A 60,948-nucleotide genomic window follows, 5' to 3' on the forward strand; every position below is an offset into this window, starting at 1 on the left:
CAGGGTGAGCCTGCCTCTCGTGCTACATGTTGCCAGGTCATAATTTCATAATTGAAATCCCTCTTCAATTAAACCAAGACAGGAATTCATTAGCACAGAGTTTGCTCCTCACAGCGCTTCTGATGTCGCTGGGAAAAGGACAACTGAACCCTTTTACGTTACAGTAACGGGGGATGGCGGGAGGAGAGACGAGACCAAAGTAGTCAAATTATGAAAATTGTTTCCAGAGTAGCCATGATCCTGGCCTAATATCAGGGATTTGGTGACTGCTTTGAGTTAAACAAAATCCAATCCAGCATAATCCCCGAAGGGGTGCTATTTGTTTTTTAAAGATGACCTGAAAAGAGGGGGCGGAGGAACTGGGCTTATGCCCTTTGTTGCTGTTTTCTGACACATAAAGAAGGCCGGAAAGGTTTTTCTCCAGAAGTCCATGCTTGCTTTTTACATTAGGAATTCAGATCTCGTCGTCTAGCCTGTATAGTGATTGCAGAACTAGTGAAACGCCGGCTATATCTACACTAGCACTTTGGGCGGTAAAATTGATGTTGCTCAGGGGTGTGAAAAAACATACCCCTGACCGACATAAGTTACATCTACAGATGCGCCGGTGTGAATAGTGCTGTCGGCAGCAGAGCTTTTCCCATTGACTTAGCTACCGTCGCTCCTCAGGGGTGGTTTAATTAGAGCTCTCTCTCATCGGTAGAGATCAGCTACACAGGAGACCTTACCATGGCACAGCTGCAAGTTTTTAAACTCTTGGGTTTTATTACCAGTGACTTCATTCCAATGCCAAATGAACATTTCATTCAAACGAGGCCTTTGTTCAAGTTTCAGTTAAAGTAATAATCATCTCTTTGTGACCTTCAGGAAGTCCTCCAGCAAAACCAGGGAAGACAAGACTTGACAATTCCAACATTTCTAAGGTTAAACATAAGGAGGATAAAAAATAGCTAGAAACACCTCATCCAAACCTTCTTTATCCACAGTGATGAAACAAACATTCCACCCAACCACCCCACCACCACCACCCCCAAAACAAACAAACAAACAAACTGTATTACAGGTCACTTTTAAGGCATCTTGCTTCAAATGAGAGAAAATTATAGTTATGGTTCTTTTAAATATTTTCTAACTCTATTTGATCAAAAGCTCCCTTTCTTTCAGTGATTAACAACTAGGGATATTCCATGGTTAAAAACTTCCCCTTCCTCCTCATTTCCTAGGCACCATCCCAGTGTAGTATAAGACAATAAGGACTATTTTGAGCAGTACAGCATCCTGAGGTCCAAATTTTCAGAGATAGGCCCTCATTCCCGTATGAAAAATTTTGCACATGCACTTTTTGCACACTCTCAACTATACACTAACATGGTGGCATTTCCATGCACAAGAAATCCATTTGCACACGGAGAAAGAGAGTGCATCAAAATTGTGTGCACAAGTGATTCAGACAGATTTTGCATTCCTGTCCATTTTGGCTAATAGCCATTGACGGCGCTATCTTCCATGAAGTTGCATTGTGTGAAGAAATACTTCCTTTTGTTCATTTTAAACCTGTTGCCTATTAATTTCATTTGGTGACCCTTAGTTCTCGTGTTATGAGAAGGAGTAAATAACACTTCCGTATTCACTTTCTCTGCACCAGTCATGATTTTATAGACCTCAATCATATCCCCCCTTAGTCATCTCTTTTCCAAGCTGAAAACTTCCAGTCTTATTAATCTCTCCTCATACAGAAGCCGTTCCATACCCCCTAATCATTTTTGTTGCCCTTTTCTGAAACTTTTCCAATTCCAATATATCTTTCTTTGAGATGAGGCAATCATATCTGTACACAGTATTCAAGATGTGGGCATACCATGGATTTATATAGAGGCAATATGATATTTTCTGTCTTATTGTCTATCCCTTTCCCAACATTCTGTTCATTTTTTTGACCGCTGCTGCACATTGAATGGATGTTTTCAGAGAACTATCCACAATGACTCCAAGATCTCTTTCTTGAGTGGTAACAGCTAATCATTTTATATGTATAGGTCTTATTAAAGGCTGTCTTTTTTTCTCTCACTGCTTCTTTTACTTTGTTGTTTAGCCGCGGTGGCACTTCTTTCATCCTCTTACAACGTTTTTTTAAATTTGGGGTGTACATTTCATTTGAGCCTCTATTATGGCTTCTTCAAAAAGTTTTCATGCCGCTGCAGGGACTTTTGTGCAAAGTCCTGCTTCTCTGAACACGTTACTTGTAAAAAACCAAGATAGCCTCAAAGAAAATACCGTCCTCCATCACCAATTTCTACTCCCACCTAGCTGGAACAACCTACAAGCTCTGAGGAGCTGCTTGTGTCAAAAAGGGGTCCAACCATCCTCCCATCATTCCTGAACGCCCCGTGAAACGGTGACATTCACTTCCCTGTTTGTTGCAGGGGTAGTTGTTTTAGGGAAGAAAGTTGTGGTTATTGAGTTCCTGGCTTAGACACTTGACCCATAACAGTTTTAGGCATCAGATAAATCAGTGTATTGGGGTTACCCTTGCACCCTGCAAGAACTGGACCAAATTCCAGGTGCAGCTGCAAATGGGGTTGGATAGTTGTAAATGAGAGAAGAATTTGTCACCATGGATTAAAATTCGTCCCTGATGACTTCCACAGAGTTACATCTGGGATGAATTGGTCCCATTATGACTTAGCTCAGAGTCCATTGATTTCTAATAGACAGTACATACATCAGCCATTAATGCAAAGCACAAAGTCAAGGCTTCCAGTGCAATCAGTTTTGATCTTTGCAGGGTTCAGAGTGGGGTTCTTGGCAGCAAACTTGGTGACGATTTTTTGGTTTCTTTGTCAGGGCAACTAATCAAATGCTGATTGACAGTTCAAAGCATGATCAGGAAATACCAGCTCCATCCTGATCCAGAAAATTTTTCTATCACATGAGCCTGGACTCAGATCTCCTTCCTCACCCTGAGCAGGAACCTCCCCTGTGTCATAAGTTACCTTTTCACCAGGCAGCTGCTGATCTGGACACAGTCCTTAGTATCCACCTCCAGCTGCCTGGTGATCAGGCAGCAGAGACGTGTGAATGTCAGTGGAGTCTCCCAGCTTAGCCACAAGATCAGGCCTGCCCTTTTCCAGCTACATCCACTGTGCTCTTGAGAATCAGTCAGGGCCAAGCCAGAGGATCTGACAGGATGGAAACGGAAATTCTAAGCATTCCTCTTCCATAGCACACATGCCCAGTGAAAAGCAACAATGAGCAGCTGGGCTGGAGCTTAATACAAAAATTGATAATAATGATGAGTTCAGCAAGAAGCTACTGAATGGACTTCAAATAACCCCAGCAACCCTGGGTTATAAAATTGTCCAGCATACAACACTATTGAGACAAGTGAAATACTGAGGAGAATAGGAATCAAAGGACACAACCTGCAAAGAGTGAAAGCTGGTTTAGGAAAAACCCTGCCCATTCTCTGCAATTTCCTGAGTGTGTGGTTTTATTTTCATTTGGCCTTTATATCTCACCAACCGCACACAATAAAATCCCAAGTCTGGAATTGATGGACTTTTACTCCTATGTCCTTTTTAAGGTGAGAAAGATGGATGTTTTCCACCACTCTACTGCAGCTGTCTAAGCAGCATTTAGAAGGTGTTGTGGAGGAGGCAGGTGCATTAATTCTTATACACATTTCAGTTGTAATGGAAAGGAAAACTAATCAACAGGAGAACTCAATAAAAATATCATCCAGTCCTGATTATTAACTGTTGGATTCAGATGGGATGGGATATTCATGTGGTTATTAATTATCCAATGACAATTTTCACAAGAGCAGAGGGGTGTTTGTCATGGTGTCTTGGCCAAATTCCATGTTGAGTGATCACTTTCTCTCCCAAACATTCACCTCTATGTATCTGTGTATTTTAGGATTTCATTCTGCTACTCATCACTCTCGCACCTTTACCCTGTAGTTTCTGTTCCTTCTGTTGTGTTGTGGGTTTTTGTGCGCAGCTGGTCCTGTCCAGTCAGGCAGCTGTCCTTTGATGGTGGACAAAGAGGTTTTTTACTTACACGGTTGGTAATGTTTGTAAAGCACACAGAGATCCACTGGAATGAGAAGTGTGGTGTCCAATGATCATTCGGTGCTTAAGGTGCTTACCACACATCAGCTTTAGACCAGGTCTACACTAAAAAGTTAGGTTGCTCCAGCTACATCGGTCAGGTCACAGCTTGGGTGGAAAACCCAGGTGCTGCAGGAAGCACTGACTGGGTCCTCTTTCCGCTGAGTCGGTACTGAGCCAATGCCCATGTCTCACGACAGGGGGCACTGTACTACGGAAGGTGCCCAGTGCCCTCCTTCCTTTGTGGTATTTGAGCATTGCCTGGCCCTTTCACAAGAGGAGGGGCATTAAACCTAGCCTCAAATGCTGCCTTGCTATAACTCTGTTGTTTCAAGTGGATACGGTATTGTGCTTCGCTGCCTGCCTTAAACAACTGTGCAGTATTGATATTCAGGCTACCGTGATCACATCACACCTGTCCTCTGCTCTCTACACTAACTTCCCAGGGAATATTGAGTCAAGTTCAAGGTTTCTGTTCTTATCTTCTCTTCTTATCTTCAAGATGCTCCATGGCCTTTGCCGCTCCAGGCCAATGGGGGTGGCAGGAAGCGGCACAGGTCGAGGGATGTGCTGGCCGCCGCTTCTCGCCACTCCCATTGGCCTGGAACAGTGAACCACAGCCAGTGGGAGCCGCGATCCACCAAACCTGTGGACACGGCATGTAAACAAACCAGCCTGGCCCACTAGGGCGCTTACCCTGGCGAGCTGCGTGCCAAAGGTTTCCGACCCCTGCTCTAGGATGCAGACTATGGTCAATAACTCTGCTTCTTGGGCACAATGGAGCTCTCTACAATAAGGGTAAAGCTCATCTGGGTGGGAGACACAGCTTTCTCAGCGGTTGGCCTGAGACTATGGAATAAACTCCCCCAGGAACTGAGGATCACAAACCTCCCCAAACCTCCAAGCACGATGTGCATTTCTTTGACCTTGCCTTCTCTAGCATACATACATAGCAATGTGTATTACAAAACAACCCCTCCACCCCCATGCACAAATCCTACCAAAACAATATCCTCCCTTGCACACACTTCTCCTCCTGGGAAGGGATGAGAAAACAAACTCTCTGTGGCAGACATTAGTCCTGCCACTTAATGCATGACTGAAAGGTGTTGAGATACTATGGTGATGAGAGCACTATAATAACCTATGTAGAATAGAGAGAGAGAGAATTGTTGGTGGTGAACAGCTGCCACATTCCACCCCAGCAATGGCTGCATGTCAGTGGCAGGTGAACTGATCCCTGTATATAGTTTGTAAAACATTTTGGAATTAAAGACCCTAGATAGATGTAAGGCATTATAATTACTAATTGATTATAAGAAAACAGGTAGGAGTCATGATTAAGTCTCCCACTTACTCTGCACTGGGCTATTTATACAGCCCAGGTTGGAAAGAGAACTCAGCACTGACAACTTTTGTTTCCTATTGTGGATCTGAGCTTGATCAGGTTTTTTTTAATAATGTGTATTAAATATCATGCAATATTAATGTCAGCATTATTTTCCCTTTAGAAGAAATAGCACGAGAGCAGAAAGTGTCCAGAAAAGCAAAAAAGCAAAATCTCTCTGACAAACAGAACAATTAATTATTTAGGTCATATAACCACAATCTAGATAAAAGACGACATTTATAGCATGATGAAGTGAGAATCCTGAAGCAGTAGTTTCAATCCAGGGCCCTTATGGCAGGTGGCAGAAGGAGCAGCGGCAGCATTACCCCAGTCCATGTATGGGCTTGCTCTCATTTTTGTCTTTTGACCCCTCCAGGCACCCACGCTTTGTTTACTAGAGGTTAGGTAGCCCATCTCCTGTTTCCATTAACCCTTCAAGGAGGTGAGAATGAGATCATGAACAGGCTTGCTGTGCGGGGTGTTTGGTGCCATCAGGCCAGGCCAGAAAGGCAGTTAGCTGAGCTTAGTCAGTGGCAGGGGGGAAGGTGCAGACAGAAGCTTGATGTACGGCTGCCGTGTTCTAAGCACTGCTTTGCTACTCAAGTGACACGGAAGAGTAAACACGTTTGGCTTTTCCTTATTGCCCAGTGAAAAGCAGGGAGGTAGATAAAGGCAGTGTGTGCAACAGGCACTGTGAAGATGAAAGCTAAAGCAGCTGCCTTCCCTGAGCCAAATCCCTTGCTGATGTAACTCCATGGACTTCAGTGGAACTGCACCAACAGAGAATTTGACCCCACGTGTGCTGCATAAACTGTGTCCATCCAAGCAGAAAGCAAAGAAAATCCATTTTGACGTGCCCATTCCCCTCACACCAGTTTAGAGGATCCACACTACACCCAAGCTGCTGGCTAAGCTAAGCTTCTTGGTGGAGCAGCACGGTGCTACTGCTCACCAGAGATGCACCCTCTCTCCCTCCATAAAGGGACTGAGATGGGCTTGCACAATGTGTGGTTGTCAACAACACCGCACACAAATGTGTTTTGAACATGGGACAGTGCAGCCTAAATTGGGCTATTTTGGGCCCTTCTATTCCCAATTGGCACCAGGGCATTCAGCAGCAGCAGAATTATGAGAGTGGGAGTGCAAAGGTAATGCACATTATTTTTCACAGCGCAGAAGAAGTTTGATTCCGGTTCTGTTCTGAGGGAAGGTTTGGGTGGATGGGTGAGGATTACTTTATCCACCATTTCCAGATCTAACGAGACTTCAAGTTTTCTCTCCCTGCTGGGCTCATGGTCACCGACTCCGTGGGTGCTCTGAGGCTGGAGTACACATGGGGAAAAATTTGTGGGTGCAGCCAAACTCACCTCCCTACTCCCCCGCCTCGCCTCACCTCACCTCACCTCCACCTCCTCTCCTGAGTGTGCCGCATCTTTGCTTCTCCCCCTAGCTCCCTAGCTCCGAGAGAGAGGGGGAAGGAGAGGGAACTTGGCACGCTCAAGGGAGGAGGCGGGGAAGAGGCAGGGCCGGGGCAGGGATTTGGGGAAGGAGTCCAATACGGGCCGGGAGGGGGCAGAGTTGGGGCAGGGACTTTGGGGAAGGGGTTGGAATGGGGGTGAGGCAGGGGTGGAGTTGGGGTGGGGCCAGGGGCAGAAGGGGGTCAAGCACCCACAGGCACCAGCAGAAGTTGGCGCCTATGACTGGGCTGGCAGCTCAGATTATCTGCATTGCACTTATTCCACTTCATCTCACTCTGTCACCGCCTCCCAAACTTCATGACACCCCTGCCTATAGCCAGACAGACAAGCTGGCACTGATGGCCAGGAACAGGTGTCTGCAAATCCCTTGTCCTTTGATGCTCTTACCTATGTCCTCCTGCAAACTCCACTGAGCTCACGAGGGGAAATGGGGCCTCTCCTATTTATTATGACTGAATGCCCGCCCTCTGCCTACTGGGAGCTAATTGCTGAACTATGCCAGCCCACCCCTCTTGTAAATAGCCCCAGCGAGGTGACAGCTCTGAGATTCCTCTTATTCTGTGGCTTCCACTGCAGCAGTGTGATATCTGAGAAGCCTCTTCAGAAAACCAGGTGGATGCTCCACATTCCAGCGACGTGTTTATTCAGTGTATGTAAATTACACTTCTGAAATTCCCAAATTGAGTTTTTCCTTGTAAATGAATAAAATATATTTAAAAAAAATCCATCTCCAAAATGAGACTGTCTGGAGAGCATAAATACCTCTTGACATGAACATGACAAAAGCCTCATGGGTTACATCTAAGTCCTTTCTATAAAATATAAAGTGTCCTTACTAGAGACATGCTGTATGTCACAGCAGCCACTGACTACTAGTAGTCTAGGAGGGGTTCAGGTCCAGCTGCTCAGAGGGCCCTAACTATGCCTGTTTTATGCAAAAATACCACATGGCTACACTGTGGATGACTAAAATCAGAAATAGTCTAGTGCTGGAAAAATGAAGGTTTCAGCAGCAACCTTAACTCTGCTGCATTGCGTGTCCCGTATGTCACAGAGTTGAGAGTTTATGGCCAGAAGGAACAATTAGATCATCTCTTCTGACCTCCTGGACATCACGGGCCATTACATTTCAGCCAAATACCTCTACAATGAGCCCAATAACTTTATTTAGACTTAAGTATTTCATCCTGAGGAGATTAAACTGTTGTGTGCCACAGGCAGAAAACGCGAGAGACTGAGGGGCTGTCAATGCTCAAGGCCCCTGCAATGACTGGATATTGATTCAGTGGGATGTGCCCAAATGATCCCAGCAGAAGAACCATCTCCCATCCTACAGATGAAGGCAAAAAAAAAAAAAAATCCCCAAGGTCTCAGCCAGTCTGCCCTTCCCAACCCCAAATCTGGTAATCAGTGTGACCCTGGGCACATGAGCAAGACACACTAGCCAGGCATCTGTACCACCTCAGAGCACTGGTCCAACCCCTCCAGTGCCCAGTCTCCAGATTTACTGTAGACACTAGGATTGTCAGACTTCTTCCTAGTGTGAAACACATCTTAGCAGTTCATCCCCTGGACCCCTCGGCTGCCATTTACCATGCACGAACCACTTCCCCTCCCACTGGTAAGCCCACAATATCCCTGTGGCTACCACAGTGATTGCATGGGAAAGTGACAAAAGGTATTTTATGTAGTATTTGAGCCCCAGCCATGGACTAGGATCTCATTGTGCTAGGTGCTGTACAAACACAGAACAAAAAGCTCCAAAGAGCCTATCAACTAAGTACATCCATCCCAGACCTCACATGCTTTACTCATGCATCCTCAACAGCGAGGGCCTTTATCTCCCTGGAGCTTTTTGGGTATGTGGTTAAGGCAGTTTGTGCCATCTTTTAATGCAGTTTTGCATGTGGAAACGAAGAGAATCCGCACCATGTGAACTCCTTCTACCTTTGCCAAACCAGCCCCTTGTTGCTCTGCAGACCACACTTTGGGAAACTCTCGTCTACCTTTTACAAGAGAAACAGCAATATTTAACATGGCAAAAGGTGCCTTAGCATTACTTTCGACAGACAGAGAGACCAAGAAGTATCCCTCCCTGGTGCAACTCCAGCTGAAGTCAAAGAGTGCTGAAGCCTGGTTGGGCCAAGGACAGATTTGTCACCAACTGCCCCATAGTCTTGATCCATGCTGAAGTTAACAGATTTGTTGATTCACCCAATCTGATCAAAGGCTAACTTACTGAGTGACAGGTTTCAGCGGGGGCAGCCATGTTAGTCTGTATCAGCAAAAACAATGAGGAGTCCTTGTGGCATCTTAGAGACTAACAAATTTATTTGGGCATAAGCTTTGGTGGGCTATAACCCAACATGAAGTGGGTTATAGCCCATGAAAGCTTATGCCCAAATAAATTTGTTAGTCTCTAAGGTGCCACAAGGACTCCTTGTTGTTTTTACTGAGTGAGTATCTCCTCTTCACACACCCCTCCAAACACATTACATTATATCTCACTGTTTTTTACTGTGAGTTACTGAGCACAGCTAAAGCGGAACTGAGAAATGAAAGTTCCCTGTAGCTGGGTTGGTTGTTAGCAGTTTTCTGCCTTGCTGTTTGCAGTTGGATTTGATTGGGTCCCTTCTCATGGTCTTTGCCTGAGATCTGGACCTCAGCAGGTGGTGAGCTAAGCATCAGGCAAGGCAACAGCCCCCACTTCTACCTTACAAGTGCCAGAGTTACTGATGAATATCCGTTTAAATGGAATTAAGTATTCTCCAGACAAGCCTTCTGACTGGAGAAATACGCTAGTTTATTGCAATAAAGATGCTAATAATGGGGCTTTGTGAAGGGCAAGAAATTCCCATTGTCATTCAGAAGCAATTTGTAGCGGATCTGAAGCCTTTGAAAAGGTGACGGGCTGGTGGCTAGGTTTGTATAATACCCAGCCCTGGGTTGTCACAGCTAAACATTCTTCACCTCCATATGCTTCAGCCCTGCCCAGTGTATTCTAAGGGTGAGAAAGCGCTGGAGTGAAGCAGTGAGAGACACCACTGCGCTGGCACAGGGGGAAGATCATCTCTCGAGGGCTGGGGGAGAGGTTCATCAGCCATTCACAACTGGTTCCTTCAGGCTGGGCCTCTGGGAGCTGGGAAGTGAAGGGTTTTAGTCCTGTCCAACTCCCCTCAATGTCCTGGTGCCGTGCTTTCTGACCAGAACTAAGGAAAGAAGAGCCACTGCCACCCCTTTCCTAGGCCTCCTGTGGCTAATGATGTAACCCATCACACTTCTCAAGGCCCTTTGACTGAGTCCTCGCCGCTGCCCTAGGGAACTAGATTATTATTAGCTATTAGCTCCACTTTGGAGATAAGTGGAAATGAGGCACAGAGGAGGAAAGCGTTTTGCTCAGGAGAGTAAAGCAAATCATCAGCAGCAGAGCTGGAAATAGAACCCAGGAGTCCTGGGTCCCAGTTGAAGTTAACCCCTTTGTAAGGGTCCATCCGCAGCTCAAGTAGTGCCCCTTTGTGACAATGTTGACAGGGGTCCTCATCCCCAGTACTCCTGTGGTGGCCGCCTCCTTGGCCCTGTAATGGCCTCCCTCTCTCTCTCTGGGTCTGCTGTAGCCTGGATCTCTGGCCAAGTCACATAAAGGTTCCATCTGCTTCCAGGGTACTCAAAGTCCCAACACAAATATCATCTTCAATACTAGTGCCAAGTTGACATAGACAAAAGGTCCTTCTCCACTTGTGGGCTCAGCTCATAGCTCTCTCTCTTCCCAGAGCACTGACTCCCCAGGCTTTGCCCTGCTGGGAGTCCAGATACCACAGAAATCCCAATGATCTTCTGCCTTCCTGGGCTTCTCTTCAGTTCCCTGTTCCTTATAGGCCTTAGCTGAGGGTTCCTCCCCAACAGGAGCCTACCCTGCTTCCTGTTCCCCAGCTGGCACAATGGCTCCAGGACTGCCTTCCTGGCTGCCCGGCACCTTCTTCCAGGAGCCCACCACAGGAGTCAACTCTATTCCTGTGGCTCAGCTCTCCAGCCAAAGCCAGCCTTCCCCTGCAGAAGAGTCCTGCATCCTCTGCAGTCTGTCTTCTCGGACTCCCTCAGGCTCCTTATAAGGCTGAGCTGATCACTGGCTCATCACCTAGCTCCATCCCCTGTGGCTGGGAGGCAATCAGTCAATCACCCCACAGGAGGAGCATGTGTCTAATGCTGGTGGGGAGTTCCTTCCCTAGCAGGTGACAGGGTCACCCCATCACACCCTTGCTTTCCAGGGACCCCATACACCCACTCATACAGACAAGTTGATCTTGATATTTCCAATAGTTCCTGATTCCAATCAGGCCAGAAAACCTGTTGAAATGTATTATTTAGCTGCTTCTTTTCCCAGCCAGGTCCCAGCCCTGCACAGAAGGTAGGAAGGTGAGTTTTTAACACCTAACCATCTTTTAATGGACCTCAGAAACCATCTTGCGCTAAGGTTCAGGTTGGTTGTCATCTAATCTGAATTGGTTTGACCATTGCCAGCCTCCTGTCCCCTTCTCACCAACTCATAGCAGAGAAGCTGACCTTGCAGCAAGCAGTTACATTGTGCATAGCTTGTGAGGAGAGGAATGCTCATGGCACAGCATCCGCTGCAGTGCTGAGCACTGGACCAGGGCTGCATTAAGCTGCTGTGATTCCTGGACAGCAGCCCTCAGCCTATGTAATGTTGACACCTCAGAGGGCCACACGTCTCTTTTGAATTAATGTGTATTTGTTTATTCTACCCAAAGGGAATTCTAACTGGATAGGAGACATTTTTGGAGTGGCATGTGAGTATCTTTGGATTCACATGCTTCCCACATCGGTGGCTAGGCCAGCGCCCAAAGCATCCCCACTGTCTAGACCAGGCTGATAACCACAGGATCCATTAATTCATGGAGAGCAACGTTTTCCTCTCCTCTTCTCCCTCAATTCTCTGGTTTGTCTGGAATAACTGTCATCTCCTTTTCAACTTGTGTTGCCCCACCATCGTGTCCATGTTCAGAAGGACGGATTGTTTTTCTTTACCAAAGAGCAAAATGCCCACTTGAAAGGACAAGAGAATTCTAATAAGTGGCTACGTCATACTGTCCACAAACTACTTCCTTGTATAGCTAAGTCACCAGTCACTGATGATGACCATGACTGATGGGAGTACAGTGCAGAAGAGAAGAGATTGTTCTGCAGAGAGAAGGCTCCAGCCTCCTTCAATTTCAATCCAGTATTTTGCATAAAGCACCAGGGACCAGATTTTCCAACAGAAGCTGAGGGCCTGATTTCCAAGACCTCTATACCCAAGATTAGGGTCAGATTTTGGAAAAAGTGCAGCTCCCATTCAGGTATCCCAATGAAGCCCAGATTTTCAATAGTGCTCCGCACACAGCAACTCCCATGGGTGCCAACCCCTCTGATGATGCCTAAGGTTAGCAGCTGGGCAGGGGGTCAGTCAGGACCATAGTTTTGTATTTCTTTGTACCTTTACAATGGTTTTTAATTATCTGACTGGAATCCACCCTGCTGTGCACACAGCTGGCCTATGGAAATGCATGTTCTCATTTTCACTCTGCACCTCTTTTCCTTGTTATGCTCACTTGTTGTGTCTTGTTATAAATTAGCCTGTAATGTCTTCAGGGCAGGCTCTGTTTTTCCCTGTCTGTATAGTATTTAGTGCAATGAGGGTCCCTGATGGCAGGGCATCGGGATACTATGAGTTATTATTAGAGAGATGCTACTGGTTTTATGCCAGGCATCAAACTGTCCCTAGCTCATTCACACCAGACCCAAGATTAAACTAGTCCGTGTTCAGTAGTGTATACCTGGGAGATTCATGCTTAAAAAAAGACCTCTTTGCTCTACTGAAGCTTTGCAGCAGGGAATGTTTATATTTGTTATTCTTAAATCATGTCCCGTTTCTAATTTGCACCTCATACACCCCCACTCATATTGTGAAAATCGGATGCATTTCTTTTTTTGCAGACTTAATCAAGCAGTTGATAGCTGCCATTCGCATTTGTTGCCTTCCACACTGAAATACACTTTGCCAAGAGCTGCTACTATCTGCACACTTGCAAAGGCAACTGCATATTTAGCATGTTCACAGCTCTGGGACTGCAGTAATTAATTGTCCGTCTGGCACACAGGCTTTCAGAGCTTTGCGTTCATTCACTGTCTATTAAAAAAAGGAAAGGCAGTAATAATAATATATAGGTAAATAGCTCAGCGTAGGCTTATTCCATGCCTGGGCCTCTCTTTAGTTCTGAATCTAGTTGGTCAGGCTCTCAACCTTGGTTACTACATGTCCCAAGGTAAAATGAGGGATCCAGGTCAGTTCCAGATCTGGTTCCTAAATATCTGGGTTTGTATGTGATTTTTTCATCACACTGCTCCCGTTGAAATCAATGGCAAAACTCTTACTGACTCCATAGGCGACAGCTTTGGTCACCTAATGAGTTGTGTGATGTGTACGATATGTGCAAGGTTGATTTAACACACGTGTATCCCATACTTGAGCGGTGGGACTGACAGCAGCAGCTCAGAGAATATTAAATCTCTATTTTACTAACAGCTTTGAATGGATTCTCTCCTGTCTTATTTATTTCCCCCGTCAATGGGAGATAAAAGATCTACCTCGCTATGTAATTTGTATGACTCTACCATCTGGAACAATGCACTGGTTTCTCTTCTCTCTCCCGGCTGCACTCCTTCATCTGTACTGTTCGCTTCTCTTTTCCCAGCTAGGAAAATGTGAAAATAGAAAATCAACTTGCCCAAGCATGCTGGGGTTTATTTGCTTTACCCAATATATTATCTGCAATGCATGCATACATTAGCAGAACTATCCTCTGGACAACCCTTTCTGTATTCCCTCCCACTCTGTGTGTTAAGAAAACACCACAGAGAGAGATGACAACTGTGTGTTGTGCATGTGTGTGTGCACGTACTCACCGCACACAACATACACACATACAGTAGGTGTATCTGTGATTATAAGTCCCCCTGGGAAATAAGCATTTCCAACTCTCTTTTTCCTGGGACCATGTCACATTTTTGCTCCTCCTCTGAGCTGCCGGTGGACAATCCTAACTATTTCAGGGCAGAAATGGAAAGCTGCCAGATCTAACCCTCCAGGAATGGATCCTGGGTGGGCAGGGTCCTGTGTTTCTCCCATTCGTTTTCCTGCACCCTAATTTCCTGTCCACCCTTAATTACTCTTTTTCTTCTGCTGCCCACCACCCCCCATCCCCATCCCTGTGATTGCGGATTACTGGGGCGCACACCCACAAACCAGCTCTCTCCCCCTCCTCGCCTTGCACTGGGCTGCCTCTGTTTTCCATCCCCCCTTTTGCATGCTAACTAACCTTCTCACACCAGCACACGGAGCCTTTGCAGAAGGGGTGGGGGGGAGGTGGGTGCCTGCCTATCTGCTTCGTTTTATCTCCCAGGCTGAGTGATCTGCTTGGGAAATCACTTTCCTTTCACACCCTGCACTGGCTCAGCCAGTCTCTCGCAGACATGCAGCTGGAGAGGAAGATGCTGCTCTCCCTGCCCTGCTGCTGAAGAGAGGGGCGAGCTCTTAACCCTACAGGGGGGCTCTTTGGGAGGGGAGGGGGGGTTGCTCTTTTGCGGACAATTCCACGATCTCCCCCCTCCCGGTCCTGCCAGCGTCCATCTGCCCCTCCCTACCACTAACACCCTCCCCCCCAGCGGGCTGGAGGGGCTGATGCAGCCGATAAGGTAAGCACCAGAGCCGGTGAGGTTGAGGGGAAGGATTGGGGGAGAAGGCACCAACCCCTGAGGTTTGTTCCCTGCAACCGAGGGGCACCCCCGCCCAAGGAATCCCTGTGCACCTTTGCTTGCTTCCTTCTTAACCTGCTTTGGGGTTGCTACCTGGACTGTTCCCTGCATGATGTCCTCCCCCTTCCCCTCCCTAATTGCTTTTTGATTTGCTTCTTAACCAGGTGCTTCTTTCTGCCTTGGGACCTGTTGAGAATCTGGCGTTCCGTTCTGACCCTCTGTGGAGTTTCTCACTCACATTGTCAATGCTCATTCTGGGCTTTGATTCTTTCTCTTCATTGCATGCTCTGTGTATGGAGAGAGAGAGAGAGAGAGAGAGAGAGAGAGACGAGTCCTTGTTTTTTTTGTTTTTGTTTTTCTTTTCTGGTTGCCAGACACCAGACACGCGTCCTTGTGCCAAATTAGTCCGATCTAAATGGAAAAGTGAACTTAATGGCAGAACAAACTGATCTAAACTGAAACATTTTTTTGTAATGGGTTTTTTGCTCCCGGTGCTTAGCTCGCATCCTTATTGCAAAACCCAGAAGGATCGATATGTAGATAAGTTTTCCTATCTACTATGATTTAAAAATACAGGATGTTTTCAAGATCAAGCTGGTGCGTTTGACAGCTATCCGGGCACTCAGATACCATGGGAATGAGAGCCAAAGAAGTACCGAGAGAGAGAGAGATGGATAGCTATATAGGTAGGCTAAAGCAAACATTACATTCATCTCAGAGGGCTAGATTTTGCTACCTTTACTGGTGATGAGTAATACCTTACTCAACAAAAAGTCCCACTGATTTCAGTGGGCGATAAGGTATTAATCAATGTCAGGATGGCAAAATATAGCCTTGAGTTAGGACATTTTAAAACCACCAACGAGGTTGCAAAACATCCTCTTTAAGTGTTGCTTTCATTCAGGGACTTGCCTGTTGTTATATGTATTCAAGGAAAGCATGTTGTGTTTGCAAGACAGGCGGGTTTTTGTTGTGGTGGTGGTTCTTGGGCAGGAGATGAAAGTTTGGTGTTGTTTTGATGTGATTCTTGATTGCTGCCTGTTGGAGTAATTGTATTGCAATTGCTCAGAGGTAGAATCAATTTCCCCTTTGAGATTTTAATGGGAGTTTGCAAGCTGATGTTATGTCATGTGGTTTAAGGCAGCGTTGGGTTGCATTTATTTTATAAATTGGATATTTTTGCAAACTGTTTCGGGAAACGGCGCCACCTAGCGGGAAGAAACGAGCCTTGAGCTCTATTCCCTGGAGCGCGCACATGTGCTTATTCGCTGCTCAAAAAATACAGCCTTCATCCAATTGCATCCTCTGTAGGGAGTATGACGGGTTTGGAAAATCCAGAGGGATAGGGTCATTGGGATTTTTAGTAGCCTCATTTTTGTAGCGATTTATTTTCCTGGGAGATATTCAGATAGTTTTAAAAAGTTTTTAAAAATGCATAGTGACAACATCTACTAGACTGTCCTTGGTGTTTCATAACTGAAAGCAGAAATGGCATGGTGTGATGGATCACATTTCTAGGCATCATCTTCAGGAATCCACACTAGACAACCCAAGTGGGATGGTACAGTGTTTCCACATAAAGTCAGAAGTCACCTTAAGGAGCATCTCCTGCAGGCTCCTCCTTGCTCTGTGCCCCTCCTAAGCTCCTACTTTCTCCAGCCACAATATACTGGTGATCTAGCCTTCAGAAAATCGGTATCTCTTTCCCAGCTGTTCCACAGAAAGGCCTGTTACCTTTTAATGATGAGATCTAGGAGAGGTCCTTACACATCCTGTTTGGATGGGGAGAGGTGGATAAGACAAATATATTTGTAGGAACTCTTGCAATTTCTAGAGACAAAAGTAGATTTTAGAAGAATCAGGGAAAGAAGAGGCAGAATTATTGTCCAATTATACTAAATTGATTTCTCTCTGTTCTGACAGAAAATCAAAACGGGGTTGAAGATCCCTTCTGTTTATTTTTTGGCAGTTAGAAGTTACCCAGCTTTTCAACTGAGCCACACACGTTTCACCAAGAGCCATGAAACTTGCTCACAGACATGACCACCTATTAGTCCGATTGTTGATTAGAGATTCACTCAGATGTGAAATAGATCCAATAGGAATGTTGTTTGGGATTTACTCTGGTAGGAGATGGGGATGAAGGCGGAGCTCCCTGCAGAGAACTAAATATACAGAAGAAGAATTCCAGCCGCTCTTCTAAACATTTCAGAACAAGGAGAGGCTGTATTATGTGATGTGTGAGATTCAAGCCTAGCCCCACAATATGTTGCAAACAAATTAGGGAGAGGAAGGAGTTGAATGTAACCTGTCACATGCAGGGTGGTGGTGGTGAGGTAACATCTTTGGTTGGACCAACTTTTGTTGGTGAAAGAGACAAGCTACTGAGCTTACACGAGCTTACTCAGGACCTGAAGAAGAGCTCTGTACAACTTCGAAAGCTCGTCTATTTCACCAACAGAAGTTGGTCCAATAAAAGATATGACCTCGCCCACTTTGTCGCTCTAATACCCTGGGACCCACACCGCTACCACTACACTGCAAACAAATAGACGTGACAAGCTTTAGTCTATTGAAAATATCCAGCTCATTTTGCTTTCTTTTGCAGGTAGGAATGAAGGATTTCTCATACATTCCTCCTCCCTGCCTAGCTTGATCATTACTGCATTACGAATTGACAAGCCATTATATTTGCACTAGTTGTTTTGGGTGATTACTTCATGTAGCAGTCCCAAAATATCTTTACCCTCCTCATGAGGTTTTGAAAAGTTTAAATGATTTGTAGAGGGCTGCGAGATTCTTGGATGGAAGGTGCTATATAAGAGCAAAGTATCATTTATTGGTGGTGGCATTACAAAATCTTAATAATCCAAAACTAACACCTAACAGTGTCCCTTTAAAGAATCAGGCTACTGAGTCCAGGATTCATATAAGCAGATGTATATTTAGATTGCCCAACCACCAAAAACTCAGCTGTTGCAACGAAGAATCCTCTTTGCTCTTTGCCAAGCAACAGTCAGCCTGCATGCTTCTCTTCAAAGCCTCTTTCAGATACCATCTCCTCTGACCTACCCCATTAAGATACTGTAACTACCATGCCCAATGCACTAATGAAGCCTGCAACAGAATACCTTCCCTATTAGTTGCTATACACAGATTTTTCAGTGCAGGAAAACACGTTAGCAGAGCAGCATTTTAAGACACTTATCCAGCAGCTACAAGAGCAACACATAGTAATATAAAGCTGCTACCTAACATCTCAGGGTCTAAATGTTAATGAAGTGGGAGTTACTGCACACATCCACACTTTGAGAGAGACTGCTGTGTAGCGGTAATTAAATGTAGGGTACCTACAGTTCTTGTTTAAAAAATACTGCAGTGTTTTCCATCTAATCACCATCTTGCAAACTCTAAAGGTTTGGATCCTTACGGCAAGAAAGATACAGAGTTGCTAGCTTTTTAAAAAAAGAAGGGAATCCTCCAAAGCACAAGCATTGGCTTGATTTGCATGTTCATTTTAAAATCACTTGTCAATCTTTCTCAGAGCTTCATTGATCCTTTTTCTCTCCAAAGAGTCAATGCCCCCTTCCCTCCCCTTTTCCATCGGCTTTTGGAATTGATCAGGATTGTGTTGTTTAAACCAAATCCCAATACATGTTGTTAGGGCGACAGGACCTCCCAATATTAGAGGCTTTGTCTTATATACACAACTAAACTCCCTTTATTTTCCACACTTGCTGTCTGGGGCACCCTACATGATGTAGAAGCACCTTTCATAGTCAAATTCCTGCAGTGCGAAAGGTCAGGAAAAGCTGCTTGTTCTCTGCAGAGCAGGAGTGAAACACACCGGCCAACCTGAACACATGTAATCCCGGGAACCCTCATGCCTCAATGGCTGTTTTTAGAATTATGTGTATGGCAGTAGCATCAAGAGGCCCCCTCAGAACAGTGCCCCTTGGGTTAGGCGCTATATGAGCATATAGTAAAAAGAAGCCCCTGCCCCAAAGAGCTTAAATTTAAAACGAGACGCAACAAGTCAGCCAAACAAATAGGCAGGGAAGGTGGGGTAACAAGCAAGGCCAATCAGCAAGGGGTGGGCAGTGAGCTAATCTCTATGGTCACCCTGTGCCAAAGGGGAGATCCTGCAAAATGGGTATGGGACAAATATGTCCGTTTCAGAGCCGTGTGCTGTCCCCTCTAGTTTTTTGCATTGCGGATAGTCACTGACCTTTGGGGCTGGTCAGAACATGGGATCTTCTCATATGGGAATCTTCTAGATTTTAGGTTGGCCTTAGTCCTAATCAGTTTTGAAATTGATGAATAACTTGGTTATTTTTTACTATTGCCCATCATACATGGTATGCATGTTTGGCACCAAAACCGTTCACTAGTCCAAATACTCCAGCACTCAGTGTGTTTAGAGACATGTCCATACACACATTATCTCTCTCATCTTAATTCACCTTCGTTTGATACCTACACATTTGGGGTTCATTCTAATCACATGGAAACACTGGGAAATTGATAAGTAAGGTCTGAAAATCTCTCATCAGTAGCTGTATAAATGTCCATGTATGTGTAATGTAGATAATACATGAGTATCTGATACCAGGCTTATAAACTACAGGCTTTTACAGCCCTAGATATTAAATGATGGTTTATGAACTGAAATGATACCATGCACTGTTACAAAAGATTATATCATACTTGCTCTTTTGGGGCCCAATTCTTTACTCATTGAAGTTAATCAGAGTTTTGCCATTGGTTTAAATGGGAGCAGAATTGTGCTCTGAAAACTTTGATCCCAGGCTCCCAAAGCACTTGGCAAACATCAGTTGATTAAGTTTCCCAGTCCCTGTGAGGAGGTAACTGAGGCATAGAGCAGTGAAATTACTGTCTTAAGGTGACTAGATACTAAACTGAATGGTAAATAAAGTTATAGTGGTTAGATAGATTGGTGGATAGAGGCCACAGTCAGTCAGTTTTTGTGAGATCCAGGAAAAGTTCCCCTACTCTAACCACTAGCTACAGGCAGCAGAAAGTCTTCCAAGGCCCAGTTCTATTTCCATTGGATTCAGTGCCAGCAGAATCAGATCCATGGGCTTCAAGGGTAGATTTGGCTCCTGTCCTTCGTATTGTAGGAGCCTCGGATTAGCTGATCCCTTTTTAATAACCGAAGAATTAGCACTGAATTCATCCAGGTTGTGAGCCTATGGAAATCAATGGAGTTACATCAGGGATACATTTGGCCCTTAGAGGGTCAGGCAACACTAAATCCAGATCTCACTCCACTGTGGCTACACAGGGTTGGAGTCTCCCCAAGGTGAGTGCTTTGCCATGGGTCATCCTGTCTTCCATAAGATACATAAACCAGAAATCCTGCCTGCTAGCACTGATTTAAATCCCATGGATGCTTTTATTCAGGAGCCAGGGTGTGTTAGCCCTAGCATCCTGTTCTAATTCCAGTTTGGATCACAATATTCTACAACCCTACAATCTCCCAGCAGCCCGCTGGATCGAGGATGCCTCTTTGCTCCCTGTACGGAGCTGTTGTACAGCATTATTGTGTTCTACCTCACGGTGGCTTCGTTTCTGTGGTGGATGAAGTGTTCCCTGTGTGTTGTTCGTAAAAAGCTTAGGAATCCTTTAGAGTGAAAGGTGCAATCTAAAATGTGTGATCCTTGTTGGCAACAGCGTTTAGGCTTTAGGAAGAACAGAAATAAGGCAGAATGCAGTCAGTATCCCCTCCCAATTCATTTCAAAGGTAGACACCCAGATTGTCTCTTTTAGGCAAAGTTCAGATCCCAAATTTTCAAAGCATTTGGGGATGCTAGAGATCCAGGTCTTTGGTTCAACTCATTACAAAGGTAGAGGTCATTTGCAAAATGTGGAACTGGATCCAGAGTGGAATTTCAGAAACATCCATATTGGGCCTGTTTAGATCAATGTGTAGTTTTCACCAATGAAAGCGGCTGCCTTCGGTTGTGCACAAACAGCAGTCAAATGTGCAATACCTGATGCAGTTGAGCCTAAATGTGTCCGGGGAGGCGGGGAGGGAAACAGGAAGCTTGCAAATTGGAGTTAGTAGAACCAGATATTTGTTTTGTGGCAGCACAGTTTTCACTGATCTGAAGGCTGAAGCTTCATGCAGGTCCGTTTTTAATCTCTTTCCCTGCTCAGGCTGATCCTGAAGCCCTTCTGCACACTTTGTGACTTTAGTGCGCATCTGAGTGTGCAGGCTCCAGGATCAGAACGGCGGGAAATGGTGCTAGTTCAAACTAGCCAACTGCAGCCCTTTTGTGAAGCAGACAAGGCCCCTCGCTCACAACTGTGCTCTTTTGATTCCACACAGAATCACCTTCACCTTTATTCCTACTACAGCCTGGATAAAAATCCACTGTTTCAGCCATAGGTGTAGTTTGACTTCTATATTTTGGGGGGCAGCTCCAGTTAGACCAATGGCTGCACACGGGGAGGCAAATTCCATGCCTGCCCCAGGCTTGCAGTTTGGAGGGGCAGTAACCCTCCCTGCCCCAAACTACACATATGGTTTCAGCCTATGTAGCTGTTTGGAGTATTGGAAACCCAAAACTCCACAACCTCACACAATAGCCAAATGGAGATATCTGATGAATTGGTTTCTCAAAATATGTGATCTTATTGCAACCTCTGCACTTCACCCCAGGCAGGATTTTTTGTTAAAGCTGAGGCCTGGTCTACGCCTAGTCAAACTAGCTACATCACTCTGGGCAGTGAAAAATGTTGCCATCTCTGAGCTGTACTTAGGTCAAGGTAACCCAACTGTAAACGCAGCTAGGTCGAGGGAAGAATTCTTCCGTCCACATAGCCACTGTTCTTCAGAGAGGCGGATTACCTGCATCGATGGAAAAACCCTTCCCATTGGCACTACAGTGGCATGGAAAGTTAAGATGAATTAACTAAAATTGTGAAGTTAAAGTGCATCAAACCCCTGTGCAGATGCTCTGATTTAGAATTACAGTGGCGTTAGTTCATTGTAGTTTGAACCTGCTTCAAGTAAAGTGTTTTTGCTATAAGCAAAGGAGTGAATTTAAATGAATCTAGTTATATGGTATGATTCTCCTACAGCAGTGTTTCTCAAACTGGGGTCACCGTTTGTGTAGAAAAAGCCCCTGGTGGGCTGGCCAGTTTGTTTACCTGCCATGTCCGCAGGTTTGGCCAATCGCAGCTCCCACTGGCTGCAGTTCGCTGCTCCTTGCCAATGGGAGCTGCTGGAAGCGGCGCGGGCCAAGAGACGTACTGGCTGCCACTTCCAGCAGCTTGAGAAACACTATCCTACAGAGATATTCTTAAGAGTGGCATTCTTTGTTTTAAGTATCAGAGTGGTAGCCTTCCTAGTCTGGATCTGTAAAAGCAGCAAAGAATCCTGTGGCACCTTATAAACTAACAGATGTATTGGAGCATGAGCTTTCATGGATGCATCCGACCAAGTGGGTATTCACCCACGAAAGCTCACGTTCCAATACATCTGTTAGTCTATAAGGTGCCACAGGACTCTTTGCTATTCTTTGGTTTAGCCGCCCCTTCCCAAGAGACAAAAACTAAACTGAAGAAAATCATTCTTACTGGAATAAGAGTGTCCACATGGGGGGTTACGCTGGTACAACTAGATCTGTATGACTAAGGCCTGGTCTACATTGGGGAAGGGGGGTGTATCGTGTAAGATACGTACCCTATATTAGTATAATGGGTAAAACTCTCCCAGATAGATAGGGACAAGCTGAATATCAGCAACAACTTCTTGACAGTGAGATCTGTTAGGCTGCAGTATAGTTATCCCATGGAAGTTCTGGAAGAGTATTTGGTTGGCTATTTAACATTGGTCTTGAGAAAACACCAGTAAATGTACGATAGGGATCTGTCTTTCATCGGTTGGGAGCTCGACTAAGTGACTTAATAGAGCGTTTCCATTGCTAACATCTATCAGACTAATCACATGAAGCTATGAAATGTGCTCCATGTGTGTTTCTGAGTCATATGGGCTTACTTCACTCCTGTTAATGCAGCTGTGGAAGAGCGAGCTGGATTGTGTTGTGAAACACGTACGCCCACAGCAAACTGTCAGCTGGTTTCTGATGGCAGAATGCTCATTGCCAGTGACAAGGGGTGACAGTATCCTTTAGTGGACTGAGCACAGGGCTGGGAGCCAGAAACTCCCATGTCCTCTTTCTCTGCCATAGACTCAGTGGGTGACCTGGCTAAGTTATGTAAGCTCTCAGGCCTAGGTCCCCAACGGGATTTAGGAGCCTAAATCCCTTTGAGGAGCTGAAGCTGCATGCCTCAGTTTCCCCCTTACTACAAGGGAGGTAATGATCCTTCCCTTTCCCTCTGGGGGCTACACTAGTTACCCTTTGTGCAGCCTTTTGAAAACCTAAGTGCTGTGTCAGTGATCAGCATGGTTGCCTCATTAGGTAGGCGGCAGAGGAAACCCTGCTGGATTTTCAGATCCCAGGGCACTTGCTGGCGGCTAGTAAAAAGACAGTATTTTTTTGGTGACTCGCAAACCAAACTGTGAAATGGCTGGGAGTGAAATCCAGGACCCAGCACTGTCCCTTTTAGTCAGTCCCACTGAAAGTGCAGAAGGAAGCCTGATCCCCAGCCAGGCAGAGCCTGTCCAGCCTAGCCAGTATGTGGGTGTGTTTCTCTTTCCAGAGGGGTGTTCTGGGGGTTAGGGGTTTCTGTGGTTAGTTCTTTAGTGTAACCGGCCTCTCTCTCTCTCTCTCGCTCGCTCATTACTCTAGACTGGTGCATGGAATGAATTAATTCCTCCGCCTCTTTCTTTCTCCCACCCCCCGCTTCAGGGCGCTGCTTGGCTGTAACAGGAGCCTGCCTGGCCCGGGAGGCGGAGACGCTGGCTCCTGACTGGAGGAAAGGAAGTGCTCAGTAGACATTGGAAGGCAGCGGGGATGATTGATGGTTTGGGCTGTTTTGTAAGGGGGAAAGGAAAGAAGAAGAAGAAAAAAAAATCTGTGTAATTTCAGTGCAGAGGCGACTGGAGCCTGCCAGCAAGGGCTCCCTGCCCTGCGCAGCTCGCTGGGGGTCTGAGGGATTCTTTTCAGTTTCTCTCCTTCCTTTCGATTGATTTATTTTTCTTCCTCCCTCCCTCTCTCCCTCTCTCTCTTTTTTTTTTAAACTCTTCTTCCAGGGAGAGGATAGTGGTTAAAGCTCGAGCTGGATGGATGGGTATGGGGAGAGGGGCAGGATCCACAGCCCTGGGATTCTTCCAAATCCTCCCTGTCTTTCTCTGCATCTTCCCTGCAGGTAAGGAACAGCCCCTTGGGTTGAAGACTTTTCGTGCAAAGCCTTTGCTGTCTGGGGGCCGCTCTGGCTCGCTCCCCCTCTCTGCAACATTCGCCACATGTTTAAAAGCTAGTGGGGCTGGGCTTTCAGCACAAACCCCCTCGTGTTTTTTTTTTCTTTCTTGACCTCTGATTCTGCCACTCGCTGGTGCCTACAGAGACCTTGACCCTCCAGGAGGGAGGTGATCCGAGTGGATAAATAAGGAGACGCTAATGCAATCAGAGCATTGTTATTAAGAGTCAGAACTATCTCCCCTGCTGCCGTCTCAGGCTGGCTAGGCTAGGTTTGCCGTGTGCAGTGGAAGAAGGGAAAAAGTGACCAGGGTAATATATACTAAATGCCAGATGGTGCCCATTGACTGGTTGCATGCACTCAGCTGGTGGGGAACTGCAGAAGTTGGCTTCAAGTCTGAAATGTTCCTTCTGCTTTTAAAAAGCAAGGCAGTGATAAGGGACTGACTCTTGAGCTGTGATTTGGGGGAGGGAGGTCAGGCTTAGCACTCATACAACCTCTGGCCATCTGAAAGGATGTTTAAATACACAAAGGCATATAGATTGATGGTTACAGTCACTGCAGCTGGACACCAGCGTGATCTCATTTGTTTCAAGGGAGTTGCACTGGGTTAAAACTGGAGTAACACACCAGTGAATCCGACCCAACAGCTTTGGGATGGAAGGGGTCATCACACATTCACTCCTTTCCCGAAACAGCCTGGCCTTGGTTGGGTTTTTAGCACTGCCTTGCCTCCTCTGCTGGGCCATTGCTCAGTTAGAAAACTTCACTTAGCTGGGTTTGAAGATGTTGCTCCTGTCACAGAGGAAAAGCAAGTCAGATGGCCCCGCAAGGGTCTGATTCCCTTTGCCAAAGCCTGGCACCCCCCATGGCTGCTTCCCCTGTGCGCACACCTACGTACACTTGCAGCTATTGCTAATCTTTCTGTTTGATAACATTTGAGGGCCACCCTCCGCCTTACCCCGGTCTGTTTGTATTGTGTCAGAAAAGGAGAGAATTTCAGAATTACAGCTGAAAACGCCATCTGTTTCCAATGAATCCCCCATAGTTTTTCACAATGTTTTTGGCAGATCTGTGCCTGCAAATTCCTTCGAGCCGTGAGTGCTTGTTTTTGTTGGGGGAGGGGAAACCAACTCCACAGAGGCAGATTTGTTCCTTCCAAAACTCTCCAGTTTCTTTACCTCTTTTTTTTTTTTCATTTGAGGGGAGAGATGTGGGGGGGAGAATAAAAAGAAAAGCCCTAAAGTTAAATCTACTGTTTTATTTTGTATAACATTTCTCCCTTTTCTATTGCCCATGCATTTCTTTGGCACTATCTAAATCTCTTAAGCTAAGATGTCTCTAACACATGCAATAAATAAATAAATTATTCACCTCCCTGATACAGTCAAATAAACCCCTTCATTGAAATATTAGGATCAACATGTCCACCTAGATCTCCCTGGTCACTGGGATGTTTTAGCCCCAAGAGAACTGAACGCAGAGATCCACATTGTGGGGAGTTTGGGATCAGATCTGATACATGTTGCTTAAGTTCTTTGCGCAGCCTTGGAGTCAAAGTGCCGGGGCTGAGTTTGCCATGCAAGAAAGAACTTGATATTAGATCTGTGTCTGTGTTTTGTTTTGTTTTTAATTCTCCCCTCAACAGCCAAATATATTTCAAGGAACTGGCAAAACTGGGTAATCAAGACCCACTGTGAACTGCTAAGAGGAGTTCGGGCACAAATCTAGACCATGCTCCTCATTCATTATGCATATTGTCCCTCGCTCTGCATTTTAATAGGGGTCCAGGAGGCAGGAGGAAGAAAAAGGGGTGTCTGCTCCTGGGTATCCTCCCCCCTTCTCTCCATTCTGCCTCCTGCTAATTCGCATCTCAGCAGCACCTAGGAAAGAGGTGCCATAACCCTGATGGAGTCTTAAAACTGCTTCTAAAAGTTAGAGCCCGTTTTAGAGGGGCCGTGCTGAGCGCTGCTCCCAGCCTGTCTCGACAGAGAGCTGAGTGCCCCACCAAGCCCTGCACTTTTTCTGGATTTTTTGCTTTTAATGAAACCTCAGGCCAGATCCAGATCTCCCGGTGGATTGACCCTAGTGGCTTGCCCTGAGTTCCTCCTCATTTGCACCGTGGGACCGGATTTTCCTCTCACCCCAGCATGGCTCAGGAGTAACCCCATTGTGGAGTTGCACTGGTACAAAACAGCAAGTGGGAGAATCAAACCAAATCCTGACATTTTGTATTCCCTCTTCCCTAAGCAAATCTCCTATGGAGGAGTCTAGGGGCCAGATTTCCCAAGGATCTAGGCTCAATTTGCAAGTGCTCAGCCCTCATTATTAGGGCTTTGTTTCTAAAAGTGCTCGGTATCTGGTAGCTCCTGTTTGCGGCCCTTAGGGTAACGTGTGTGGCACTCAGCACCCTCTGTGCTGAGCTCTTGTTAAAATCCAGCCCTGTATTTCAGGGCCTAAATCTGGCCCTATGAGTTTTGCCTAAGAAGGACTCCTGAGTTTGTCCCTTGTACCACACTCTGTAGGAAGCTGCTGTTGCTTTTGGGTCTAGCTGAGAAGCTCCCTTTGATGAGGTGACCCTGATATTTGCTGTCCCCAAACTGTAATAAACCCTTTTCTCCAAGGAGTGGGAATTAATGCCTCCAATCCATCCAGGCAGTGTGGGTTATTCCAGATAAGGATCCAGCCTATTGGAGGTTTATCAGATAGGTTGATAAATGGCTTTTGTCTCTTAGCGGCAGTGAGGGATGTGATCTCAGCACTAAGCTGAAACTGAGAAGGGAGGCTTAGAGGTTGTTAAAACAACACCTTATAAACCCTTAAAGTGACAGCGCTTGGAGTATTCCCAGTCCTGGGGAGATATGGCAGAGTGGCCACAGGGATGGCTCTTGTGTGAGGTGTTATAATGGAGAAGAGAGACGGGACTCAAATGTAGGCCTGGAAGTATTTTGGCTGCACGGGTTTCTTGCTGTGCTGAAGCGGGTCTCTTATTTGGAATGGGGAGTTTTGCATGATTGCAGCTGAGAATCATACTGGGGCTAAAAGGAGGTGCCTTGTTTTTAAATGCACATGGTGTGGGCTTTTTTCATGGGAATTGCCTCTCTTTCATTCCAAGCCCCTGGTTAATAGGAACCGGGAGATGTTATGGGGAACTTTAGGTTTATAATAGCAGCAGCTGATGTCTTCTTCTTCTGTGGCATGAACAGCTGCACCACGTCAGACGTGCACATAAAAGTGATCATGGAGCTATGCAGCCATAAAAACTTATTTACCCGGGGGCTTAGTGAGTTTCTGCACCAACCTGCTGCCTCTGGAGACCTGGGCCGAAATGCTGGGTCAGGCTACAGTGACAAAAAGTTTTAGGGTTTCTCATCCAAATCCCTAAAGGACACATCACTTAAATCACCACACTCTTTAGCACGGTTGCGCACAGTTGCCAGTCTCATCTCAGCACAGGCCCAGGACTTGAATAATGGGGGCATTGCTGCGGGTTCGCCTGTAGGTGCATTGGCAGAGCTGAGGGGTTGTCAAGGACTAGAAGAGCAGGGGGATGCTGCAGATTTTCCTCTTTTTTGTTTTGTTATTTGACAAAGCCGTGGGCAAGTGACCCAGAACTGGACTAGCAGAAGGGGCTGCAAGTCAGGACTGAGGTGCATCAGCAGAGCTGCATGGAGAACCCAGGACTGACATATCAGCCATCGGTTTGCAGGGTGTGTGTGTGTGTCAGGATTGAGGGGTTTTGGCAGCGCAGTGGTGGGAGTGAGAACTGATGGGCACTGACAGAGGGTTTGGGGTTGGAATACATGGGGTGATGCAGGTCAGGATTGAGTTGCACTGCATCCACACTGGGCCTGTTAGTCCCTTTCTTTCATGAGGACTAAATTCACTCATAAATGCTTTTAAAAGGCTTTGTAACCTACAATTGACAAATATTGTAATTAAGAGCAGGAGTCCCATAACTGGGCCATTATTATTTTTGTGTATGTGTGTGTGAACTATAATAACAATAACGGGGATTTCAGTTGTAACCTCAAGATTTCTTTGCACTCAAGCGCAGTCTTGCTCACAAAATCACCGCTCCACCCGCAGAAGATTCTGTAGCGAGGAGGGAGAATTGAATTATGTCCAATTGCAAAACCAGATGCCATCCCTTCGATGAAGTCATAGGGTTTTTACTGCAAAAGAACAAGCTGGCTCCCTATGCACAAGTAGCCACCGAAGTGCAGACTGAGCAGCTCTGTCTAATGTCCTGCACATGGCTACAGGGAGCTGCACTTGGGGAGGGAGAATGCAAGTCTCTACAGAGGCGAGGCCCAGTCTTGATCCCATGGTAGTTTTGCCATTTATTTTCAGAGGTGCCAGATTGGGCCCTGAATGTGTGGTCATATCTGGGGAGTAGGACAGATAATGCGTTTCACTTGAGTCATGACTGTGCTACGGAATAACCCACCAGGAAGGGGGCTCTGTGGCATAAGCCTACTGTTAGATATTGGCTTCCTGGCCTCTTTTGAGTGCAATTGGCTTCAGTTGCCAAAGCCCTACAGTTATCTGGCCTAGGTTCTGAGAAACCCATCTTTCCTCCTCCTCTCCCCCCACCCTCCCGACCATGGCTGTGAGGTCATGTGACATCTCCTACATGCCCGCGGGGTTCAGTGGCTGGTGCATGTGGCAGGGTGTTCCTGCTGGAGGGCCCCAGACTCTGGAATTTGCTCCCCACAGCGCTCTTACACAGCTGAGTTTGCTGACCTTTATGGCACAACACAAAACCCGTCTCTCTTCACAGGCGTTTGCCGGGGGCAGGGATGGATGAATGAGCAGGGAGTGGAGAGTCGGGGGGATACATTTGGGTTTGATTTTTTTCATTTCTTTTCTGACATTTAGAACTTGCGCCCAGCGGCTCCAGCATTGGGCACCTTTTAGGAAAAAAAATAGTGAATATCAGGGACTGGGATCTAGGTGGGCCATTAGTGTATGGAGGGTTTATGGATTTCGTGCATCACTTCCATTGCAGTTTGAGTTGGATAGAACAAGTTGAGTATCAGCTCGGTTGGTGGTGTGAGCATGGGGATGTATAGGGCAGCATGGGGAAGTGAGAGACAGTGTACCTGTGAACAGATCTACATAAAAGATTTGTTCCTCACCCTCATCAGACTGTAGCGAGAGGCTACAGTGCGAGACACAGGGCCGTATGTGTGTTTGTGTGAATTTCCCCTAGGTTGTGTGAGGTTCTAGCTGACATCTGTGAAAGTCAGGCAGCTGACTCTCCACGCCCTGCACTCAAATCAACGCCTCTAATTGAAATGCTGCAATTCTTGGCAGGCCGTTTAATTGTGTAAATTTGCCTCGTTCAGATTTATGTGCTTGGGGCTTTTCTCTGTCTCCTCATTTTTGTATCTCATTTAGCCCAGTGTTGAAGGGTTGAAATTTCAGAAGAAAATGGTGGGGGCAGATTATTTCTAGAGAAAACACACACCTCTCATGCAAAGCGCTTTCTCACAGCAACCTTCATGGCACTGTCTGCACAGAGGATCTGCTAACCAGGCCTGGCTACAGTCATACAGCTGTGGTGAGGGGTTGTGCCTGTAACACAGTCTGAACAGAACAAGGCCTGGGAAAAACGCTGTTGGTGTGGAAACAACCACAGCTTAGCTGTGAGCCTGAGCCTCGTGGAGAAAGGTCTGACGCCTGGCTCATCCCAATGGCATATCAAACTTGGAGGTGGGAAGATGGATATTGTAAGTGACTCTGGAATCCCACCTTAAAAGTGAAGGGCAAAGGACCCGCAATGGCCAAATGATCTAAGAGCCCAAGCAGCTGGTAGAGCCCAAATGGATTTGTCTGCTTCTTTCTGATGGAGCTGGATACAAAGTCCTATCGAGGAGGGCGCTGAGTCTCCTGGTTAGAGGAGGGGACTAGGAGTTGGAAAACTTTGCTGTGAATTCCCCACTCTGTCACTGAGTGACCGTGGGCGGTCATTTCACTGCTCTAGGCCTCAGTTTTCTCACCTATAAACAGTGCTTTGCCCATCTTTATTAAGCAGTTGAGATCTTGGGTGACCTGTTGGTGTTGTGAAAACAGCCCGTCCTTCCCTTCCTTGCCAAGCAAGCCTGGCTTTCAAGATCTCCTGCTTGCTGTGATGACACACCAGTGTTCTTGGCCACTGTTTCTCACCCATAGATCTAAGTTTCACTAACACTATTTTACAGGTGAGGAAACTGAGGCACGGGGCCTTATTTATAGTGAGTCAGCGGTGGACCAAGGAATAGAAAGCAGCCTCTTGGACACCAGGCTGCCTTCATTTAGCTGTTAGCAGTATCTGTTGCAAGAGAAACACTGAACCCTGATCCCGAGTCTCAAGAAGTTTAACAGTGAAGAAGGCTCTTTGTGGTTTCAAATGTAAACACCCCAGTTAGAGATCTCATTTCTTTGGAACACCTATTTCCAAGCTGTGACATTCACCTTTTCGAGCTTTGCCTGTAATTCTTGGAGCAGCATCTCACACATCTGGGAGCATCTACCCTGCATCTGGGAATGAGCCTCCTTACCTGGGTACACAAGATTCACACCAACGGGGCTTAAGCTCACCCGACACCATGGGCTTGAGAGCTGCAAGACCTACACTGCTATTTTTAGCATACTAGCTCCAGACCTGTTAACATGAGTCTGCCTACCCAGGTTGGGAAACTCGCTTCCAGCTGCTGTGGGGACTAGTGAAGATCTCCCTGGCTTTAATTAATGGCTCTCCCCTTTCCATGCAAGGGTCAGAGGCGAAAGCTTCTCCTGGCTGCAGGAGAAAACCTTGCTATGCTTGAGTACGACATTTGTAGGGGAGGAGAAATGTTTGCTTCCTTGCAAGGCATTCTGGATCCATGGTTGACTGATTCTCTGAACATAAAAAGCAAAGCGACAAAAACAATCCAGGGCTCTTCTTGTAGCATCTGTTGCCAGAGAAGTCCCTGACTGCATTTTTCCACCTCTGCTTGCCCCATGATTTTGTGATGCCAGGGGAGGAGGAACTCCCCAGTGGGAAACAAAAGGGAGAGGACGAGGGACAGGGGCTCCGATGTCCACTCACTTGAATGACAGACATTGGAAATGAAATAGTAGCCCAGTCAGGTTTTTTGGTCCTGTCAGCCTTGAGAAATCTCTTTCCCATGCTCTCCAGCACAGATACAGGTAGGGACGATGACTGGGTTAAAAAGGAGATTGCATGGATGAACATTGCTCTCCGTTACACCAGCAGACGTTTGGAGCAACTCCATCTAAGTGCATTTACCTTGAAATCTTGCATTTCCTCCAGATTTAAGCTGGTGTAAAGGAGGGCAGAATCCAGCCCATAATGCAGAGCGTCCCCTTTCAAAATGACCCCCCACCTTCCATTCCCTCAAAAATGAGCACTGCCACTTTAAGAGAGTCAGGTTTATTTTCCCCCTTCAGTATCTCCCCACCTCCCACTCCAATGCAGCTGAAACCTGATCTAATCCCTTTGCACATGGGTAATTTATTGGTCTATTGGGTTTTTTCTTGCTGGCAAATTGCATTGTCTTTCTTCCTGGGTTGAGACTTGGGAGCAGTTTGCTGCATTCCTGCAGGGACTTTCTCAGGACAGATCTTTCACACCCCCTCTGAGCTCAGTCAAATCAGTTTTATTGGGCCTCTTTGTTATGCAAACAAGGCAATAATAATCAGGCTATTATTCTGCAAGATTGTGCTTGATTAACAGTTCAAAGGAGGTCGCTGGAAGAAACTAATGCTGCCATGATGCACAAATCCTTTCACACAGCCTGGGTCAGATGGCCACTGGGCTCTTCTGCACTGCATGGTTCCTCCCCCTCCTGCTGCTGAAACATAGCTGGACTCTATTCAAGGGACGCCATCAATCAGTCAAGCTGGTGGGATGGAAGTTTTTGTTTTCTCTGTCAACTTTCTCCATACATCACAGAACAGGCAGTTATGGGCTTATTTCTATCAGCAGCATGACGGGCCGCAGGTATACATGCACAGAGAGTAATTACACATAATATACCCAGTACATGTTGTACACACACCGCCTTCACCGTACACACACACACGACACAAAGTAGACGCACAAACAGGCATTCACACAAAGTGCAGATTCTGACTGGTTGGGTACGCAAACACAACATGACATTATTACAGTAGTTGTTAATACACCACTACCTTGATATAACGCCACCCGATATAACACAAATTTGGATATAACGCGGTAAAGCAGTGCTCCAGGGGGTGGGGCTGTGCACTCCGGTGGATCAAAGCAAGTTCAGTATAACACGGTTTCACCTATAACGTGGTAAGATTTTTTGGCTCCCAAGGACAGCGTTATATCAAGGTAGAGGTGTGTGTATTCTGGCTAAGAGAGGTGAAAACATTATTTACGTATGTTACCATATCCTCTAGTCCCAACCTTTTCCTCCTACTCATGTACATATATATACACACACGCACACACATAGGCTATTCCTTGCCCCCTCGATGCATCCCTCCGCCCCCACCAAAAGACAACAACCGCTGCGTTTCTCATTCAGTTTCTTCTTTCAGAAGGAGAACCAGGGAAAAGTCACTGTAGATGTTTGGTATGGAATGATCTGCTGGGATGAGGGTTTCTTGCCGGGACTTGTAACTAAGGTTATGTATAGGCACTACAATGGCAGCACTGGGCTATGCCACGATAGTGAGATACTTCCAACCTCAGTCTAGCCACAGCTACTGCCAGGGTTAGGTCAGCTTAACTGTGGTGCTCATGGGTGGCTAACTTTTAATTGTAGACCAGGGCTCATTAGTTTGTCTTGGATTCCCTGAAGTCTTGGTGGAACTGATCTTGCTCTGTGACTTTTCAAATAGCAGCTTATATGTTGTTTCTTTCCTCTCTCTCTCTACCCCCCTCCCCATGTGTCTGTGTGTAGGAAGAATGAACTGGGAATATGAAAACATACAAGTCACATTTTTCAAACCTGAAGTTAGGTTCCTTAATTCCTAGGTAGGCACCTGTATGTTAGTGACCTGATTTTCACATGGGCTGAGCACCCAAAATCCCAGGCATACAGCATCTTTGAAATCTAGGCCCTCAGATCTGAGAAATATGGCCATAGGTAATAGAGTGTTTTGATATGTACTCCAATAAAAGTTCATACTGAATGTGAGTCTTACACACAGGCGCATTTACACACTAGCATATATACAATTAGTTTATGGATAAATGCTTCAAAAGCACCTAAGTGACTTAGGAGCCTATGTCCCATTTTCAAAAGTAGCCTAAGTCAAAAAGAATTGGAAGTTCTCAGTGATGAGAAGAAATGTGATATAATTGGCGTTACTGAAATCTGGGTGGGAAGATTCGCATGACTGGAATGCTAAAATCACCTGTCTCTAATGTGTGGAAAGCAAAGTTGTGTTGTTATGAGAAGACTTGGGAGTCATGCTGGAGGCCTCATGCAGCCTGTAATAAATTATCATTTGAGTTTCTAAAAATTATAGATGATGTCTTTTTGATACCAAAGGTATTGCACCCAACTCTATTTTGGACCTTATTATGATGGATAAAGATGCATTTTAAAGAAATCCATGCAATAGTATAGGGCAGTGTTTCCCAAACTTGAGACGCTGCCAGGGGCTTTCCCTATACAAGCGGCGTCCCAAGTTTGGGAAACACTGGTATAGGGCTAGGCCCATTACTAGATGGAGATGGTAAAATTGGTATTAATGATACAGAAAAGTGTTCAGTAACTATTTCTGTTCTGTATTTGGAAAGAAACAGGAGGATGTACTCATCAGATGAAGATGATGAAGTACTTTTTAGTCTATCCAGGAGGATGTTAAACAACTTCTACTACTGATAAACATTTTTAAATTCGCAGGCCTGGATAATTTGCACCCAAGAGTCTTAAAAGGATTGGCTGAGGAGATGTCTGGCCCACTGATGTTAATTTTTAATAGATCTTAGAATATCAGGGAAATTCCAAAAAACCATAAGTATGTTAATGTTGTGCCAATATTCAAAAAGGGCAAGCAAGATGGCCCAGATAACTATACGTCGGTTAGCCTCACCTCAATCCCAGGCAAAATAATGGGAAAGCTTATATGGAATTTAAGTGATAAAGAATTAAAGAATACGAATAGAATTAACACCAGTCAACATGGTTTTATAAAAAAAAAGTTAGGTCTTGTCAGACAACCTGATTTTATTGTTTGATGAGATTACAAATTTGACTGATAAAGAAAATTACATAGCTGTAGTAGACTTAAATTTTTGTAAGGCATTTGACTTAGTACCGCATGACATTATTAAAAGATTAACATTATACAATATCAATAAAGCACATGCTAAATGGACTGAAAACAGGCTAACAGACAGCTCATACAAATTAGTTGTCAATGGGGATTTGTCATCAATTGGGAGTATTTCTGGTGGGTTTCTATAGGGATTGTTATTAGACCAGACATTATTTAACGTTTTCTCACTGATCTGGAAATAAATATAGAATCACTTCTGATAAAATTTGTGAATGATATAAAGTGGTAAATAATGACCATAGGACAGTCATACAGAGGATTTGGGATCATATGACAAGCAACTGAACATGAGGTCCCAAGGCTAATGTGTTCCTTGGATCTATACACAAAGGTGCAGTGAGTAAATATAAAGGGATAACGGATTGTTTGGTTTGCTGGCAATTCTGAAAAAAAGTTAAATCATTTTGGGTAGAACCAAACCAACATTATTGAAATTTTTGGCAAGTTAAAAAAGTCAGGAAAAAATTATTTTGGGTCAAACAAAATGTTTCATCTAAACCAGAACAAAACATTTTGTTCTGATTTTAAGCACTTTGAATTCTTTTCAAATTAAAAGTAATTTCAAATAAAAAAAAATTGAAAACTTCATTTAAAAAATGTCAAAATGAAATGGTTCCAGATTTTTCTTTTTCTATCAAAAACAATGCAGCAAAATCACCACAAAGTCACAAAATGTTTTGGTGACACCAGATCTGCCATTTTTCCCCAAAAAAAGTTTTGGTCAAAAAATTGCCCCAGCAATGAGTAAAAATAGGGAAGACCTTTTACCTCTGCACACGGCACTGGCGAGACCGAGAGTGGAATGCTGCATCCGCTGCTGGTATTCATATTTTTAAAAGGACGTCAAAAAATTGGAGAGGGGCAGAAAAGACAAAAATGATCTGAGGGCTGGAGAAAATACCTTATTGTGAGAGACTTAAAGAGCTCAGTCTATCTAGCTTATCAGAAAGGAGATTAAGAGTTGATTTAATTACGGTATAAATATAAGTACCTTCCTGGGGAGAAAATACCAGGTACTAAAAGGACTCTGTAATCTAGCAGAGAAAGGCCTAACAAGAACCAAGGGCCAGAAGCTGAAGCCTAACAAATTTCAGCTGGAAATAAGGTGCAGATTTTTAACAGTGCAGGTGATTAACCATTGGAACAAATGGCCAAGGGAAGTGGTGCAATCCTTCTGGAATATATACTTGAACCAGACATAAGTTACTGGATTCAATACAGGGGTAACTGGGTTAAATTCTATGGCCTGTGATGTACAGGAGGCCATATTTGATGATCTAATGATCCCTGCCAGCCTTAAGATTGGTAGATTTGGATTGGCTACTTGAACTCTTGCACATCCATTAGTCTTCATTTTAAACTCCCACATTCCAGGGCCTGTTTTTTCAGCACCCTACAGAGTCCCAGTTGAGGAGGGCTAGTCAGGATTCCCTGGGGAATCCATGAATGTCACCCCGGATACAGACAGATGGGTCACTGTTGAGCAGTGAGACTATCAGTTTTCCAAAGGCCATGGTCTCCCAGATCTTTACATAGCATGGACTATATCTTGAGACAGATAAAGAGTCTCAAGGACCCTCCTCCCCTGTCATTCTTGATCACAGTGCCAAGGAGCAGGCCCCCGGGCATGGGATGTGGGGGCACATGGGTGGGCAGGCTGTGAAGTGTCACCCAGGTCCAAGCCCCCGGGGCAAGGCCTGTGCCCAGAATTCCTGCGCTCAGGCAACTTGCTACGTGCGTCTCTGAGGGTACGTCTTCACTACCCACCGTATCGGCGGGTAGCAGTCGATTGCTGGGGGATCGATATATTGCATCTCATCTAGACGCGATATATCGATCCCCAAACGCGCTTATATCGATTCCGTAACTCCACCAACCCGAACGGATTTGCGGAATCGACAGGGGGAGCCGCGGACATTGATCCCGCGCTGTGAGGACGGTGAGTAATTCTATCTTAGATACTTCAACTTCAGCTACGTTATTCACGTAGCTGAAGTTGCGTATCTAAGATCGATTTTCCCCCGTAGTGTAGACCAGCCCTGAATGATAGCAGCAGAGGGGCTTGTTTCCGAGCTCAGTCATCTGCGGTTGAAAAACAGATCCATTGTGAGGAGATGGAAAATAGATTATATGAAATTGAATAAACATAGTTTCTTGGCTTCTGTTCAAATGAGTTTTTGCTTTTATACCAAAGCCTCTGCCATAGGAGACGTGAGGAGAAGCATATGGGGGGAGCGGGAAGGGTTTCTGTCTTTTTCCTGCATAGTTCTACTTGCTGGGTTCCTCGCTCCTCAGGTCTGTAGGGTTCCTCGGTCCTGACACGTGTCTTGCTGGGGAGGGAGGGGAGAGGTGAGTCACGCAGGTGTTTGTGTGAGCTCCAAGTGTCAGACAATCACACCATTGAACAGATCGGATAGGGAGGTGCAGACTGGGGGGTGGGAAGGCTTTGCCAAGGCCACAAACAACCTACTTGAGACTCCCGGTTATTCAGTGCCCTGTGAAATCGAATTGACCCTGCCGTCTTTATCTGCTGGCAGGGGAGATATTAGGTAGGAAGGGCCACCTCCCTGGCTTGCTTCAGGTGCAAACCCAGAGTGAGATGGGCTGCCTTTTCCATAATGGAGGTGCCGTCCCAGGTGGTGTATCGCCTGTAAATGGGAGAACTGCATGTGAAAATGTTTCTTCTGCATTTGTCCTTACACACAGACACAGAGAGAGACACACAGTGCAGTCCTGCTCCTTAGCCACCTGGCTTTGGAAATCTGGCCTTATATGGGGCCCTGCATTAAACAGCAAATCAGAACATTTTGCCAAAACCCAAATGATAAGATCTTTAAGAAAAAAGCTCCCCCTACAGGCCAAGGGAAGGAACGGAACAGGCTTTTCCTTTTCTGTTTCTTTTCTTTTTTTTCCCAAGTACCTTATAAAGTAATGAGTTAGACGCCAGCCATGTGTAGCCCTCCTGTGCTCAACGATAACGTGCATATGGCCATAGCTATTACAGCCCTGCGGCAGGGCCGCCCAGTGGATTCAGGGGGCCTGGGCCGCCGCTGAATTGCCGCCAAAGACCCAGAGCGGAAGAAGCTCCGGGGGCCCAGGCCCCGCGAGAGTTTTCTGGGGCCCCCGGAACAAGTGAAGGACCCCGCTCCAGGGGCCCTGAAAAACTCTTGTGGGGGCCCCTGGGGGGTCTGGGGTAAATTGCCCCACTTGCCCCCCCCCTCTGGGCAGCCCTGCCCTGCGGTGCTGAGAGAGCAGCCCTGAGGCGATTGCTCTGAGTGCCCATGATCCTTAGCTCCCACCCGGCGAGTTCTGAGAGAGGGGCAGAGAGGAGCTCAGTTTAATGTCTCAAAAGGAGGACGGCACCTGTGACGCAGCCGTAAAACCGTTGCTACTGCATTGCTGGCTTTGGGTCATTGCCCAAATGCCAGTACAGAACTTGGCTTGTACCTCCTGTTCCAAGCTAAAGATGCATCTTAGAGACCAGCACCAAGCACCCTATTCCTGAGAATAGCTGGGCTCCTACAAATGTGCCTCTAAGCATTACTGTTACTGACAGCTGAGGGGGAGTCTTATTGAGTCATCTGTTGCAAGTCCTATTGCCTGATGCCGCAGATTTATGGTTTAGCTGGGGACCATGGGGTCTCTGGACATGATTCTGTTTTTATCACCCCAGCACTCCTTTCATCTACTTAATTCTTCTGTCATGAGGTTCTTAGTGGCATCACAAGCTCTGAGCTTGGGTGGCTTGTCACCAAAGAAAGGGAGTTGGAATTTCCCTTCATGACAGCCTTGCACACTGAACTTGTCGTTCCAACCCACACCTTGGATGTCTCACCTTGAAATGCTGCCTGTTTGCATTCCAGGTGCCAGCAAAGTCTGGCTGAATCATTACAACAGATTGATACTCCGGCGGGGGTGTCCTGTCGCGTGCTAAGCTGATCGTTCATCGCAGTGTCCCCGACCCCACAGTGCACTTCACTTCTGACTCGCGCTCTGTCTCTAAGCAGTGGGTTAGGCCTGCACCATGCCCTCACATGAGTCTTATTGGACAGTGTTATATCAGCCATGTTTAATCACCAACAATTTTAACATGTGGCTTTTAGCCTTGATAGAATATTTAGGGCCTAGAGTTAGAGGTCATAAATCCAGGCCCTGGGGTATGTACCACTGAGGTAATGTGATCAAACAGCAAAATCTCGTCTGGTTGAAACACACAGCAACAGGCTTTCTCTGCAACTCACATAGCGGCCTGTGGTAAAAAACCCACAGTTATGTTCCAGCAAAATGCCATCCACTGAAAAGGGATGCTGATGAAATAATTTGTTCAGGTTTAAGTGGACACTGTTGAAATAAAAATAATCGTATTCAGCACAACACCCATTTTACTAACGAACGGGATTATGGAGTTCATGGAATGGAAAATTCATAAAATTTAACACCTCCAAATCGCCATAGGTCCAGTTCATACATTGCTGTCTAGTGCACTGCATTGTTTTCTTCTTGTCCTTCCAACCCCTTCAAATGATTTCTAATGCATTGAAAGATCGCAGTGTGAAGGGATGTCGATTTGCTCTTCATTGACGTCATTTTCGTTCTGATTGCCCCCTCCTCTGCCCGGTCAGAAAAAATGGTTCATAAGCTTGATGCTGGTAAAATTGAGTGAGGTTCTGTTGTGTTCCCTGTGTTACTACTAGCACCTGAGCTTGTTAAACCTGGATTTTTTAAACTCAGAAACTTTCCGCCATTTCCTTTTGCATTTCATTCCTCTTGGAATGCGACGCGAGACTGACGGCTTTCATGCAGGGTCCCTTTTTGTTTATAGTCCTCTTCCCTTTCTCATTCTCTGGCATCGGTGGTGTTTCCAACACTGCAAGGGAAGAGTTAAAACTTGAACATACTGTTTCCAGTATGAAGTGGTGCTGGGTTTTGTCGCTTTATTTGTGCATGTATAACTGCCTTGTGAACTCCCCTCTAAACAAAGCCCAGGACAGGAATAAACATGTAGGGCTTTGAGACACCCCCAGAATGCATCTGGATATGCTTTTGGCCTGATCCTGCACAGTTTCCATGACCTCCAAGCTCCAAGGGAACCGATTAGGAGGAGGGAAAGGAAAACACCAGGAATATTTAAGTGGTGTGAGCAATGAGAGATTCCAAATTGCCATTGGCAGCGCACTGTCCGTGCAACGCAGGCCTTGTGCCTAGTGCCTTTGCAGAGTCACTTTCATGTCCTGCTGCAGGGGAGCCGCCTCCCCCCCCTTTGCAGAAAATATGTCCCCCCTGAAAGAACTGAATCTAAACTCCCATTGTACTTTGCCTTTCCCCGTCTTGCACCTCGGCTTTTGGGCACCTTAACGCGGCTCTGAGTGCTCAGTTGCAGAAGTCAGGGTTGGCAGAGGGCCGTCAGTGTGCACAGTCCCTATGGCTGCATTGACCTGGGAGCAGAGCCTTGCTGATTCGATAGAAGGCTGCTTTAGTATGTTGCCGAAGCTGATCTGTTCTCTACACAACCGAGGCCAGCACCAGCGGCTGATTAGGGTTTTGCCTGTTTCCTTTCACACATTTCCCTTTGATGCCCATATCTCTGCAGCTTTAGAAAAGCACTGAGGCGGGGGCAGGTGGGCCAGAGGTCGGCACGCACTGTTCCCAGCATTAATGAAGCCGCTGGAACGTGCATTGTGTCAAGGTGCTAGGTACAGGAGATCAGGTGATTGATAGCTGCTTGAGAAAGCTCCTTTGTACTTTGTTTGTTCCTCCTTTGTACTGTATTTCCTCCTCAGCTCTCTGCCTTTCGGACTCCCCAGGCAGCTGCCAGGTTGGCTGGTTTGAGTGAGTTGCTGACCCCGGAGGAGCCAGGCGTTTGCCCTTCCAGAGGTTTTAGTGCCGTGAAGGAGACTCACAACAGGGATCTAGCGATTGGGAACAGTGCTAGGGCAGCACAATATAGTGGTGGGGAGGTATTGGGTATCCTAGGGAGTGTGAACAAACGGCCCCAGAAGGTAAACTCGATGCCAGGAATCTTGGCCCCGTGCCTTTACCTACTGTGCTAGGGGTGTGACTTTATTCAGGGCTTGTCTACACTTGAGGGGGTTGCACTGCTGTAGCTGCCCTACTGCAGACAGCCCAACTGGACACAAGGGGGTGCTGTACTGGTGTGACTCACTGTTCATGCTAGTGTGGTGTATCTGCGCTCAGGTCTTGCACTAGTGCAGCTACATCCGTGAAAAATCCCCAGTCTTCAGAACCATACCTTTCCGTCAGAAAATAGACACGCTAGGATCTATTGAGCTGACTGAGTTCCCTTCCTGAGAGCATAGTGGAGTGTAAAACCAGGGCCTCCCCACTTACGGCTGCTAAGAGCCTGGTTTTACCCCACTGTCCACAGCCAATGCCCCTGTATACAGATCAGCTGTATTGGGAGACCAGCTCTTCATCTAGCTAACCCACTGCACACAAACACCTGATTCAGGCATGCAGTTGTGCTAAGTGCGAACGCAAATCAATGGCACCATTGTAACACCGGTTTGGATGCACAATTGCTCATGCATATTTTTGAATGTCAAGCCCGAAAAGCCTCCTGACGTTAAAGGCCCAATGGTATTTCCCTTCCAAATCAATGATGTCAAGCTGTTCTCAGCATCCCAGCCAATGTGGAGAGTCTTCAGATATGTTAAGGGCTGTTATAAAGAGACTGTGCTCAGTTGTTTTCCACGCCCATTGAAGGTAGGACCACGAGTAATCAGCTTAATCTTCAGCAAGGGAGATTTAGGTTAGATATTGGAAAACCTTTCTAATTCTAAGAGTGTCCGAGCTCTGGAATAGGCCTCCTAGGGAGGTTGTAGAATCCCTCGCTTGGGAGAGTTTTTAAGAACAAACTGGACAAACACCTGCCAGGAATGGTCTAGGTTTACCTGGTCTTGCCTCACAACATGGGGCTGGACTTGATGACCTTTGAACATCCCTTCCAGGCCCACATTTCTATTAGTCCACCTTCCTAATTTCCCCCTGAGGATTCATCTGGGGACTGGATTCTTCTTCGCTTCCTGCCTTGACCTATTGGTAGTGCTGTGTGTGCTGCTACCCAGCTGCCACGGCCCTCACCAGCAGTGGTGGCATTTTGGTGGTGTGCTGTATTTGATCCATGTATTGGGCATCTTGACAGCACCTGTGTTTTTTTTTTCCCCAGCGACCTCTCAGTGCAAGATCCTGAAGTGTAACTCTGAGTTCTGGGCGGCCACATCTGGCTCTCACCACCTGGGCACGGAGGAGGCACCGGAGTTCTGCACGGCACTCCGCACCTACGCCCACTGCACCCGCCGCACGGCTCGCACCTGCAGGGGGGACCTGGCCTACCACTCTGCCGTTCATGGCATAGATGACCTCATGGTCCAACACAACTGCTCCAAAGATGGCCCCACCTCGCAGCCTCGCCTCCGAACACTACCCCCCGGGGACAGCCAGGAGCGCTCCGACAGCCCAGAGATCTGCCACTACGAGAAGAGCTTTCACAAGCACTCAGCCCCCCCAAACTACACCCACTGCGGGCTCTTTGGGGACCCCCACCTCAGGACTTTCACAGACAGCTTCCAGACCTGCAAAGTGCAGGGGGCTTGGCCACTCATAGACAATAACTACCTGAATGTCCAGGTCACCAACACGCCGGTGCTACCCGGGTCCTCAGCAACTGCGACGACCAAGGTAAAGGCATGGGGCGGGTGGGCAGCCCCTTAGGGGATGGCGATGTTCTGACACTGCCCCCTTGGGGTTACCTTTTGAATCACCTTTTTTCCCACTGCCTTCCACAAAAGGGCCCCGGAAAACTGTTGAGTCTCATCCACAAGTGCCAGGTTATCCAGTGGATTGAGACCAAGTCCGAGCCACCACAAGTACAGGGTCCTGGCCAGAAAATCAAGCCCCTCTCCCTGGACTCTCTGCTCTCAAACTCCTGGTTCCCCACTCCCCCGCCCCCCTAGATGGACTCTGGTTTCTCACCACTGCATCTGGCCCCCCTCAGATTGCTGAGCATTGTCAGAGGAGATGTATCATTCCTGGCATAGGCCTAGGTTGTGAAGAAAGGTTCAGATCATGAACAGGACCAGCTCTACTGTTTTCGCTGCCCCAAGAAGCACACCGAATTGCCGCCGTGGATGGTGGGGGCAGTCCATGTGCCGTTAGGGCGGCACGTGCGTTTCTGCTGCAGCGGCAATTCAGCGGGAGCTTCCGTCTTCAGCCGGAAGACAGAAGCTGCGCCACCGCGGACAGCTGAACATAGAAGCTGTTGCCGAATTGCCGCTGCCGCGGAAACGCATGTTCTGCCCTAACAGCACACAGACTGGCCCCGCCATCCGCAGCGGCAATTCAGCACACTGCTTGGGGCCAAAAATGCGCGGACTGCCCCCCTTTGCAGATTGCCGCCCCAAGCACCTGCTTGGAATGCTGGTGCCTGGAACCAGCCTTGATCATGAAGGGGGCAGGCCCAAGGATCTAAGGCTGGCAGCACCCCCAGAAGGGCAAATCACAAACACACGTCTTTCCCTTTTGCCCTTCCCCCCATGGCATTGCAGCTGTGATTGTGTTCCAGCCCTCCTGGCCAGATTCCTTTGCAGGGCACTGCGACACTCCCATTCAGGGATGGGAACAGCAGGCAGATGACAAGGTGCCAGAGGTGGCTGGCAACAAGTAAAACTCGCTGAACCTGCCCTCCTGTTTATTTTGTGGCCTGTGCAAAGTGGCAGAGATGGCAGCTGAAGGAGCCTGCAGCAAGGTGAAAACTCACCTTCTTGCCAAGGCTCCCACTGCAAGAAAGAGAGAGCGAGAGGTCCCGTGCTCTTTGTGCAAATCTCCTGTCCTGTCTAGTTGTCCCAGGCCCTGCACTCCGGAGGGGGGCGGATAACGAGCAGTTTGTCAGTTGCAGAAGAACGATGCTGCTATTTGTGTCTCTCTGCAGAGACCCCCAGCGGGTGGGGGGAATTCGGCCCCGTACGTAAGTGGCTTCCTTGGCTGTGTCCTTTTAATTTTGAGGCGAATATTGTGCCAGCAGCGAGGCTAGAAGCCCTCTCTTCATTTCCAGAGCAGGCTGAGTGTGGGAAATCTCTCTGTGTTGCCTCAAAGCCTGATGGGCAGGGGCCATCTGGAGAGAAGAGCGAGTCACTCACTATCTAAGGCCAGGTTTGACCCACACAGCCATAGGGTGGTCACCTTTGTTGCTCTCTGCTGACCAGCATTTGATTTGAACCAGTCACCTTAAGGTGAAAGATTTCAGAGTAGCAGACGTGTTAGTCTGTGTCAGCAGAAAGGACAGGAGTACTTGTGGCACCTTAGAAACTAACACATTTCTTTGAGCATAAGCACGAAAGCTTATGCTCGATAAATTTGTTAGTCTCTAAGGTGCCACAAGTACTCCTGTTCTTTTTTCTTAAGGTGAAAGGCTCCCTGCCCAGTCTGCCTGAACCATCCAGCCCCAGCAAGACTCTCAACCTTCTCATCCATCCACCCCCTCACAACCTACCACAGTTTTAATGCCAGAGGAGAAGAAAACCTGGTGGAGGTGGGGGAGCCTCAGGGATCATGTTCCCTTGTCACCATCTCCATACTGCTCTTGCTTTGTGTGTGTGGCATGCCTCCTGGTGGCTGGTCCCCCAGGGAGGATAAGTCACCTGGCATCCCGTAGGACCTATGATGGGTAAGAGAGAGTGTTAGCTCACATGGGAAAGCCTGTGGTTTGGAGCTGAAGAGCTGGGTTTCTAGTGCTGGCTTCCCAGCTGCTTTAGCTAGTAATTGTGTCTGTGGTCAGGACGAGGCATTTTGTGGGGCGCAGTCTGTTCTCGCTGCGCTGTGGCAGCCAAGATAAATGTTCTCCAGGGACCGGGTGCAGCACTGAGTAAATCCAGTGGCAAATGCCTAGTTGTAGCACAATGGAACTCAAAGTGACACGGCTTAAGTGTTAAATCCAGCTTCTGCTTGAGGACGGCTTTGGAGCTGAGGGATGCTGCGGCTGAATTCCACTTTGCTGCATGAGTGCTAAAGCTGGGAGGGAACTCATTTCAGCTACCCTGACACAGAGGAAAGGTAGGGTGGATGGTAAGAAGGGATCTGCATGTTTTGCAGGCCTTTAGGGAGCATGGATCCTTGTCTGGCCCTTTTCACAGTACTCCGGGGGGGACTGAGGAGAGGGTTTGCCACCATCCCTCTTTAGAATGGGAAGCATCGCAATTTCAATGAAGGCTGGCCTGCAGCTTGCAGGGCCTTTAGGTCCTGGAACTTATTTGGGGCGCTGCACCATTTTGCGTCAGGACTGTGGTGCTGAGAAGTGATGAGTCATCGCTCAGGGTGGCGACTCAGCAAGTTTACCCAGCAGGAAGAGTTGTTGGAACAGGCAGCCCTCGCTCCGCAGGTTGGCTCCAAGGCAGATGGTGTCTGTGTGCATCTAGGCTTTCGCGCTGGTGCTGTTCACTGGAGCAGGGTGTTCTCAGTGAGAGGATACAACCTCCAGTAACCTGGTGCATACCTGCCAACACCTGAAAGCTTTAATAGAGATATCTGGCGAGGAAAACAGGGACACACCTTTTAACTCCAGTTAAACCCTTCCGACTAGGAGAGTCTTCTGCAGGGACAAAGAAATGGGAACTGTGCTGCTGCCAAAACAGGGCCTAGGGTGGCTGATGTTTTGTGGATAGCCTCGGCTGTGCGAGGAAGTATTACCTAGAATTCCCCACTGTTCCCACCACCAGTTCAGCTCCATCAGTGGGAACCCGGGTACATAAACAGGGCTCCAGGAGGCTGCAGGGATTTTAAGCCCTGTGTTGTGTAAACCTGCGCTGAGCAGGGTTGGAGGCTGATCTGCGCTACAGCTCCCCCATTGCTGCGCTAAGTGGGACTGAACTGGTGGGAGCAGCAGTGGGAAATCTGGGGCAGAATGGCTGGTGCAGATCCCTCGCAGCGGGAGGGCCAAGGGGAATGCCCATTGGGAGCCATTTGAAACTGGTGTTTGTCCCAGAAGCAATGTAAATAAATAGCAGGATGTATCCAAATGTCCCAGGGGTCAGATCCAGGAGCCTGGTTGTCAGGTGTGTATTTTAGATCCAGATTGGAACTTCACTAAGGTTTTGAGAGCACTTTGGTTCAGACACATCCCTAATAAATAGACTCCGTGTAAGCTCTAAACTCCCTGTACGCTCTCCCATGAGGTATTAAAACCTGTTGTAGCCTGACAGGGAAATCCCAGCTAGAGAGAGGGGGTCAGCCTGAGCACAGAACTAGGATCCAGAAACACCTGCGAGTCTAACCACCATCTTGCTGCGTGGGCTTGAGCAAGTCCCTTTTCCTCTCTGTGGTCGTACCACGAGGGGCTGGATACCCCTCTGGCTCACAGGCTTGTCAAAGGGACCTGCAGCAAATTGAAGAAGGGAAGCATGAACCAACTCTCAAGAACAATTAATAGGCCAGTGGCTTGGGGACATGACACACATTAACCGGGGATAATCAGTGGACTTTCCTCTCCCTCCCCCTCTGCTCCCAGGTCTCAGGGTCACAGCTCAGCTCCAACAAGTAACTTCTGTGGGATTTGGCAGAGTGACCTTTGGGTTCTAGTCCTGTCTCTGGTTCCTTCCTGTGTGTAGCTGATATGCCCCTTGATGCATCCGCCTGTAGGCTGAAGCCTGGTGGCCTTGTGCATAAAATGGAGAAATCTCGTAGTGGGAACTTTGTGCTTGTGGAATTTAAAATGCCCCAAAAGACTGATTCTCCATGTTCCAAACCGCTTCCGGAGGCACGTGGTGGTGGTTGATGAATGAACCAGTCAGGCCTAAACCCCTTTGTATTCATTAATGAGATGTACTGGTGGCTGAGCTCAATGGGGTTATCAGCGTTGGTTAATGCCCACTTCTGTCTCCTCCCTTTCCCCTTACAGCTCACCATCATCTTCAAGAGCTTCCAAGAGTGCGTGGACCAGAAAGTGTACCAGGCGGAGATGGACGAGCTCCCAGCCGCCTTCGCCGACGGCTCCAAGAACGGCGGCGACAGGCATGGCGCCAACAGCTTGAAGATCACCGAGAAGGTGTCTGGCCAGCACATTGAGATCCAAGCCAAGTACATCGGCACCACCATTGTGGTGAGGCAGGTGGGCCGTTACCTCACCTTCGCTGTGCGCATGCCCGAGGAGGTAGTGAACGCCGTGGAGGACAGGGACAACCAAGGCCTTTACCTCTGCCTCCGGGGCTGCCCCCTTAACCAACAGATTGACTTCCAGACCTTCCGCTCTGCTCAGGGCACGGAAGGCCGAGCTCGCAGGAAAGGGCTCAGCCTCCCCTCCTCCCCCGAGGTCTTCACCTACGAAACGGCCATGGCCAAGTGCCGGGAGAAGCTCCCCGTGGAGGACCTGTACTTCCAGTCCTGCGTCTTCGACCTTCTGACCACGGGGGACGTCAACTTCACCCTGGCGGCTTATTATGCTTTTGAGGACGTGAAGATGCTTCATTCCAACAAGGACAAGCTGCACCTCTATGAAAGGACACGGGAGCTGAGTCCAGGCAACACTGCCCCCCCGGGGCATCCCCAGGCCCTCCCTGGCCTCTGGGTGGTGCTGGTGTGTCTGAGTCGGTGCTGGTCAGTGTTCCTATAGATGTGACTGGGGTGGGAAGTGGGGGAGAGCTCAGCAGGAGGGGACGATGGTCTGTGCTGGATGAGGAGAGATTGAACAGCAGGTCCGGCTGGGAGCTAAAGAATCAGCCCCTGTCCTCAGAGTTAGATCCGCTGGAACGTCATGGGCTTGCCCCAGAGAGCAGCTAGACCTCATGTAGCCCTTCTCCTCTTCATGTGGGTGAGGAGGGTGGGATGCCCCCGCCTCCTCCAAGTGCTCCCTCGTGGTACTGCAAACAGTTGTGGTGGCTGTGATGTTGGCATTTGTGAAAGTGACTTCATGTTAGGAGAGTTGGCGGCTGCTGCTGCCTGAGAGGAAGGGACAGTGCCCCCGCTGGTCAGGATGGCATGCGGCGAGATGGGCCCATGCCTAGAGACCGTCACGGGACACAGAGACAGGATGTTTTCACACCTGCTTTGCTCACCGGCCCCGGCCCCACCATGTCTGAGTACCCGGTGCTGGTCAGTGTTCCTATAGATGTGACCGGGGTGAGAAGTGGGGGAGAGCTCAGCAGGAGGGGACGATGTGTGTGTGCAAACAGCTGGTGGTACTCACCTAAGCAGGGCCCGCCCTCTCCTGGGGCTCAGCTGGCTGCCTGTACAAATGCGGGTGCTAAACACCAGAGGAGCTACAATGGTGCCCTCTGGGCGCTGGGCACACATGGCGAGAGGGTGCAGGGGCAAGCAGTTGGCTGGAATGGATTCTATCGCTCATTAAAGACCCTGGTCTTCCCAGCACCCGGCTCCCTGCAGGTGTCCAAGGCGCACAGTTCATCCTTCGCTGAACGGCACCATTCCTGGGGGATGGGGAGAGTCAATCACGGATTGCTTTTGCTGTGCTACGCAGGGCGTCTGGGAGCTAATGGGATCCGGGAAATACCATCCTGGCACATTAACACTCTGATTCACTTCATAGCCACAAGGTTGAATCCTTTGGGCCCTCCTCGCCTCCGAGATGCAAAGGGAGAAACCTGGCCAGTATTCAAGTGGTTTCTGACATTTGCCTTTGGCCTGCCCCCAGCATTTGAAGTGCTCTTTGTGCCGTGGAAGACCTTTGATTCCATTAACTCCCAGGGCGCTCAGGCAAAGCGAGTGGGGAGGTGCCAGTGATCTCCCAGATTCGTACTTCAGGACGACCAGTCAGAGCTCCTCAAACCCCTCACTGACAGGCTGGAGTGTCGCCGCCTCTAGCCCTGTCCTTCTTCATCCCACCGGAGAGCAGCTGTGGGGCTGGGGCAGTGCCCAGGGAATGGGGGGGAATTTTGCTTGTTTGCTGCTAAGCCCCTGCTCCACTCCTAGTGATGTCATTTCAGACCGGTTACACCTTAGTTCTTCCTGGCTTGATTCTGAGGAGGGCACTGTTTGAAAATCCAGCCGGGGCAGACCCTGAGGAATCCCAGCTGTCCAAAGGCTCTGTTCCCTGGCAGTAAGCGATCAATAGTCTCCCCTACCAGGGATGCAGTGCCCCTTCCCCTTCTCCGTGTGCTTCTGGGATTTGCCTCATGGTTTGCTCAGCGAATGATGAGACCATCTGTACCTCGGCCTGGAGCTGGGACACCTCTAGGGGAATGCTCCATCATTCCCCTAGCAGGAATTTCCCAGAGATCTCCCCAGAAGTGCGGGTAGATCACTGGGACAGCCAGCGATCATGGATGGTCTCTTGACGGCACCCAGAGAGCCAGTCCGGAGAGGAATGAGCGTACGACACACCCTGCAGCACATATAAACTAGCGTCACGTGCCTGCCTCCTGTAAATACTCAAGCAACTATCCATTGTGTCCTGCCAGCTCTCGACCTCCATTTGTAAAGCAGCAGAGAAATGCAACGTGTGTCATTGGGTGTAATATATAGTGTCTCTAATCTGTGGAGTCCTGGCGTGGGTCTCATGTGACTGTACAGATGAAGAGATGTAATAGGTTTTTAGGTGTTTAACAAAAAACAGAAAAGAAATAACGAAAAGATGTGTTTACTACTTCGCTCCTTGCTTTGTCCGCTGGTGGCCCGTGTTTCTGTTTAGGGCGATTTTAAAATAGGGATCTCACAATGTAGGGAGCTGGGGAGACCAACCACTGGAGGGTAAATCTACCAACTCGCTGGCCACAGAGCTCTTAGGGGGGCAGCTTGAAAAAGAAATAATTGAGACATTCTAAATTATCTGTATTTATAGTAGAGTAGCCTAGGTGCCCCAGCTAAGATCAGGACCCCATTCTGCTAGGTCCCATATAGGCACCTAGTAAGGGACAGTTGCTGCCTCAACTCAGATAAGGAAGGGAGGGGAAACTGAGGCACAGTTAATTAAATTACTTGCCCAGGGTAACGCAGCTGGGCAGTGTGAGAGCTAGGAACAAAGCCCAGATCTCCTTTGTCCCAGTCCAGTCCACTAGACCATATTCCTCCTTAAGGCTCCTATAGTGGCTATGAACTGCTTGTTTCCAAGTTGGGTTTGATCCTGGCCATATGGTATGACCAATGGTCTATTTCTGCCAAGTTTAACAGCTTCCAACCTTGTTGGGTGAGCACAAGTCCTAGAAACTTTCCATTGCTGACAATGTGCATGTGTGTCAGTGAGGGAACAACACTCTCCTAGTGTGTTTGGTAGCTAGCAGCGGGCAGATCCTCTGGCTTCAGTGTGACTAGTTCCTTCATTACATAAAAATCAAATCTTTATTTCTCTTAGAAATTGGAGAGGTCAATATTTAAAGTCACATTATCTGCTTTATGGTGAGGCAGTGACACACCTGCTCCACACCTGGGTACCCCACAAATAATCCCAACTATATGGAGGGGTGGGACATGGAGCTGTCAGCACTACAGGATGAGTACTGCCCTGGGTAGGCAGCACCTCTGAGAGTGACATTGCTGTTAGTCAATCTGCTGTCAACGGTGCCACTTCCCAACATGGCAGCATAAGAGAGCGAGCTATGCCATGGTCAGAGCTACCCTCTGGAGGAGGAAAGTCCTCCATGATCTTGATTGTGTCTCCATAGCCCAGGCCCTCCCTAGTAGGTCAGTGCTCCAGTGGTGGTGGAATATATTACGGTGGTTGGGCTATCCCTCTTTTAGAAGCAAACAGTTAAGCACTTTATTTTGGTTGTGTTTGATCCAGTGTGGCCAAGGAAGACCTGATGTGGTTGGAATAAAAGCAAAAGATTTTGGTTTTGGGTGGGGTGGGGTGGGGGAAGAATCTCCTAATTGCTCCTTGTGTTTTTTGGACCCATGTGGGGTGTCACTGCATGTACATACTGTAAATTATTTATTGATGAAAATGCAAGTAAAGGTTCTCTCTGTTTTTTTTTTTTTTGGACAACAACCTAGTGGGTGTTTTCCATCTGCCTTGTGTTGTGTTTGATTTTAATCGGGAAGGAAAATGAAAAAAAGACATGAGAAAGTGTGATAACACTCTAAGGTACAGCCTGATAAGCTTCCACCTTCTTGTGGAATATTCTCACTCTATGGCAAACCAGAGCCCCCTTTTCCTTGCCATGAACCATCCTCAGCCACCTCCCCCATCTGGCTGGGATTGTCCTCCCATTTGGCAACATGGGAACGTTAGGATGACTGCAGCCTTCCAGGTTGAAAATCCACATGCTAGGACAGAGTGAGTCTTGGTCTCCTTCTAGTGGCTGGTCTACCTCAGAGGTTTAAAAGGTGCATGCTTTTAATGCTGAAGGGCCTAGGTTCAAAGCCTGCTGTTGGCCCAACAGGGTGGTGGTCAGGTTTTGCCCTCTACTGGATGGAATCAGAACTGCACATTTTCATCATAGATTATCAGGGTTGGAAGTACCCCCTGCTCAAAGCTGGGCCCATCCCCAGACAGATTTTTACCCCAGTTCCCTCAATGGCCCCCTCAAGGATTAAACTCACAACCCTGGATTTAGCAGGCCAAGGCTCAAACCACTGAGCTGTCCCTGCCCCCATAATTAGCTTGTAGAACTCCCTTCCACTAGATACCTTTGGGGCCAAGGCTACAGTAAGATTGAAGGAAAGAATTAGCCATTGATATGGATTACAAAAACATTCAGTTATACAGAGGATGAAGAACATTTGATATGAGATATACAGCCTTATGCTTCAGGGCATGAGCTATTCACTGCCTGCTGGGATTGAGGAAGAAACTTCCCCTATGGGCATCTTATTCTGTTGCCAGGTTCCTTGAATCTACCATCAAAGCACACAAACCAAACTTTGTCAGACATCAGTTGAGATCCACCTAACTCGAACTGAGAGCAACCATTTCAAACTCAGGCAGGCAAGATCTGCACAGGGACCACAACACTAGGAAGTGCCACAATGTGCTTCCCCAGTAATACCCACCCGCCTCCCAGGTTGTGATAAACCACTGAGTCTTCTGCTCTTTATTTCATTTCCTCTGAGGCTAGATTAGTGCTCCTAAACCAGAATGCTGCTCCTGTTGTGACTCAGTAATGGCCTATGTTCCGGCCTTTAAATGAAAGCAAATTAGCAGTCCCTAGGCTTTCACCCACTAAAAGAGCAGGCCAGTAGTAGATGAGCTCAGAGCCTTAAACTCTTATTTTTATCTGCTGTCTTCCCTGAACCCACAGACAAATCCTGAAGGTGGCTGCCTGTGGCTCTGGGGGAGAGGAGCTCAAGGAAAGCCTGGTTTGCCATTTGCTGGAAGGCCTTCATACAAACAGTATCACCCATGTTTGACACAGCACAGCTAGTCAAACCGCTGACCCTCCTTCTCCTCTGCCTGATTGTTTTTCCCCTACTGACCATTTCTAAAAGGTCAGGTCTGTCCCAACTCCATGCCACCCCAAGAAGCACCCCCCTACAGACACACCCCCCCCAAACTAGCTAACTAGGACTATTGGAGGGCAAGTGGATCCTAATCACAGGAACTGAAGCCTGTTACTAATACCACCTGCTCCCCCTATGAAGTCAGTACACAGTTCACCCTCAGGACAGGTCAGTGATTTGCCAAGATTCCCCTTTGCCTGCCTGCCCTCATTGCCAATGCCTGAGCCTAGCTCCTAAAACTACCAGGAAGGCCTGAGATGAAGGCCACTTCAGAGCCCTGCACCACCCTTTTCTACTCCCCTCTTCCTAGTTCCTTTGCCTGCAGTGCTCATTTATCTGCACCTGTGTGTTAACGAGTTAACACCTCATTAAGGCACAAACCTGCACTGGATTCATTTCAGTCTGCTGCAGTACAGCCCTTACCACTCTGCATTATTGGGGGGAGGTGATTCTGGGAGGTTCACTTAGGCCTTAGCTTGACTCAGGGCTAGTCTACACTAGAATGGCTCCAGCCAGACTGCAGTGGAGCCTACCCCAACCCGCTAACTGCAGTGAAGAGCCAGCAGCAGGTAAAACTCCAGGGTGGCTCCGGGCAGAGGCTGATAGAAAGAGGGCTCCCAGAGCTAGATCATAAGTCTCTACAGTTTGAGCTAAAGGCTAAAACTCTCTTGCTGGGGCTGTAGCAGCCTGTGACTTGGGCATGGAGGGGCACAAGTACCACACACTAAGCTGTGGGTGATGCTCGCAGCACTGGATCTTTGCATTTCCATTCACCTTCCAGCCACTGCTCTCAGCCAAGTCTCACCACATCTCTGGGAGCAGGTAAACCTGCTATGCCTCATTTTACACCACACGAGGAAGATGAAGTACCAGGGACGGGTTTACAAGTGCTGTGAGGTCCCTAAACCTGCAGCAACAACTGCAGGCAGCTGTTTACCACTAATTGCATTCACAGACTGATGTTTCTAGGGGGCCTGTCAGCATCAGCACCCACCCCAAGCCTCTACTCAACCAGTGACCACATGGGCCTTATTAAGCCTTTGCTTCCCAAGTTATGGTGGCGCCCCTGCAGCTGGCTGGGGCAATGCAGCACACAGGACTATACAGGGCTGCCTTGCATAGGTGTGAGCCTGGAATTCTGCATGGTTTTATTGTGATCTCTCAATGTTCCAGCCAGGAATGGGTCACTCAGTTGTTCTGGTGACCCTCTCCCCTCCCCAGAACAGTCTCCTTAGTGGGAGCTTTCACTTGAAGGCCCAAATTAGATGCTACAGGAGAGCCTAGTGATGCAATATGGGTTAAACTCCACTCTGGGCTATACACACATAGCACCCATTGGCTTCAATGGGAGCTGCACCTGTCTGGCAGGGGGCCAATGCAGAGTCTGGCTGGAATGCAGACATGCCCCGTGCAGGTGCCTCTTGGATTAGGGTGACCAGATGTCCTGATTTTATAGGGACAGTCCTGATTTTGGGATCTTTTTCTTATACAGGTTCCTATTACCCCCTACCCCCGTCCCAATTTTTCACACTTGCTGTCTGCTTGGATGCACAGCCTGCTGTCTGCTTTGGAACTGGAGCAGATGGGTCATCTTCAAATGGCTTTTCTTTGAGAAGCTGCTGCCCTCTAGAGGGCTGTCTCTAGAACAGCATGTGGGCTTGGTGTACGTCCTGCTGCTGCTGCAGGGAGCAAAAATTCAGGCTAACTGGCTCTTTGCACTTATCGTGTTATGGAACGTGCCCTCCACAGAGGCGCCATGGCAGCTAATTAGTGGGGCTCTTGTGTTCTTGATCAGTAAATGCCTTTGTGACTCGGGCCATGTGGGGATTGCTCAGCCAGGGAGCGCGTAGCAGGCAGCGCTGGGGCTGGGCCCTGCCACTGATGTGCTAGAGCCTGCCAGGCTCAGGTGATGATCCCTTAATTTTTAGAAACCAACTCTATAGGGAGCAGCATAGCCCCATAACAGAGGCAGTTTTGGGGCTGGGAGACTGGGATGAGCAGTGAATGCCCTTAAGCAAGTCACTTAAAAAAAGTATCTGTGCCTCAGTTTCCCCATGTGTAAAATGGAGGTAATTACACCTTGGGACTGATAAATGGAAAGCACCAAGGATTATTCTTATGGAAGAGAGGTAAGGCATTGCATGCTCTCTTCTGGTACTTAAAGGTTTGGGTGCCCACTCTGATTTCATGGTAGCACCTGCTTCAACACAGAAGGGAGGCTAGAGGCATGCTGAGCTGCACCGTCTCACATCTCCTTGCTTTAGAGATACAGTCGAGTTCCTGGGTTTACCTTCGGTGTCTGACTGCACACCAGGAAGGGCCAGACCTGCTGAACTATTAGGAGCTGAAAGTTGTAGTCACAGGAAAGAAACTTTCCTCCTTAGATTTGCTGTAAAGTCACAGATTTTATCTTCATAACCTCCCTAACAGCAACACAGAGGCAGCAGCTCTTCCCGTACGGCAGCTGGGCGAGGTTCCTGTGATGGGGCGGGACAGATCTGGGGAGCAGATCACACCCACTCATTGCACAGCAGTTGTACTATGCATTCACTCTATGCTGGTGGGTTTATTAACCCAGTCCTTGGTATTCAAACCTCTGTTTATTTGGCATCACCTGCTGCCCACCTGGATACCAGATGGTTTCTGTGCATCAGAGCTATAGAAAGGAACAGAGCACCATAGTCCTGGGTGGAACCAAGCACCTAAGCGAGCCAGGTGAACACCTTGTCTGTGTGCCTTTGAGATCCAGCGGTTAGAATTCCAGGCTGGGATCAGCCAAATGTGCAGTTTCCATGTAAATGCAAAGAAACGGCCCTTCTGTTGCCCATAATTGATGGGCCTGTGTTTGGTGCCAGGCATGACGGGACCTTGGCCTGGCAAACCAAGCAGTTCCCTTTCCAGTAAAAGGCAGGGGTGCTGCTGCAGCCAACTTGGAGAGCTTATTACTATTGTAAATCAGCAGTCAATGATTACAGCACTCATTCTTCAAATAAAATCCCCCAGGCTGGGCAGACACACAAGTGCCTGTAGCTGCCCACAGTTGATATTTTCTTCTTATTAGCAGCTCCTTGTGCTGCTCCAGCACCTTCCACCCAAAGCACTAGGTGAGCAGCCCACAGAGTAGGGGAAGATTATCCCCATTTTACCGATGGGGACACTGAGGCACAGGGGAAGTGATTGGGCCCAGGCCAAACTGTGGGTCGGTACCCAAGGGTCCTGACTCCCGATCCTATGCTCCAACCACTAGCCCTTGCGTTCTCCCCAGGAGCAAGGGAAGGGCAGAGTAAGCACTGACTCCATGCACAGCACTGGGGACGCCCTTCACATTGCTCAGTACAGTATTTTCATTTTCAGTTAAAAATGAACAGCCCAGGGAAAGCCCTTGTGCCTTTCACAGCAGAGGAAGGGCACAGGCTCCTTCCCAGGGAGCCTCCAGCCGCTTTCAAATACAAACGGAGGGGATGGGACAGTGGATCAAAGGCAAGAACCCGCTTCTGTAGGGCAGGGCTTCACCGAGCGAGGCAAGAGCACTTGTCAGGACCAGCGCTTGTGAGGCCAAAGAGGAGTTTGAAGAACGGCTAGCCAAAAACTCCAAAGGTGGTAAAAGACGGTTACTCACCTTTGTAACTGTTGTTCTTCGAGATGTGTTGCTCATATCCATTCCAGTTAGGTGTACGCGCCGCGCGTGCACATTCGTCGGAAAACTTTTACCCTAGCAACTCAGTGGGCCGGCAGGTCGCCCCCTAGAGTGGCGCCACCATGGCGCTCCATATATACTCCTGCCGGCCCACCCGCTCCTCAGTTCCTTCTTGCCGGCTACTCCGACAGTGGGGAAGGAGGGCGGGTGTGGAATGGATATGAGCAACACATCTCGAAGAACAACAGTTACAAAGGTGAGTAACCGTCTTTTCTTTTTCGAGTGATTGCTCATATCCATTCCAGTTAGGTGAATCCCAAGCCTTACAAAGGCGGTGGGGTCGGAGTGAAATGTGGCAGAATAAAACTGCTGAGCCAGAGGCTACAGCCTCTCTTGACTGCTGAACCAGGGCATACTGCGAAGCAAAGGTATGGACCGAGGACCAATGGAGCTTCGCGACAGATCTCGTGGGTAGAAACACGAGCCAGCAAGGCGGCAGATGAAGCCTGAGCCCTGGTAGAATGCACGGTGATGTGGCTTGGGGAAATATGAGCCAAATCATAACAAGTGGGGATGTCCGCCATCACCCCAGATGAGATCCTCTGAGAGGAGAACAAGCAAGCCCTCCCTTTGGCCCGCTACCGGGATAGAGCTGGGGCACCTTAGGAAATGGTTCTGTCAGCACAATATAATGCGAGCACTCCACAGATGTCCAAGGAGTGCAACAGTTGTGCCCATTGCGTTGAACTGTGGGTAACATGAAAAGCCAAAACCACCTTAGGGAGGAAAGCCGGGTGCGGTCATAACTGCACCTTGTCATTGTGAAACCTAGTGTACGGCGGAACCCCCGTAAGAGCTCTGATCTCAGAGACCCGTCTGGCCAAGACTAGGTTGAGGTCCCAGGTCGGGGCTGGGCGGCGCACCCGAGGGTGCAAGCGCTCCAAGCCCTTGAGGGACCTCGAACCCATAGAGCGTGAGAACACTGAACGTCCATCTCAGCCTGCTGGAAGGTAGAGATGGCTGCTGAGTGTATCCTCAGCGCTGATACCGCCAGGTCCTGCCGCTGAAGGCCAGAGGCAGGCCAAACAGAGGGGATCGAGACCTCAGCAGGAGCAAGATCGAGCGTATTGCAGCTGTAAAAGAAACGCTTCCACCTGGCCCGGTACGTTGACCAGGTGGAAGGCTGCCTGTCACCCCGACTCAGGTACGCAGCAGCCACCGTGAGGCGAAGAGGCTGCAGGTCCGAGTGACGAAGCCTGTCGTTGCCCTGAGTGATGAGGTCTGGGCTGACAGGCCGAGTAACGTGGTATGTCAGCGCTGCCTGGACCATTCTGGAGTGATCATGATGATGCACGCTCTGCCCCTGCGGAGTTTGAGCAGGACCTAATGAACCAGTGGGAACAGTGGGAAGGCATAATGCAGTTGGCCTTTCCACGGCATCAGGAATGCGTCCAAGATCGATTCCGAGGAGAGATCTTGGAAGGAGCAGAACACCTGGCATTTCCTGCTCTCGCGGTGAGCGAACAGGTCTGTGTGAGGAAACATCTCCACTTCCGGAAAGCGGGACGCCTCACATGGGGCAGAGTGATCACTCGTAAGGCAGGAAAGACCTGCTGAGGCAAAGAGTTAGGACGTTCCAAACGCCTGGGAGAAAGGACGTCGCCAGCTCCATCGAGTGGGCCATGCCAAAGACCCGGAAATGGATGGCCTCCTGACAAAAAAAAGCGGGGGGGGGAGGACTATGTCCCCCCTGAATACTTATGAAGCACCTGGTCGTTGTGTTGGCTGTAAACACCGAGATACAACGGCCTCGCAGCTGCCGCTGGAACCCCTGGCATGCCAGGCGGACTACTCTCAATTTTTGGGGCATTGAGGAGGAATGCCAGCTCCCTAGAAGACCAAAGGCCTTAAGCTCAGAGGTGACTATGAACACTCGAGCAGAGAGATGAGGCGTCCGCCGTCAGGGGCAGTGAGCCGGACTTGGAGAGGACGGAGGCGGAGCTTGGCGTGTTTGGTTACAAACTTGCGGGCAACCATGGACCCAGGAGACTGAGACAAGAACGAGCTGAGGTCGTTGGGAAAGCCTTCAGACCTCAGATGATTGTTGCCATCGCCTAAAATCTCAGTTGCGATAGCAGGCTCCGGCTAGGTAGGAGACCAGGATAGCCCCTAGGGAGCCCAACCTCTGCGTGGGAACCAGAGTGGATTGCTCTATAATAAACAGCAGGCCTTGACCTGTGAATAAGACCGTGGCGATGCCCACGCGCTGAGTGGTTTGTGTCTCAGAGTCTCCGTGGATAAGCGAATCGTCCAGATACGGAAAAACGCATATCCGACATCAGCGACGGTAGGCGGCGACTATGGCCGTAAACCGGGAGTATTGACAGTCGGCTATAGAGCGGAGGCATCTCCCGTGCGGAGGGAAGATGGCATTGCGAAAGTACGCGTGCTTCATATCCAGGGCGGCACAGTAGCCCCCAGGAGGCAAGGATGGAATAATGATTCCCAGGGATACCATGCAGAACTCCAACCTTATCCTAACCCGGTTGAGTCCGTGCAGGACCAAGAAGGTCTGAGACCTGTGTTCGAGTGGGGGACTAGGGCATAACGGGGGTAAAACCCCTTACCCCTTTCGTCCACTGAAGTGGGACAGGGCTGGAGCAAATTCAAGGTGGTACCTATGCTCCATCGTGCGCAGGACCCAGCGATCTGAAAGTAACTGGGGCCATGCCAGGAGAAAGCGGGATCGGGATCCCGTCCTGCGACTGGTACACCGCCCTCAGGTGAACCTTGGAAGGTCCGTCTTTGGTCCCAGTGGTAATTGCGAGGGACCTTGACTTTGGCTCTTTAGGGGTCCTGACGTTCGTCTGCGACCACCTTGGCCCTGCCGTTTGCCAGAGTTCTGCCTCTGGCTAGGCACAGAGTATGGCGGCTGGGGCCAGAAAGGCCTGCGTTTTGTCGCTGGCGTATACATGCTGAGACGCATTAGGACCCTATTGCCCACCAGACTTCGCAGTCTGGGGCTGTCTCTGCCGCGAAGATGCCTTTACCAACAAAGGGTAAATCCTGAATGGCATACCGCAGCTCCGGCCGGAGGTTTAAAACCTGAAGCCATGAAATGCACCTCACGGCGACACTCAAGGCCAGAGTGCCGGCCACAGAGTCTGCTGCGTCCAACGAGGCCTGGAGGGACGCTCTGGGAACCTTCTTTCCCCCCGTCCTCCAAGACGGCAGCGAACTCCAGGTGGAAGTTTTGAGGGAGAAACTCCTTCACTCAGGTGCTATAATTATCGCAGCTAAGCAAGGCTTGTTGCTTTGCTACCCCGAGCTGCAGGGCCCCTGCAGAGTACACCTGGCGGCCAAGCCTGTTCATTCGCCAAGCCTCTTTCTGCTTCGGGGCTGGCGCCCGCTGGCCATCATATCAGGATCGTGGTCCTGAGCATAAAATCTGCGCATATGGGATGACACGGATGCGTGTCCGGACGGCCATGGAGGTACTAAAAGAAGGCACAGGCAGAGTCTCTGACTCACTCGGACCTTGCCCAACTCGGCACCGGGGACCGGCATCGGGAGGCGTATCGGTACCTGGAACGAGATCCAGACCCGCAACCAGAACGGTGTCGGGAGGTCGACCGAGATCTCGAGGCTCGGAGAAGGGCTACAGGAGTCAAGGTACCTGCCCCGGTGCCAGAGGTCGGAACGGTGCCGATAGCGGGTCGGCGAACGGGATACCGACCGGTGCAGCGAGTGTGACCAGTACCGAGGAAAACAGCACCGGGACTGCCAGTGGTGTCCGGCGTGCCGACAGGACTTGGAGTGTCTGCGGGACCGTGATCATGAACGGTGCCGCTCTGCTGTGCTGACAGGGGACAGTCCCCTGAAGAGACTGTATTACCCGTACCGGCGGTGCCCGGGACAGGCAGCACTGACTCTGTCATGGCACTGAGAGCCCTCGCCGTTGGTAACATCTCCGGCGTGAAGGGAACAGCAGGCTCAACCACAGTGCGTACTGGGGAGCTGTCAGGCACCGGATTCGACAGCCCTCGTGGGACCGGGATCCACGGTACCGAGGTCATCAGAGCTTCGGTAGGTGTCGGTGCCGGGCGAACCGAGTTAGATAAGCTGTCTGGCTGCGGTGCCGTCAGCACTGAAGCAGCGGGAGTAATACGCTCAACCACGGCGCGTGCCGGGGAGCCGTCGGGCACCAGATTCGATAGCCCTTGTGGGACTGGAATCGACGGTGCCGATGTTGTCGGTGCCTCAGAGGCGTCGGTGCCGGGCAATCCGACTTAGACTAGCCCTCTGGCTGCGGTGCCGTTGGCATGGAAGCAGCCGGAGCAGGAGCTCAACCACGGCGCGTGCCGGGGAGCCGTCAGGCACCGGATTCTACGGCCCTTGCGGGACCGGGATCGACGGTGCCGACGTCATCGGTGCCGCAGCAGGTGTCGGTGCCGGGCGATCCGACTTAGACTAGCCCTCTGGCTGCGGTGCCGTTGGCACGGAAGCAGTCGGAGCATTAGCTCGACCACGGCGCGTGCCGGGGAGCCGTCAGGCACCGGATTCTACGGCCCTTGCGGGACCGGGGATCGACGGTGCCGACGTCATCGGTGCCGCAGCAGGTGTCGGTGCCGGGCGATCCGACGTAGACGAGCTCTCTGGCTGCGGTGCCGTTGGCACGGAAGCAGCAGGAGCAGTAGCTCAACCACGGCGTGTGCCGGGGAGCCGTCAGGCACCGGATTCTACGGCCCTTGTGGGACCGGGATCGACGGTGCCGACGTCATCGGTGCCGTAGCAGGTGTCGGCGCCGGGCGATCCGACTTAGACGAGCTCTCTGGCTGCGGTGCCGCTGGCACGGAAGCAGCAGGAGCAGTAGCTCAACCACGGCGCGCGCCGGGGAGCCGTCAGGCACCGGATTCTACGGCCCTCGTGGGACCGGGATCGACGGTGCCGACGTCGTCGGTGCCGGGCGAGCCATCTTAGACGAGCTCTCTAGCTGTGGTGCAGTTGGCACAAAAGCAGCAGGAGCAGTAAGCTCTACCACGGCGCGAGCCGGGGAGCTGCCAGGCACCGGATTCCGTGGTCCTGGGGGACTGGAATCGACGGAGCCGAAGTCATCGGTGCCTCTGCAGGTGTCGGTGCCGGGTAACGCAACTTAGGCGAGCTCTCTGGCTGCGATGCAGGTGGCACGGAAGCAGCGGGAGCAGGGGGCTCAACCACGGCGCGTGCCGGGGAGCCGCCAGGCACCAGCAGGAATCGTAGGCTCTCTCGACCTCGGAAGAAGGGAGCGGTGCCGAGTCGACATCGGTGCCGGCGACGGTCGGTGCCGAAAGGCCTTGGTAGTAACGGCGGGGTCCGGTGCCGAGGAGGCGCTTCTGCCCGCCGCTTGAACATCGCTCGGCGCCCAAGGTGGAGGGGTAAGTGAAAGTCCCGCACCTTTTTGTTCTCGGCTTAAAAGCCTTGCAA

General features: G+C 48.7%; 1 protein-coding gene across 1 annotated transcript; it reads left to right on the plus strand.

Moving 5' to 3' along the window:
* The first annotated feature begins 14,432 nt into the window (after nucleotides 1-14,432).
* On the plus strand, nucleotides 14,433-50,400 carry RGMA (repulsive guidance molecule BMP co-receptor a). The gene is made up of 4 exons (XM_030578909.1): nucleotides 14,433-14,729; nucleotides 23,974-24,089; nucleotides 41,638-42,149; nucleotides 46,360-50,400. Exons 1-4 carry the CDS (start codon nucleotides 14,716-14,718, stop codon nucleotides 47,068-47,070), a joined length of 1,353 nt encoding a protein of 450 aa, XP_030434769.1. The 5' UTR covers nucleotides 14,433-14,715; the 3' UTR covers nucleotides 47,071-50,400.
* The last annotated feature ends 10,548 nt before the right edge of the window (nucleotides 50,401-60,948 follow it).

The sequence above is a fragment of the Gopherus evgoodei genome, chromosome 10 (assembly GCF_007399415.2).
Source record: "Gopherus evgoodei ecotype Sinaloan lineage chromosome 10, rGopEvg1_v1.p, whole genome shotgun sequence".
Classification (NCBI taxonomy): domain Eukaryota; kingdom Metazoa; phylum Chordata; order Testudines; family Testudinidae; genus Gopherus; species Gopherus evgoodei.

What these genes read in the sequence shown, in the direction of transcription:
- RGMA (XM_030578909.1), top strand. An exon ending in TCTCTGCATCTTCCCTGCAG is followed by an intron (nt 24,090 to 41,637) that starts GTAAGGAACAGC and finishes TTTTTTCCCCAG; the next exon opens with CGACCTCTCAGTGCAAGATC. An exon ending in CAGCAACTGCGACGACCAAG is followed by an intron (nt 42,150 to 46,359) that starts GTAAAGGCATGG and finishes TTCCCCTTACAG; the next exon opens with CTCACCATCATCTTCAAGAG.